At 40.1% G+C, this 72,089-nt stretch overlaps 1 protein-coding gene across 1 annotated transcript; it reads right to left on the bottom strand.

The window, feature by feature from the left end:
- Positions 1-36,157: 36,157 nt before the first annotated feature.
- Positions 36,158-37,123, bottom strand: LOC307102600 (NEDD8-conjugating enzyme UBE2F-like; the record flags this gene model as incomplete). The annotated part of the gene is made up of 1 exon (XM_079776239.1): positions 36,158-37,123. One exon carries the CDS (start codon positions 37,121-37,123, stop codon positions 36,158-36,160), a length of 966 nt encoding a protein of 321 aa, XP_079632365.1.
- Between the last annotated feature and the right edge of the window lie 34,966 nt (positions 37,124-72,089).

Below are 72,089 nucleotides of genomic sequence, written 5' to 3'. Positions count from 1 at the left end.
GAGGCCCCTCAGCAGGAATTACAGCATCCCTTATATTCGTGACCTGTTTCGGTGTCTTTCCCTTTTGGCTGCCTCCCTATCGCTCAGCTTCCCCAATCTCCCTAGGTGGTCGCTCTTGATACCCCCCTTTGTGGGCTGAGTGCAAAGTCTTGGTGTTCTTAAGCCTTGATTGCTGTTGGTACACTGGGAGGATGTGACCTCCAGTCCAATTGGCTGTGAGGATCAGCTGTGTCTATGCCGGGAGACAGCCCCATTCAACTAGACTTGCAAAATTGTAAAAGCCTCTGTGTTCAGCTTGGATGGGGCGGAGTTACAGGGCGGAGCCTACCGCCTTGGCTTCCCGTCAGCCCCGCCCTATGAGGTTCCTGTGTCTCAGTGTCCCTCCGTATTCCCAGCAAACACCTCTGAGAGAAAAGTGCCCTGGAGTTTCGCGCGCTGCCAAATAGTCTAGTCTCTCCCCCAATGAATCTGGATTCCCAGATTCTCACCCGGAACTGGGTTTCCCTGTAGTCAGAACTGGGGCTCACCGCAGTCTGGCGCTTTTGTCTCCTTCCCACCAGGGCGACTCAGCGGCACAGTCAACAGCCCATCCTCCGCGCACAATCCCGTGCGCGCCTCTGGTGCTCTGCTCTTCGCCGCCTCTCTGCACCTCTGCCCCACAGCCCAGCTTTCCCCAGCATGAGCCTGGCTTCCCCGGGTCTCTCCCAGAACTGGGGTTCAGTGCAGTTGGAACTGGGGTTCAGCATGGTCAGGAGCTTTTGTCTCCCTCCCGCTAGGGCAATCCAGCGGCACAGGCAACAGTCCCTCCTCTGCGCACATTCCCGTGAGCGGCTCTGGCGCAACTCCTCTGTGCTTCCGCCCCACAGCCCAGACTCCCCCAGCCTGAGCCCGGCTTCCCAGGGTTTCGCCCGGAACTGGGGTTCAGTGCAGTCGGAGCTGGGGTTCAGCACAATCTGGCGCTTTTATCTCCTTCCCGCCAGAGAACGCCAGCCAGGCCGTCAGCCGCCTCTTCCTCTCCGGCTCCGTCTTCCCCGCACGCGCGCGGGCTCGTGTCTCCGCCCGTGTCTCCATACCTCAAGCTTTTACGGCTTCTCTGATTTTCCTTGTGGTTTTCTCTTTCCTTCTAGTTGTGGGCATTTCAGTCAGCCAGCTTTCCTGTGGTTCTGGATGATGTCCGTTTTGACTTTTAGTTGTGTTTTTGAAATTGTTGTGCCAGGCTGTAGGTTAGGTGTTTAACCTATGCCGCCATCTTGGTTTCTCAATTGATGTGCTTTAAAAGCTCTCCTAGTAATTCAGATATCGATTAGTACTGCAAATCGAGGTTAAGCCTCTCCAGGCCTAAGTTTGTTCATCTGGCAAATTGGAATAATAACTCCCTTAGAGAGTTTTTGTTATAAGATATATGATAATACAATGTCTGCAACATGGTACATACTCAATAAGTTGGTTGTAAAAATTCAGTGTGATTGGGCCTTGGTAGATGTACTCTAATTAGATCTTCAGAGAAATGCAATCATAAAAGTAATAACAACATTTAATTCTAGGAAGATGTAAGAGTAATTTGTTTGGGTATCTTAGATAGCAAACCAGAGATCTTGGGAAGGCTATTATAAAAACTGAAGGATTTATATGATACTTACTGTGCATATATTTTTCTAGGAAAAGAATATAAACACCCACCAAATTTATTGTTGAATGTTGTTGGAAAAATGCTGGCTGAAGTCTAACTAATGCTAGCTAATATGATAGCATAATCTATTTGTTGTCCATTGGTTCAAATCATAATTAAGAGATCAAAATTAATAACTAGGGTAAAGTGGAGCCTTTGCGGAGGATTGGCATTTATTATTTATGTAGGATTTCTTAAATTGCTATTATTTTATAGGGAATGGAGACAAACTTTCTCACCTCAAGGAGGAAAAAAATTGGATTTTAATTGGGAAATGGGAGTTGGGTGAGGAGGCACACAACTATTATAATTTTTCATTTTCCTGTTCATGCATTTAAAAAAAATGGATTATGGTAATCTTGCCTTTTATATATAAAAAATTAATCAAAGGAAACTGTTTATTTACACACACACACACACAAAAACCCACCCTGCATCTTAAGTAGGATCACATGGGGCAGGATACTGTCAGGATTAATAGAATCCTCTTATCCACCTTGTCACCCAGTAATCTAGATTAGTTTAAGAGCTTTAAATTGCTTAATTCAGATGTTTTTCCCTAGGGCTTTTATAAATGATCACTGGACGTGGAAGAGAGAAGAGCTCAGAAATCAGAGCTAGAATGTTTGCACTAAGGTTTGTCACAAATTTACATAGAAAATCAGATAAACTAGCTAATTGTTCTATTACTTCCAAATTGTATTTACTAAATTGTATTTAGTTGCAAATCAGCACCCCAGATCTTTACAATTCATAGCTGCAAAATAAGATCACAGCTATTTCTTTCATAACTAAAAATCTAAACTATTTCAGGCATTTAGGCAAATAATATAGAGGCTAAATAAAGGCTCTTGCACATCACACTTTATTTTATAAATTCTTTTTTATTTTATCACATCTATCTCAGATTATTTTAAGCAATGAAACATTATGAGGTATTTTAAAGTCCTCTCTCTATCCCACTATAATTCCATTCTCCATCTTCCCCATCTGGAGAAAACTGCTATCCTGGATTCATATTTGTCATTATAGTAAGTATTTTTTACAATTGTAAGATATGTAGGTAACCACTGAAAATGTATAGTATTCTTTTTCATATAAATTATATAGTATTTCAACTTGTTTTGTTCTGGCTAAATGTAAAGTTTTTAAGATTTATCTAACTTTATATGTAAACTTCATTCATTCATTCACCTGCTAAACAGTGTTCCATGATATGATAGACAACAATATAAAAGGTGTGCCAAAGCCCTAGCCAGTTTGGCTCTGTGGATAGAGCATTGGCCTGTGGGTCTCAGGTTTGATTCCGGTCAAGGGCACATGCCTGGGTTGCAGGCTCGATCCCCAGCAGGGGGCGTGCGGGTGGCAGCTGATCAATGATTCTCATCATTGATGTTTCTATCTCTCTCTCCCTCTCCCTTCCTCTCTGAAAAATAATAATAATAAAAATTTAAAAAAATAAAGGGTGGGCCAAAAAAAGATACACACTTTGTTTATAAAGTCAGTGTTTATTAATATACAGTTCATTTTTAAAATTGAAAAGAATCTACAGAAGTGAATAATTTTTTTGTCAGTGCCGGTTTTCAAACTGATGGCCATTCGTTCTGGTCCAGGCACTGCTGATAACTCGAAGCAATGGAATTGCAAACATCAATAATAATTTCATTCAGTATTTGTGTGCCCTCAATTCATCGACTATTGCCAGTTTTGTATCATATATTTTATTTTTGATGTATTCCCATTAAAAAGTCTGGTGAATAAATTTTCTTTGTTCAGAGCTTAGTCTGGCTTCACTTATTATTTCAAATCAGTTAAACTTGAAAAGGAGTGAAAATTGTGAGTTTTATCAGGTGCTAAACTTGTATAACTTTAACAGCTGATAAACTCTGTGTCTCAAAAATAACATATGCACACTGAATAGTTATAAAGGCAGTGTTTGTTCTTCAACTGCGTTTTCAAACTTCCAGTAGCATAGGATGAATTTTCTTTGTTCAAAGCTTAGTCTGGCTGAAAAGAAAGAAACATCAATTGAGCTATCAGCTATTAAAGTGTATATTCATGTTTTGGGGATATCATGTATTTATCTATAATCCTGCCTTTGGTCATCTAGCGGCTAGATTCTAGCCTATTTCTAATTTTTCAATATTAAAAATATCCACTATGCCATGCATGAGGGTTTCTTGTTTATAATACAAATGGAATGGCTGGGTTCCAGGTCCCAAGCACCTTCAAGTTTACTGTCTTTCTAACTTGCTCTTAACAGTGGTTTAACAATGTTGACATTTTCTAGCACTGTGTAAGAATTTCTAATCCCCCATAATGTAATTCTCATTTGGTTCTGATTTTCAAAATTGGCCAATCTGATAATTATAAAATTCTCCTTCCTTCCCTTCTGAGAATCAGTGCTAAAGGTCCTTATTTTGTGCATGCTTTGTAGGATTTTGAACATTTCACATTCCTGGTGTATGTCATATAAACTGAAGTAAAACTCATGTTCCCTTTCTTTTCAATTTCATCATGAACTCCATAACATTTTTTTTCTTTTTTTCTATTTACTTGTTTATTTGGCCAACTCTAGCTTAATTTCTAACTAGTATCAGATTTACCATGTACAAGGAGTTCAAATCTTGGTTCCATCAATTATTAGCTGTGTTGCCTTGGGCAAGTCACTCAATTTCTCTTTTCCACATTTTCTTTGATTATAAAATGTGACTTTTATAATCTTTGGGGTCCCTCCTCTATAGCATTCTGCCTGTCATGCTTTTCCACAGTGGGTCTATATGTGATGATATTCTCTTAGACTTTTTGTTTCAAGTTTTATTGGCAGTGTAATTGACATATAACATTATATTTGTTTAACATGTACAACATGATGATTTATGCCTATATTCCAAAATGACCTCCAAGCTAAGTTAGTTAACATCATCACCTCACAATTACATATTTTTCTTGTGATGAGAACTTTCACGATCTCTACCCTTAGCAACTTCGTAATTAATGTAAATGGACCTGTGGCTTGAATAACAGGTTTACAAAAGTAGATGCTCAAGTCCCAGTGCCTCAGCCTGAAACGTTTCCTCTCCTCAGAGATGCAGGGGCTCCCAGAAAAGAAACAGGGGGCTGGGCCATCTGAGCTAAGTAATATCTGGGAAATGCTCAGAATTCCAAAATAAGACAAAACCAGCCCTAACCGGTTTCACTCAGTGGATAGAGCGTCGGCCTGCCAACTGAAAGGTCCCAGGTTCAATTCCGGTCAAGGGCATGCACCTTGGTTGTGGGCACATCCCCAGTAGGAGGTGTGCAGGAGGCAGCTGATCAATGTTTCTCTCTCATCGATGTTTCTAATTCTCTATCCCTCTCCCTTCCTCTCTGTAAAAAAACAATAAAATATATTAAAAAAAAAGAAGAGCACTTTCTGAGTGAGAAGCTGGAAAGCATTGGTGTTCTAGCGACTTACTTGATCATTCCAGTGACTGACTTAGGTTCACAATCTAGTTTTGCCATGTACTGCCTTTTACTGAAGCCTTTTGAGATTTAGTTTCCTTGTCTGGACAGTAACATATTTACTATGAAAATGTTTTATTTCAGTCTGATAATAAGATATACTTGATAGGCTTATTGAAAAGTTTAAATAAAATAATGTGCTTAAGTCCTTTGGTATAGATCCAAAAATTTCATGGTACCTATAATTGCCTCTGTTGATAGTATATTTTTGTAATTATTGTTGGTGCATTTCTCTTATCCAGAATGTTTGTTTTGCTCTTATTGTCTCTTCAGTGTCAAGTTTAAGGACATAAACAGGCACTCAGAAATTTTGATATTTTGATATAAATTTAGATATATTAATCTACTGGATTAATGAGGAATCAGACAAAGAAGGATGAGGCACAGAGATCAGCTAAGAATCATTACAATAGGAGGAAATTTGATGGAAACGTGTGACTAGAAATGCCAGTAAAGGATAGGTGGATGCTGAGCATCAACCTATGAACCAGGAGGTTATGGCTCGATGGTCAGGACACATGCCTGGGTTTTGGGCTCGATCCCCAGTAGGGGGCATGTAGGAGGCAGCTGATCAATGATTCTCTCTCATTGATGCTTCTATCCCTCTCCCTCTCTCTTCCTCTCTGAACTCAATAAAAAAAAAATTTTTTTTAAAAGGATAAATAGAGATCAATGACTTTTAACCTTGATCTTGGAGGAGTCTTTATAGAATGGAATCTTAAGTTTAATGAAGTTTAATTTTTGATTTTTTGTCCCCTTTATAGCCTTTGTTAAATTGTCATCACCTGAGGTCACCTGACATGTGTCTGACCTTTGAAGCCCAAGGACCCTAAGTAATGCAGGTGCTTTGGTGTGTGTGTGTGTGTGTGTGTGTGTGTGTGTGTGTGTACCTGAGGTCAAGTCATTAACTTGCAGATGACTTGGACAGAAACAACTCAGACCCAATTGCTTTTTCTGAAGATACTAGTAATGGTTTTAAGTCTTTTTCTTTGGGTATATTTACTTCAAGGATATTTTAAATTACTCATTAAGAACTTACTCTGCTCTTGCCAACAGAACAGTGTGGGGCAACACATCACTTAAGTCAGCAACTAAATGGCACTGTCTCTCTTTCTTTGTTTTGCTGATTATATTTCATTCCCTTACACACCCATTTGAAAAGCTGCTAATGAAATTGGTGTCATTCTGGAGTATTTTGTTTTTCAGGGTTGTCTCTTCTAAATTTTTTTTTCAATGACTTGAGTCTGAGATAAAACCTTAACCATCCCATAAAGTCACAGAGATTGTGGTACTGCAGTGTGACCTCCATCCTAGACAAGCACCTGGGAGCACAGGCTTCCAAGGACATGTGGGGAAATGGGACTTCGTGCATGAACATCTAATGGTTGTCACTTATGTTGCCTTTGCATTTTGCTCCCAACTCTCCTCAGAGATGACAGACTTGTGCAGTTGGTGGCCAGGAGATAAACGAACCCAAAGCCCAATGAAGCTGGGAAGCCTTTAATGCAGCCTGAGCTGTGTGCTCCTGAGTGCTACTCTGGGCCCCAGGAGAAGAAAGGCTGGGTTATCTTTGCCTTGAAGTGCAGTAATTACTGCCCAGACTCTGCCTCACATCTATTACTACTGTTAATCCCACTCTTTATTCTTGAAAATAGTTTCTATTCATACTACCTACTATTCACAGTTAAGCACAAATTCTATTTTCCACTCATACTCACTACTGATATTCAAGTCCTAAAATAAGATCACTACGATTTAAAAGAACCCTCGTTCCCAATGTATTCCTCGGTGCTACCAGGTGAAGGTTTGTATAGTGTGTCACTCAATGTCAGTCATATTTTATTAAACAAAGTTATACAGCACTATTCTCTTCAGTGTACTCAACCCTGTAGGTCACAAAAAGATGCATAAGATTTAGCGCCACCCTTAAGGACCTTGCAAAACATAGCTTCCATGAAATAGAGGATGATTAATAATCTGTGTGCAGTAACTGTAAGCTCAAAATGTGCTTTGAGAAAGAAAACTCTATGTTGGTATTAAAGAGTCCCAGAGGTTTCATCAATAATAAGCAGCTTAATATCTCTCTGTAGTACCTAAAAATGAAATTATTTTAAAGCAAAATGAAACCAAAAAAAAAAAAAACTGCTTATGGATGGGTCATCATTGAATAGCTTGAAAGAAAAAAGGAAGGACAAATGGATAGAAATGAAAATAAGAATTTATTCTAAAGAATAGTCAAAAAGGGTAATCTGGTTGGCATGTAGGTTGCATATTAGACCAATGAGGAAGCAGGGGAGCCTTCTACCTACTACTGAACCAGGAATACAATTATAAAACTCTTAATATAATAATGACACTGTTAATCCAACTATGAAGTTAGTAACCTTAAATTACCACCAGTGGTAAAGCCACCAAAAATAAAGGTGGGGCTCAAAACAAAGCTCATTAAATTATAAAGCCATCAAAATAAGCTAACTGCTATCAGAGAAATTCACAGAGGGCACTGAGTGCTATCACAGAGTTTCTTTTGCATTGCCCAAGGTACCAAACCAAGAAAAGAAAAAGTTATTAAGTTATGTTTCTAAAACATTGTTATCATCAAACCATGTTTCTCTCATTAGATTAGGAGTTTCTTAAGGTCAGAGACCATCTATATATATAAAAGGCTAAGTGACCATTTGACCATTCGACCATTCAACTGTTCGACAGTTCGACTGGTAGGTATGACACACACTGACAACTAGGGGACAGATGCTCAATGCACAGGCATGAAAACATGGAACAGACTAATGAATCTCAGAGGGAAGGGGGAGGAGGGAGGGTGGGAAGAGATTAACCAAATATCTTATATGCATACTAGAGGCCCGGTGCACGAATTTGTGCACTGGTGGAGTCCCTTGGCCTGGCCTGCGGGGATCGGGCTGAAACCGGCAGTCCGACATCCCCCAAGGGGTCCCGGCTTGTGAGAGGGTACAGGCCAGGCCGAGGGACCCCACTGGTACATGAAACCATGCACCGGGCCTCTAATATCTTATAAATTTTCCATTTTCTGGTCAGACACAAAAGGTGGCAAGAGGCAATTTGCTGATGATGGTGACTGAAGATGATAAATGGCCAAGACTGCTGACTCTGCTGTCGCCTCCCTTGCTGCCAGCTGTCATTTCTCAGCACATGAACAGTTAGCAGCCTCCTCCCCACCTTCTTTTTCATAGTGAAATCAAGAAGAGAAAAACAGGTGGATATTTCTCTTTTGTTTTTTTGTTTCAGGTATGACTTCTTATAACCTATTACTGTTTCTGTTTAACCTTGTAGGATGCTCTCTGACAGCAGGAAAACACTCTCTCCTTTTCTGACATCAACTTTCTTAGAATGGCTCCTGACAACACTTGACCAAATGAATCTCCCCAAAGGGTTCCTGAATCTATCTTCCTTCATTCATTCCTTCATTAGTGTTATCTATTGAACATCTACCCCAAGGCAGATACTGTTCTTAAAACTGGGGTACAACATGGAATAAAGCCCAACTCCTTATTATCATGGAGTTTCCACTGCAGATAATAAATAGATAAATAATAAATATGTATTATGGCAGGTAATAGTGTTACTGAGTAAAATAAAACAGGGAAAAAGAGTTTGTGAGCTCAGAATGAACGTGAGGTGTTTTATTGTGCATGGTGAGCAAAGGTCTTATTGCTATGGTGATATTTAAGCAGACACTTAAATAAACTGAGGGAGGGGCCATGTTAAAAACCTGGAAAAATGACATTCCAGGAAGATAGGAAAGAACATGCAAAGGCCCTGAGGAAGAAGTATGCTTGGCTTGTTTGAAGAACAGCAAAGAGGCCAGTGTGCCCAGATGGTAAAAGTGAATGAGAGTAGAAGCAAATGAAACCAAGGGAGGACATTCGAGTCTAATGATTAGACTATGATAAGAAGGGCAAAAGTAGACAGACCAGTTGTCAAACTATTGCATTAAGTCAGGCAAAAGATGTTGATGGCTCATTGCAGTGATAGTGCTGGAGTTGAGAACTGGTCATATTCCACATTTATTGTAAAGACAGGTCCAATACAATCAGCTCGTAGTTTGGCGATGGGATGAAGGAGGGGAAATAAGCCGTCAAAGATTCCTCCAAGATCATTGACTTGAGCAGCTGGAATAATGAAGCTACTCTTTGCAGAGATGGGAAAGATGAAGAAAACCAGGTTTAAAAGGTGAAGTAGGACAAGTTCAGAAGTTTGATTTTGTGCTTGTAAAGTGTTTAGATGTCTATTAGCTATCCAGCAGAGTCATCAAGTCAGCAATAGGTTAACTCAGTCAGCAGTTCAGGAAAGAGTTTTGGCCTGGAGATAAAAATGTGGGGATTATCAGCACATGGATGTCATTTAAAGACATTTTGTGGGACAAGATTCCTCAGAGAGAGATTACAAATAGAATAAGAAGAAGGGCAGACAGAGCTTGGGAAAGTGATGTTTAAAGATTGTGGAGAGGAGAAGAAACCAGGAAAAGAGAGCAACAGTCTCATCCAAAAGCAGCAGAACACAGTCGCATAGCCGGCACTGATCCTTTGCAAGTTTGCAAATGGCACCAGCACACACTGCCAGTTTCTTGATCAGGGTAATTCCTGCTAGCTGAGAATGATCTTGCAGAGCTCTTGGCTCTGCTCTCTAAGCAATTAGTTCTACCCTCTGCGTCCTGCTCCATCTTTTATTAGAAATAACCCATAGTGCAGCTGAGTATTTTTCTAAATCTGCTTTCTTCTATGGAAGGTTGGGGGTCCAGACACCTCTTTTTATTTTTGGTACTATTTTTCCCTTTCCTTTTTAGCTGATACAATTTCTTCTTTAAATCTATAGGTTTCACCTGGTCATGGTGGCTCAGTGGTTGAGTATCAATCTATGAACCAGGAGGTCACAGTTCAATTCCCTGTCAGGACACATGCGTGGGTTGCAGGCTCCATCCCCGACCTTGCAGGATACAGCCGATCAATGATTTTCTCTCATCATTGATGTTTCTATCTCTCTCTCCCTCTCCCTTCCTCTCTGCAATCAATAAAAATATATTTAAAATTGTAGGTTTCTGATTTATCAATTTATAATCAATTCCATTATACAATTCTTTCCAGGGTAGACCCTTCAGCGCCATGGGTAATTGGTGGGGTTATTGTGGAACATTACCCCAAAACCTAAAAGCTCTGTTATTTAACCTACAGTATCTATGTTTCTTAAGAACAGGCCTTTGATTCTCAGAAATGCTACTAGACACACCCTTCAAGCTTTCTGTGGTCTTAACAAAGGGTATTAAAGCCGCACCCTTGAGACCTTTGCCCTGAGACCATGTTTTCCTGGTGGAGCTCTGGATTTGGTCTTGGCCTTAAAGCCATTTCTTACTTTGAGAATTTTTTTCCTGGATAAAAATGGGAATGAGAGATGGTTTATTTTTTAAGCCAGAAAGTCCCGGCTCCTTTATGTTCTTCTAAACTCAGGTTGAAATTTAACAAGATATTTTAAAAGCTCAGTCTCTCTTCTTATGTTTTATCATATGTGGATTAAAAAAAAGTAGTTGGCCCTTCTGACATTCTATTTGGAAATCTCCTTATCCAGATCCCAAAGTTTATAATATACATGCTCTGCTTTCCACATTCTGCAGGTGAGGGTTTTGCTATACTTTCCACCGCTACATAAGACAGGTCATCTTTTCTCCAGCAGTTTCCTCACTGTCCTACAAGTCTTCACCAATTGCCTCCTTAAGGCACTCTGAGCTCCTGCGTGCTACCTGGTCCCGAAGCTGATGCTACATCTTTTGGTATTTGGTTATGGCAGCATCCTACATCCAGATAACAAATTCTGTTCCAGATACATTGCAAGAGTACAGGAAAGAGAATGTGGGAACTGCCAGAAACTTCACAACATCATTCTGATCAAGCTGGCCCAGATTCAAGGGTAGAGCACATAGACCTGCCCCTCGATGAAAGTAGCCGTTGCATTTAAAATTGTCAAGAAAAGTAAGCAATTGCGCCATGGGGTAAACAGATTTGCAAAATTAAACTGTGATTCATGGAAGGAAAATCATCCTCTCTCTTCTTAGAAGTTGTCCATCTTTGACTGTTAGAGTTATCCTCTCTAATAAAATGGTAATATGCAAATTAACCATCACTCTGCTACATAAGCCACGCCCACCACCCAGGCCACGTCCACCAGCCAATCAGGGCGAGTATGCAAATTAAGCCCAATCCAAGATGGTTACAGCCACAGAGAGCAAGGTTTCCCAGGTAACAGAGGAAGCCAAGCTTTCCATAGCTGTTGCAGGCCTAAGCCTCCACTCAAGCTACAAAGTTTCAATTATAGAAGGTAAACAAATTCAAACAAATGGCGGCAGAATGGAGCTTGAGAGAGCAGGCCAGGGTTGCCGGCGGCAACAGGGGAAGCAAAGCTTTCCGCACACCCTGGCCGGGCCCACCCGCTTAAGGCTACAAAGTTTCAATTGTAGAAGGTGAATTAACTGCCACAAAAATGGCTGCCACCCCGGAGGGAGCAGGCTTGGCTCCGCTCCAGGCTACAAAGTTTCAATTGTAGAAGGAAAATAAATTCCAGATACCAGGGCTTCCCCTTAGGTTGCCAGGGGGCATGGCCGGCCTGCAAACCACCACAGGCCCCTCGCTCAGGCCACCCCACACCCCAAGGGAACCCCCACCCTTATCTGTGACACCCTTCAGGGCAAACCAGCTGGCCCCACCCATGCACCAGGCCTCTATCCTATTTAATAAAAGAGTAATATACAGATTGATCATCACTGCAACACACAATATAGCTGTCCCCATGTGGTCAAAGATCCTACCCCCATGTGGACACAAGATGGCCACTACAAGATGGCCAGCAGGAGAGGGCAGTTGGGAGGCACCTGGTCTGCAAGGGAGGGCAGTTGTGAGGGACCAGGCCTGCAAGGGAGGGCAGTTGTGAGGGACCAGGCTTGCAAGGGAGGGCAGTTGGAGGTGATCAACCCTGCAGGAGAGGGCAGTTAGGGGTGACCAGGCTGGCAGAGGAGGGAAGTTGGGGGCAAACAGGCTGGCAGGGGAGCAGTTAAGCATCAACCAGGCTGGCAGTGGAGTGGTTAGGGGGTGATCAGGCTGGCAGGCAGAAGCGGTTAGGGGCAATCAGGAAGGCAGGCAGGCAAGCAGTTGGGAACCAGCAGTCATGGATTGTGAGAGGGATGTCCGACTGCCCGTTTAGGCCCGATCCTGGTGGGATCGGGCCTAAACGGGCAGTCGGACATCCCTCCAGGAGTCCCAGATTGGAGAGGGTGCAGGCTGGGCTGAGGGACAACCCCCCGCCGTGCACGAATTCCGTGCACCGGGCTTCTAGTGAAAAGATAAAGCAATATCAAGTGATCTGGAGGCATCTTGAATCTATTACAGATGGGGAAGCACAAAGGGGTAGCAGGTTTGAAGATGACAATTTAATTCTGCACATTGAATTGGAGATAGACAAGTTAATATTTCAAACAGGCATGTGGATAGGACTCTGGACCCCTGAAGAGAAATCTAAGCTCAGGGGATAAATCTGGGAGCTAGGAAAATGAATACCATTACCCCCAAAGAGTGTGGAGAAAGAAGAGAAGAAGCTTGAGACTAATGCTTAAGAAATCCCTATTCAAGTAATAGAGCAGCTAGCAGTGTAGACAGAAGAAGTGTGTTCAGAAAGGCAGGAAGAAGACCAGGCCAGTGCAGTGCTAGGGAAGTCAAAGATGAGAACCAGAAGGAAAAGAGTGGGCAGATGACAGGCATGCGCTTCCCCATCGGGCTTTCTGCCAGCTTGCCTGGATGGAGCACACTCAGAACAAATAAAAACAACAGACTTTTCTACCAGGTTAAAATTACCAGCAGGGTTTTGGCCAGACTGTAAAATTTGTTTTTGTAAAAATAAAGAAATATTTAAATAATGTGATGTTTTAGGGGGAAAAAATTATAGGTTGAGCAGAATATATTCCTAATAGGAACAATATGCAGGAATGAGGAACAGGAGCATAAAACCAATAGCATGCCTGCAAACTGCCCTTGTACACAAGCATCTGACATTTTGACTTTTTATCTGTTTGTTTTTAAAGATAAAGACAGTCTCCTGGGAAAATTACTAACCAAGATATGATATATCTTGACACTACATATAAATCAAATAAGAATGCTGTTAACAAGTAGAAATTTCCATTTCAAACTCTGTTCATGAAACTGCGTTTTGTGAGGGATGCCCTCCTGGGTGGTATTCCCGGACAAGTACAAGCTGGCTTGCATTGATTGGAAGTGAACACTGCAATTTGCTTATATTATTTTTCCATCCAAGCATGCCACATTCCCCGTCAGGCCAGCTCCTGCCCACTCCGATGTCAGGAGTTCAGTTCACCTCCTTCCTGGCCTTCTGTCTCCTTCAATGGACAACACACATGGGACCTAAAACAAGAACACCTAGAGTCTTTGTTCTTTGAGAGGCCCCGGATCCCTCTCTATAGATGATTGCCCAGCTGTGGAAACAAATTATAACGCATGGCATGCGCGGCTGCATCAGCATCGTTGAGGTGGTAGGTTTCATCTCTTGTGGGGGGATTACTATCAAAGCACTTTTGCATACATGTTTCCAAATTTCTGAAGCTCTAGAGGAAATGCCACCAAAGTCCTCCATGTTTAATCAGAAAAGCCACTTCAGTGCTTTGCTGGCATATCTTTCAGGGCAGGTTTCACCTCCTCCAGGTTGGTCCTCTTTGAAATATCCCAAGGAGAATCATAAAGTCCTGCCAGCGATTAAGTATAAAAATGCAGAGAAGTAGGCTGAAAGGAAAAATATTCAGAAAGAGGTAAAATGTAAAAGATTTCAGGAAGGCACTGGGAAATAGTACAAGTTTTTCCAGAAGATTGATTTGCATTTTGGAAAAGTCTTCTAACTGCCCAGAGTTCATGCAGATCCAAGTTCTGAATGTTTTTGAGGTCTGCCCTATCAATCGTAATATGTAATAGAAAGAACTAATTATCTTAGAACTGTGCAGCTGCATGCAAACTTCAGATTAATATCAGAGTTCAAAGACAGAAGCAGATGTGTAAAGCAGAAACAATGCCAGATACATACTTTGGAGCATTAAGAAATATTTGGTTTGATGAAAGGGTCTTGTTCAATAATAATTTTCCATCTCTCAACCATGGCGATGGAATTAATATACATGAGTCTGTCAACTAGGTTGCTGTTTTTCATTGTATTTGTTATTTTCCATTTGGGACTTAATAGACAGGAAATTGACTTTTTTTTTTCAGAGCCTGTGTAGAATTTGGAAATTTCAAGTGGAAGACATTTAGAAAAACAAATCCAAAAAAAAGGTGGTTCTGCTATTGTCAATTGCAATTTGTTATTTTCCTTTAAGCAGAACTAAGGATAATACCACACAATTCAATTTACTGAAATTTGTCCCTTAAGTTTTTTAGCTAAATGATTGAGGTTTGGACATAAACTTTTAAGACAGCAAGTGTTTGTTGACATGATGATTTAAACACTCTTTCTGGATGGCCAGCCCAGATACTGGGGACTTGGAAAAGCCCAAAGACAAAGATGCCAGATACCCAGTGTGGGCCTGGAAGAGACCTAGCTTTGTGACATCAGCATGTCTTTAGTGACACCCAGCCTTTTATCAGAAGAGTGTCAAAAATTTTCACTTGGAAATGGTCTAGTAAAAACTGTCCACAGCAAAAATGACTGAGAGAAAATACATCAAAATGTAAACAGTCATCACTGGGAGGTGGGAGGGCTATGTGTGACTTTTGACCCTTCTCCAAATTCTCTTTCTTTTTCTAAATTTTCTACAATGGGGATGGAATGGTGATGAACTGAGATGAAACTAAATATTGTTAGATGTTCTAATTAGATGTTACTGGCTCAGAGGTAGCTACAGGTAATTCATATCAGGGAAAACAAGTCACTGACCCTGGACCCTGTTTTCAATTTATAAGATAAAGAAAAAAAAATTCTATTGTTCGCCGAAACCGGTTTGGCTCAGTGGATAGAGCGTCGGCCTGCGGACTCAAGGGTCCCGGGTTCGATTCCGGTCAAGGGCATGTACCTTGGTTGCGGGCACATCCCCAGTAGGGGGTGTGCAAGAGGCAGCTGATCGATGTTTCTCTCTCATCGATGTTTCTAACTCTCTATCCCTCTCTCTTCCTCTCTGTAAAATATCAATAAAATATATTAAAAAAAAAAATTCTATTGTTGATTGGTACATGAAAATAAAGAAAGCTCAGACCCCACAAATGTTGGCGATCAGGGAACCTTAGGTTTCCCTAATATGAATTACCTATAGCTTCCTCCTGGCACGTTCTAGTTGCCACATGGAGACATACCAAATTGTACGGTAATGAATGATGTAGGTGTACATCCAGGACAGTCATCAGGGTGAGGCAAGGCTGATCCTCCTGGACTCGGCCTCATGCAGATGTTATCCTGTAGAGTGAGCACTGGAGATTCAAACTAGTCAAGGAAATAATGGAGAAGAGCAACTGGTAAAGACTCGAGTGTGGAAAATAGCATCCATCATGAATAGCAAGAGTGAGGGAAGAGGGCAGGTCTTCAGCAACTCTGCAACCAAAGGCCAGAAAGATTGGCAAAGTTTTAGACCATCTTCCCAGTGAAAGAGATGGTATGACAACAGAGGTTCAATGCCTGTGTGCACTGCCACTGCATGAACTAGGCTGAGAAAACAAGGCATGGTATCAAGCCATCTGCCATCCTTTGAGCCCTTACTCTACGCCAGGTGTTGTCCTAAAAGCTTCACATTCTTTATCTCATTTAGTACCCACACTCTACAGAGGGTGCTATTACCAATTTATTCAGGGGAACCTGAGGCTCAGGGTGGTAAGGTAACTTGCTCAAGATCACATGTGTAGTAAAGGACAGAGTTGGAATTCCAACCCAGGTCTGTATGACTTCAAAGCCATCAGTCTTCAGTGTGATGATACGTGGCCTCTTAACAGAGTAACATACATCTAGCTCTGCAGTTTCGCGGCATTCTCAGTGGATCCTCACACCAGCACTTTGATGTAGACATCACTTCTATGTATGAGCACAAAGAGCAGAGAGATCCAGTGCCGCCCCTAAGGTCACACACCTAGGAAACTGGAGATGGGAACCTAGGATTCCTGCCTTTCCTTTTTTTCCTTTTAATCCATAGCACATTACCTGCAATTTCTCATTTCATCAGCAAAACGTCTCTGTGTGACAGTGAAAGCTATATATTTTCTACCAGCTGAACAAAAGAATAATGGCCCATGCACAACACACTCAGCATGTTAATAATCCTGTCAGGACATGGGATTAACCTCTCCCTCCAAAGGGACAAAATATGCAAACTCTGAGCCCCTTTAGGAGTTAGAGTTGCACCATATCCTATGTATACATTTCATTAGTTACTTCATCTATGGATTATCTGTGAAAATCCTGAACCAATATTTTATGCAACAAAGGCCCATTAGATGCCTCTGATGAATTCCTTTTCAGCTTTCAGTACAACCATCAAGATGACAGAAGCACTCTTCAATGATGTCACTGCAACTTTTTCTACATATTCGAACAACGTACTTTTTGATTGAATGTTCTCTCCTTCAGACCTGCTTGGAGGGAAGAAATGGAGTAGGATGGGTTAAAGTTCTACGTTGATAAGTTATTGCCACAATAATTCTGGAAACCAACCTCTCCAAAACCAAGTGGCTTAGAGCAACACACTTTTATTTCCATGCTTATACATCTGCAAGTTGGCTATGCTTCTGATGATTCAGACTGGGCTCAGCTGGCAGCTCTGGTTCAGGGGATAAGGTATTATATACATGGTTACTCAGAGCTGAACCTGGGCCTATAAGAAATACCATAACAGTGAGCTGTGTATAGCAGGTAGAAAAAAAAAATGAATAAAATATTGTCAACTTGGAATCCTATTTATTTCCAAACTGATTAGAATGACAGAGACAAAAATGAATGTTAGTGATTTTTTTCCACATTGAAGCACTGTGCTATGAGGATATTTTATTTTGCATAATGAAAGGATAGTGACTACTCTAATGGTCTAAGTGTACACTTGCATGTTTCAAATATCAGCATTCATAATTTATGATCAACTGATTTACAGTACCAGTACTTGATTTAAGTAGACTGAAAATGCTCTTCATTAAAAATAAATTCCTAACACATGAAAGTTTTATCTCCTCTATGTCCATATTCAGTGCTTAATAGTCATTGGCTAAGTACTGGTATTGCTGCAATGTCAATTTTGAATCCTGAGACATTTTTATGTCTTTTTACTAAATTCTGAACACATATCCTATATCTGGGAATATTATGAAATGAATAAAACACTGAAATACAAATGAAACTATTTTAGATATCTAATAAGAAAATATGAAAATCCAAACACCCTGGAATATCTCAATAATTTATAATTCACATTTGCTCCAAGTTCAAAAACTTTGCTTGCTGGCTTGAGCTGAAGTTACACCCAGCCCCACCTTGGACTATCCACCACCTACGTACCAGTTCTGCTGAGTGTCTATTTTGATCTCTTTGAATCCAGAGTTGTGGTTGAAGCACTATTCCTATTTTACCCCTCTGAGACAATGTTTCCTTCTGTACTTTCTTATTTTATCCATCACAGACCATGGGCATACAACTCCAGGCCTTGCCATGGAGCCTGGCTTAAGGAAGACATTGGCTGACCTGGGTTTAGCCATCCCAGGAAGGTCTGTGTTTGCTGGGAGGGGGCCTCTAGGAGCAGTGACATCATCACAGAGACTGGCCAAGAAGGGAGTCCATTATTGGCTTTAATCACCAACTTCATTCAGAGAATCTTTATTTTTATCAGTGTGTGTATGAAAGTTGCATATACTATCTTATTTGAAAATGGAGTTCTTGCATTCTTGAAATCCTTTTGAAAAGTACTGCTTTATATCCAGCACAGAAAATAAGAGGCAATGACAATATTTCCTGACAGGCTTTTTATCGAGTCCTAGGAAAGCTCACTTTCCAGGTCTATATGTATATCCACTCACAGTCTCCCACTGTTAACGCTGGCTGCACGAATCAAAGGAGAGTGCTCGGTGGTGCATCTGCAGTCACTAAATTTATGTCTCCCACGAGTCAAACTAATTAATTGCAGAAATTTTGTATGAGGCAAACTGGTTATTGGGGAAATCTCAGCATTTCATCTTGTATCTGATCTGCCCATAGGCTCTCCCCTCATTCCTCTGTGCACTTTTCTTAAGCATCAAGGGACCAGCCTGGCCTCCAGGGGTCACAGGGGTCTCACATAGCTATAGGAAAAGATCCTACAGATGTATTTTCTTCCTATTATTTACACCCTTAGGAGTCTCCATATAATGCTGGTACAGTAGTGGCCCCCTTATCTGCAGTTTTGCAATCCATTGTTTAAGTTACCCACAGTGAATTGTGATCCAAAAAACTAAATGGAAAATCCAGGAAAAAAATAATTCATATGTTTTAAATGCTGAGCTGTTTTGAGTAGAGTGATGAAATCTCTTGCTGTCCCGTGCCGTCCCACCCCACCCAGTGTACCTTTGTCCAGTATACTCACATACATTGCCCACCTGTTAGATTCTCAGTAGCCGACTTTGTTATCAGATTGACTACCACTATATCACAGTGTTTATATTTAGTCACCCTTATTTTACTTAAAAATGGCCCCAAAACACAAGAGTAGTAATGCTGACAATTTGGATATGCCAAATAGAAGCCATAGAATGCTTCCTTTAAGTGAAAATGTGAAAGTTCTTGATTTAATAAGCAAATTTAAAGAATTATATGCCAAGATTGTTAAGATCTATCATAACAACTAATCTTCTATCCATGAAATTGCCTCATTTATAAATTCAAGTTTATATAGGTATGTGTGTATAGGAAAAGCATAATATATATAGAATTCAGGGTTTGGTACTATCCCTAGTTTCAGGGATCCATTGGGGGCCTTGGATAAGGAGGGGCTGCTATATTATTTATTTGTACACATTTATGTTATTTGAGAACATGCTTAATCATTGCTCTTTAGTATACTCTATAAAGAAAAAACAAAACACACCTCTATTGTAGCACACAAAGGAAGGCGATAAGTAAAAGTACTGGAGACCTGGCCAGTTTTGCTCAGTAGTTAGAGCATCGGCTCAAGGATTGAAGGATCTCAGATTCAAATTCCAGTCAAAGGCACCTACCTTAATTGCAGTTTCAATCCCCACCCTCCACCGGGGCTTGAGCAGGAGACAAACAATCGATGTATCTCTCCAACATCAATGTTTCTCTCTCTCTTCCTCCTACCTCTCTCCTTTCCACTCTGTCTAAAATTCAATGGAAAAAATATCCTTGGATGAGGATTTAAAAAAAAAGGGGGGCTGGAGACCTTCAACTCTCAAGGAGCTTTTATGTTGATTAATTCATGTAATATTCACAAACACTTAGGTATGAAAGTAAATGCTATTAAAGCAACTGAAATGATTAAATTGTTTTTAACACAGATGACTCTAAGAACCATGCAACCTGTATTTTAACCATCAATTGGTTAGTTATCTGCATCACAGGCCAGCCTGGATCCAGCTGCCCCGACTGTTAGCTTAGCCATGGAATTCTCCTACTTTTGTCCATTGACTCTGATTTCTCTTCCCTTGGTCTTATCTTGGCCTTCTGCTTTAGTCTCCTCAACCAGTTACTTCAATACTTGTTTCTTTGTCTACTTTACTCAGGAAAGTCTTTGTCCACTAAACTGAATTAAAACTGTTCATCTCAGTGTAGAGAAGAATTTATTTTTTAAAAGCTAAACTGATAAACAACATATAATTTTTCTTCTTGAGGAAGATTTTAGAGAAATTGGAAATGAAATAAAATGCCATTTTCTTTTACAAACTATCCTTCACCTATATTTAAGTTACCACAATAACCTTTGTCTACTCTTCAAAATTGGTTCTATTAGAGAATTATAATAGTTATTAAGCTCTGACTGCTCACTCTTTAGGTCTCAACTCAAATATCACTTTCCCTTAAGATTTCTCTGGACTCACCTAGTAATGTACACATGCATAGCAATGTAAGCATCCCTTAATCCATATACTGCAGCTTTAATGACCTATTTCTTTCTTCCTTAATAAACTAACTTTGAGGAGGGTAGACAGCTTGAAAGGCACCAGAGACATACAGGGAGAAACTAAATAGTCCATCATCAGGCAAGAGCTGGGAGATAGGTTTTTCTCAGACAGAAATGCTGGCAGAAGCCATTGTTCCTTTGATGAACTCTCCTCTGACAGAGCTGGCAGGTGGGTGGCATATCTGAGACTCAACCTGGCTCACACTGGTTGCCCCATCCTGGTGATTCCCTGAGGCCCTACCCCACCCAACTTTTGGACCCACCCCAACTGTTTTCAGTGTTTTTTTCCCACAAAAATGGTCTATCTTGGCTCAAGCTTCAGATTTTTCTAAAATCTCTCAAACAAGCAGCATCTTGTTTCAGTGAGTCCTGTACCTTTTGTTAAGTAGCCCCAGGTCCAGCACTGGCAGCAGCCAGCTGTGGTTTACAGCTTAGCCTGGCCTGGGCACCTTGAAGCTTAGCACAAATAATAGCCATCTGCAGAGTGCTTTGTAGCCCATGCTGAGTGGCTCTGGACATAACACAAGTGGTGGCTGACCTTGACCTGCACCTCACAGGTGACCCCAGAGCCAGTGCACCAAATGGATAGCTTCAGAGCATGTTGGAGCACTACCACCCAACCACCTCCACAAATTTCACACTCTAGTATGGGATGAGTGGGAAGTCCTGCTCTATGGGGTGGGTTCCTGCACAGCTAATCCTCCATGGTGGTTAGAGGTTGGTGGTCAGTGGTTGCAACTAGTTCTTACAGCTGATCAGCCTGGAGTAAATCTCTCCCATTGACATCCAGCAGCAATCAAGGCTTAACTATAAGAGTAGGATGTACACAGCTCACATGGGGGATCACACCTTGAATTCACAGCTTGGGTGATCTGGGAGTTTGTGCCACTGGACCTACAGGACACCTATTACATTACATATCTCCAAGTGTGGGAGATATAGCAGCTCTACCTAATACACAGAAACAAACACAGGGAGGCTGCCAAAAGGAGGAGTCAAAGAAGCATGTCCCAAATGAAAGAACAGAACAAGACTTCAGAAAAAGAACTAAACAAAATGGAGACAAGCAATCTATTAGATGCAGAGTTCAAAACCCTGGTTATAAGGATGCTCAATGAACTTAGAACTTCATCAGCATAAAAAAGGACATGAAACCATGAAAAAGAAATGAAGGATACACTAACTGAAAGTAAGAATAATTTACAGGGAATTAATAGTAAGTAGATGAAGCCAAGAATCAATCATTGACTTGGAATATAAGCAAGCAAAAATACACACAACCAGAACAGAAAAAAAAAAAAAGAATCCAAAAAAATTAAGACAGTGTAAGAAGCCTTTGGGACAACTTCAAACATACCAACATTCACATCATAGGGATGCAGGAAAGAGAAGAGAGAGAGAAAGAAATTGAAAACGAATTTGAAAAAATAATGACAGAAAACTTCCCTAATTTGGTGAAGGAAACATACATGCAAATACAGAAAGCACAGAAAGTCCCAAACAAGAGGAACCAAAAGAAACCCACACCAAAACACATCATAATTAAAATACAAAAGGTTAAAGACAAAGAGAGAATCTTAAAATTAATAAGAGAAAAGCAGTTAGTTACCTACAAAAGAGCTCCCGTAAGACTGTCAGCTTATTTCTCAACAGGAACTTTGCAGGTCAGAAGGGATTGGCAAGAAATACTCAAAGTGAGAAAAAGTAAGGACCTACAACCAAGATTACTCCACCAAGCAAAGCTATCATTTAGAATCAAAGGACAGATAAAGAGCTTCCCAGACAAGAAAAAGCTAAAGGAGTTCATCAACACCAAAACATTATGAAATGTTAAAGCTTCTTCTTTAAGAAGAAGGAAAAAGCCCTGACTGGTTTGGCTCAGTGGATTAAGGGCTGGCCTGTGGACTCAAGGGTCCTGGGTTCGATTCTGGTCAAGGGCATGTACTTTGGTTGTGGGCACATACCCAGTGGGGAGTGTGCAGGAGGCAGCTGATCGATGTTTCTCTCTCATCGATGTTTCTGACTCTCTGTCCCTCTTCCTTCCTCTCTGTAAAAATTCAATAAAATATATTAAAAAAATAAAAATAAAAAAGTAACAGTATTTTTTAAAAAAAGAAGGGAAAAAAATAAAAATTATGAACAATAACATGGCAATAAATGCATACTTACCAAAAATTGAATCTAAAAGACAAAATAAATGAACAAGCAGAACAGAAACAGACTCATAGATGCAGAGGATGTTTTGACAGTTGCCAGATAGGAGAGGGGCTGTGGGGAGCACAAATTGGTTGTTACAGAATAATCATGGGGATATAAAGTACAGCATAAGGAATATAGTCAATAATATTCTAATAACTATGTATGGTGTCAAATAGGTGTGAGATTTGTCAAGATAATCACTTACTAAGTTATGTAATTAATGTCTAATCACTGGGTTGTACACCTGAAACTAATATAATAATATATTCCCAACTGCAATTGAAAATTTAAAAAATATATATAATGAACTCATTTGCCATATTAAATGATGTCATATTTCTTATAAGAAAATAATTATATTCTTCCTGCTGGCAGGTGACAATTGAGTATTTGTGTGTGCTTTTTTTAAATTATAGTTTATATTCAATATTATTTTGTATTAGTTTCAAGTGTACAGTACTGTGGTTAGATAATCATAATCATATAGTTTACGAAGTGTTCCCCCTGATATTTCCAGTACTCACTTGGTACCATATGTAGTTATTATAATATTATTGACTATATTCCCTATGGTGTACTTCACACCCCATGATTATTTTCTGACTGCCAATTTGTACTTCTTAATCCCTTGACCTTTTTCACCTCTCATGGGAAAGTTTATGATCTGCTTTTAGGTAGAAAAGAACCTTTCCTGCATCTGCAGTTTCTCAAGTGCCTTCCATTCGAAATATTCTATGCCAAAGCAGCATGTTGTGGGTGGCATGTTCTGCCTTCCTTCAGGGGAAAGGCAGGGACAGGGGCATGACCAATAGGACCTGATGCCTGACTAGATAGAGACATGAAGGAGAGTTGAATCCCTTAGGGCAGTGGTCGGCAAACTGCAGCTCGCGAGCCACATGCGGCTCTTTGGGCCCTTGAGTTTTTAGCAAAGGCCAGCTTAGAAGTACCCTAATTAAGTTAATTACAATGTACCTACCTATATAGTTTAAGTTTAAAAAATTTGGCTCTCAAAAGAAATTTCAATTGTTGTACTGTTGATATTTGGCTCTGTTGACTAATGAGTTTGCCGACCACTTCCTTAGGGGGTTCCCAGTTTGAAGGATTGTGAAGAACAGTCGGAATATGTGTATGAGTGTGTGTGTGTGTGTGTGTGTGTGTGTGTGTGTGTGTGTGTGTATGAGAGAGAGAGAGAGAGAGAGAGAGAGAGAGAGAGAGAGAGAGAGAGAGAGAGAATGGAGAAAGTGCATGCCTGAGGAAAGCTGGATACATTGAGTTGAAATGACAACAGCACAACACAGCTAGGAGAAACAAACTTGCCTATGATGTGATCTTGAGGCTCAGTTTGTGCTGAAGAGTTTGGTTCAGAGGACAACTGCATATAGATGTTTCACTAGACTGGAGAATTTATAGAAGAGATTTTTCAGTTAGAGAAGAAAAATATTAATGTACAACCTTTACTAATAAATTAAAAATAGAATAATAAAAATAATTCTCTCACAGTCTCAAATGGTTACCGATCTTTCTGAATCAAAATTTGCACACCCACCAATGACTTCTAATCTTACTAAAAATCTGAAATATGAATATACAGATCAATATGTTGACCTTATCATTTATTACCATCTTCAGATATTAAAGGCAAAGTTTCAATGAATAAACATGATGAATGCTTAAGCCAGGCAGATCACCAAGGTCAGTGTAGCTACATAATAAGTGCACAGGTTTCATACTTTCATCTACTGTAAAAGAAGGGTTCTTATAAGATGTGAACTTTCATAGCAAAAGAAACATTGGTTTTGGCTTTTAGGACTGAATATCAAAGTGTGCAGAAATTGGGCCAAATAGCTGCAAAGTGTCAGCACCATGAAAAGAGTTCTGCAGCTTTTTTCCAACAGTGTTGCCTTTGAGTCATCTGGGATGCACAGTGTTACAGCAGTTGGGTAAGTTTTTACTTGGATTTGTTGTGGATTCTTCAAAAAATTAACAGATAGTCAGCAACTACAGAGCCAGCTATTAAATTGCTCCAATTTTTATTGCTGAAATGTTGACCCTTCTGTGAATGTGCCAGAAGCAATGATGAGACTGCAGGTTGAAATCAATCTGCCAAGTCCCACCTCATTAGGCTCCCATCTGATTTTAGCATATTGGCCCTGCACTCTGCAGCCCGCCTCCATCCAACACAGGAAGCCCTCCTGACACTTGGCGATAGGTGGTGGGAGCCATATTGAGAAAGCCAGGAGTCTGACCAGATGGTAGCTCTCTCTTGGACTTCTTCAGAGATTTATTTTCTCTATGAAGCAGACAAAATTGGGCAAGTCCTCTAAGCACATGGCCTTTTTTTGTACTTTAATTATACGAGGAAGCCTGGGCTAGTCTTTTGGCAGCTGATATTTGGCAGGCTGGCAATCTTGGCAAAGCCAGGCAGCTCACAGACTCAGGAGCCCTTCAGACTACAAAGTAATTCTCTTCAGTTTGCAAAGTTCCTAGATGGAGGGGGGAGCGTGGGGGAGAGCGGAGAGTGGGGGAACAAAATGATCCATCCCAGGCACCTAAAGACATTCTGGAAATATGACCAGCTCTGCCAAGAGAGAGAGTGAGACAGAAGGTATTTAATAAGACTTTCCAATAGAAACCTTATTTTGAAACTTTTAAAGTACATTAATGATGATTGCACATTATAGAATACCATTCGTGTATTGATTGCCACACATTTCCCAGAATCAGCCTAGACTCCTGGGTTTCTTTCATAGTGAGAGTAGAAACTTTTCTTGTCACTTTAGAGTTACTATTATGTCTACTAGAGGCCCAGTGCATGAAAATTTGTGCACTCGGGGTGGGGGGGGGGGTTCCCTCAGCCCGGTCTGCACCCTCTCACAATCTGGGACCCTCCGCTGCCAACAGTGGCCTCCCTCTGCAGGCAACAGGCGTGGGGTGCAATGGCTTGGTAGGCTGGGCCTCCCTCTGCTGGGTGATTGCTGGCTGGCCGCACACCTGCCACAGAGTCGCTGCTGGTGGCCTAGGCCTCCCTCTTTCTTTGCTGGGGGGCAGGGCCAGCCCTGCAAGGGCTATCTGCCTACCTGATCACCCCTAACCACTGGTCTGCCTACCTGATCACCCCTAACCACTCTGCTGGCCTGCCTGATCACCCCTAACCACTCTGCTGGCCTGCCTGATCACCCCTAACCACTCTGCCTGCCTGCCTGATCGCCCTTAACCGCTTGCTTGGGGGCAGGGCAAGACCAGCGAGGGGCTGTGGTGGTTCTGGTCTCTGGTCATTCCGGTTGTTATGTTTATGGTGGCTGGCCTTTTATTATATAGGATATTTTCTTCCAAGGAAAGGATACCAAGGGCACTAAAGGTGCTTCAACTCTCCATTCATTAATTGACTTTTTAAAGCAGCTTTATGAGATATTACTCATATACCATACAATTTTCCCAGTTAAAGTGTACAATCATTGTTTTTATTATATTAAATTATTAATTTCTTTAAAGTATGGTAAGATATATAAAACATAATTTGCCATTTTGACTATTTTAAAATTTACAGTCCAGTGGCATTAATTACATTCACGATGTTGTGCAACCATCACCACTATTTTAAAATTGTTTCATCACCCTTAACAGAAACTCTATAACCACTAAGCACCAACTCCCCATTCCCTCTTCTTATAAGCCCCTGATAGCTTCTAATCTATTTTCTATCTCTATGAATTCACCTAGTCTATATATTTCATATAAGTGGAAGCATGCAATATTTTCCTTTTTGTGTGTGGCATATTTCACTTAGTGTAATGTTTTCCAGTTCCATCCATTTTGTAGGATATGCTAAGATTTCACTTCTTTTTCATGGATGAATAATATATATATATATATATATATATATATATATATATATATGCCACATTTGTTTTTTCATTCATATGGTGATGGACACCTGGGTTTTTCCTACCTTTTGACTATTGTGTTCAGTTTACTTTTGTCAATAGAATGACAATTCAAAGGGGAGAATGTGTGCCCAGACGCACGTTGAATTCAGCAGCACATACATTATGAATACATTACATTTGTAAATGCTCTATGGAAAGGCATTCCAAGATAGGCCTCCCAGTTCTGGTTAGAATGAATTGCATATATATAAAATAAAGAGCAGGACCATGGAACACTTTCTCAAACATAATCTATTTGGGAAAAGTAATGTAGTTTTCGTAAGCATAAATCATGCCTGACTAATCTAATAGACTTCTGTGAGGTGATAAATATTAACGTAGAAAAACAGACACTGAGTATATGGCTTATTTAAGCTTTCAAAATGTCTTGGAGAAAGTTTTACACCAAGGCTATATGTTTTAATTAAATCACCATGGAACTGGAAATAAGAGCAAACTGTTTCACCATTATAAAAAAAACTAGACCCGGTGCACAAAATTCATGCATGGGTGGGGTCCCTAGGCCTGGCCAGCGATCAGGGACAATCAGGGCCAGGCCGATTGGGGCCAGGCTGATCAGGCCCAAAGGCCCCGGCAGGATCGTGAGAGGAGGCAATGGTCACTGGGCCAGGCGCAAAGGAACGGATGCCGGACGCTGACTCCATCATCATCAGCACCCCACCACCACACAGTTCCCTACCTCCCCGCCTCCTCCTTTACTCACTGCAGCGCCACCACCAGGGCAGGTGGATGGCAGGCTGATTGGGGCCTGCTGGCAGGGGGGAGGGATGGGGCATGGGAGGTTGGCCACTGGCCCCAAGGAGGGAGCCGGCCCTCTGCCCTCCCCCCCTCCCCCCCCGCCCAGGAAAGGGGTGCATCCACCACCACCCACTCTTGGTTCCCTGTCCCAGCCTTGGGCCCAGCCCCAATTGGGCAATCAGGGCCTGCTGGCCGGGGGTTGGGACCGGGAGAGGTTGGCCGGCTGGGGGAGGTTGGCTGTGGGAGTGCACTGACCACCAGGGGGCAGCTCGCTCCTGCATTGAGCGTCTGCCCCCTGGTGGTCAGTGCTCATCATAAAGACCAGTTGTTTACATATGTAGATGATATTGAATTCAATGAATATTTGTGCTTAGTTAAGAACTATGGGAAATACAAAGTAAGGCATACTCCCCCAAATTCTCAACCCAATGAAAAAAGAAGCACAAAAAGTAATATAAAATTTGTAGGGCATAAAGGGTCACTTTTTTGCAAGAAAAAAACATAAACAATGGAATTTAGAGAATTAGATCTAAAATCAGTCTTACTTTAATATATATTTTAAGTGTTGGAGAACGTATAAGAGGAAATCATCAAGTTTACATACACCAATAAATTTTTCCAGAAAGAAAAACCGCAGATGAGTTTATTCCTTATTATTAAACAATTCCAAAAATGACTAATACATTTTAAGAGAGCATTTAAAAAGCTAATGAAATAATAATTTAATGCAAATACATCCATAAGAATAGATTTTAATTTATCAATTATACTCCATTACATATACCTATGATAAGTGACTAAGTATGTTTTTTCCACACCAAAATTATTATATTAGACACACATGATTAAGGAAAAAAAGACAATGGTGTAAGAGAATAATAGAATGACTATTTGGGAATAAGCCAGAAAATATCTCCTAACTTAGTCATAATAATCTTGGAATAATCATAATTATTCCTGGAATTAGGTGTTTAAAATTATGAAATCAGAGGATTTATAGAATACTACAGTTTCACAAGGACCATTTTATTGAAAACATCAATTTTATAAGATAATAAATATCTCACTACTAAAAGCACCAGAAAAAAAAAACCTCTCTAGATTCACTTTTTATGAAAGATATGAAGAATTCTTTGGTATGACTGTTAAAACATTTTTATTAAATATGCTTTAAAACTCTCATGTGAAAAATCAGAAAGCCACATTAATGAATGATCAGAAATAATTGTTTAGCTTTTAGCAAATGTTATCTTCAGTGTCAACAATTTATCTGAGTAAACTCTGAGATACCAAATCATAGAAATAATAGTATAAAATAACGTGAAAATATCACTAAACTAAAAGAGAATTTAACATGTGTCAGAATACTAAAAAAAAAAGTCAAATGTTTAAAGGTACTACACATACCAAAACATTGATCTAAATTTACCATGGAGCTTATTACACACTATGCTCTCCCTCTTTTTCCTGCTCACTAATGAAAATTTAACAGATCTATTTGTGATGAATAAAATATCATTGACCTGGAAAGGTCTAGAGAAGACAAGTAGATGAAGACACTTGAAAAAATTTAGAACCATAGTTGGAAAGGTAAAGACTGAGTGAGGCTACTTTTTTTTGTTAAAAATTGTAAAAGGTAAAGACAAAGGAGAGAAACAGTTCATCAAATCCTGGGATACTAGAGCAAGGAGAAAAATTTTCAATTTTTAGTTAGGACAGTTGAAAATTAATATTAGGGATATAACTTTTTATAGGGCAATGTGAACTAGTGTTCTAGAGTCTAAACTTGAAGAGGAAAATAAACAATCTAAAAAAACTAAAAAATTAGCTAGTTCATAATATAAGAGGACAATTAGTAGATGGTGAGATTTTTCCTTACTTTTAGTGGATGCCCATGTAGTCAAACTGGTATCTTCCAGAAATGCATTTCCTGGCACCCATATTTTAAAGTGTCAAGCTGAATATGGACAACAAGCCAGATTCCCTCCTCTGATTCTATGCTCTTACCTTTAAGGCAAACTCCAGAGGTGACTTCAGTGCAGTCTAATGAGAAATTAGGCAGAATGTATAGTCTTAAAGGTCAAGGACTGCTTTTTCCCTGAGAGATCCTAGCACCATGACAGAAATCTATTAAACTATTTTCTCCTTAATCATGAACTCTAAGAGAAGAAATAAAGAAACCTAGGCATTTTAGAGAAACAATGAGGAGAAACTGATACCATTGTAATTAACCTAGTTATCAATAACAGGAAAGGAACAAAGGAAAGATAGACACATGCCCAATAAACTTGGGGTGATGTCGAGAGGGTTCTTGCCTGTCAGTCACAACTGGGATCAGATTATTGGACAGAATGGGTGTGGACACTGCAAGTGCACTGAGATTTGAGATATTTAATCCCCTAAACAAAGAAATTTGCTCTTGAATGAGCTTATGGGGCCCCCACACACACAATGGACTAATGGACTCTAAGTAGCCTGATGCTGAACTGGACCCAGCTGCAACATGGAATAGAAACTCTGGATACTGGTTTTGATTTTAGTGCCACTGAATCCCTAGTTACACTTCTTCCAGAACTGGATTAAAGGAAATAGGACTTTAGATATACAGAGATGTAATTCCATGCAAATAGAAATCACTTGTCCTCCCATGTGAGTCTCAGAAAGTTCTTTTTCTTGAGCTATTGTAAGGACTCCAGCCCTACCACTCGATGAGGAAAGGGAAACCTCAACTTCCCCAGTAACAAAACCATCCAGATTCTGAAGATATCCTATCTAATAAAAGAGTAATATGCAAATTGACCATACCTATGCTACACCCACAAACCACGCCCACCAGCCAATCAGGAGCAAGTATTCAAATTAGCCCAACCAAGATGGCTGCAGCCACCGAGAGAGCAGGAAGCTTGGCTTTCCCTGGCAATGGAGGAAGCCAAGCTTTCCGCCTGCCCTGGCCTGCCTTGGCCTCCACTTAAGACTACAAAGTTTCAATTATAGAAGATAAATAAATTCCAGATACCAGGGCCTCCGCTTGGGTCGCCGGGGGGCATGGTTAGCCTGCAAACCACCACAGGCCCATCGCCCAGGCCACCCCATGCCCCAAGTGAACCCCCACCCTGATCTGTGACACCCTTCAGGGCAAACCAGCTGACCCCCACCCGTGCACCAGGCCTTTATCCTATCTAATAAAAGAATAACATGCAAATTGACCATCACTCCAACACACAAGATGGCTGCCCCCATGTGGACACAAGATGGCCGCCACAAGATGGCCAGCAGGGGAGGGCAGTTGGAAGAGAACAGGTCTGAAAGGGAGGGCAGTGTGGGTGATCAGGCCAGCAGGGGAGGGCAGTTGGGAGGGGCCAGGTCTGCAAGGGAGGGCAGTTAAGGGTGACCAGGCCAGCAGAGGAGGGAAGTTGGGGGCGACCAGGCCTGCAGGGAAGGGCAGTTGGGGAGGACCCAGGCCTGCAGGGAAAAGCAGTTGGGGGGACCAGGCCTGCAGGGGAGGGCAGTTAAAGGTGACCAGGCCTGCAGGGGAGGGCAGTTAGGGGTGACCAGGCCTGCAGGGGAGGGCAGTTAGGAGCAAACAGGCTGGCAGGGAGCACTTAGGCATCAATCAGGCTGGCAGGGGAGTAGTTAGGGGGTGATCAGGCTGGCAGGCAGAAGCAGTTAGGGGCAATCAGGAAGGCAGACAGGCGAGCAGTTGGGAGCCAGCAGTCCTGGATTGTGAGAGAGATGTCCCCTCGAGGGGTCCCAGATTGGAGAGGGTGCAGACTGGACTGAGGGACACACCCTCCCATGCACGAATTTCATGCACCGGCTCTCTAGAGTATGTATAATGATCACACTCTTAAAGTTGCTAGACAAGGAAGTCAATTTTTCAAGAGTTTCTTTTTGTTTGTAAAATACATTAAATAAATCTTATAATTTATATGCATTATTAAAGTATCATTATCATGGTAATTATATAATTCTTTCATAATTTTATTTGCATGTGAAATGAATCAGATGGTAGATCTCACTATTTCTAAGTCTCTTTTTTCAAAATTTTCAACTGGATCCAAGTTGAAGAAATGTGGTCTCAGTAAAAATAAGCTAATTTGTAGTGATTGTTGTCTTTGGCAAAAACATATCAGTTCATACGTAGTTTGGATCAGGAGTTGTCTGATTTCATGAAATTTCCAATAACTGCATCTAAAACAGGAAAAACAAGCCAGGATTTTATCAGGACAATAAACAAATTAGATCAGTAAAATGAAGATAATTCCTTACTTTATTAGGAAGTCACCTTTAATCCTAAAATGTTCCGGCTGGAGTTACAAGAATAAATAGCCGACTCCAGTAATTTAGTGATAAAATAATGGCTGACTCAATTCAGAAACTACTGCCCTTTATCTGCCCAGGAACAGATGCACTAGGCCCTGCCAATTATGTAACTAGGATCAGGACTCATTCTTTCCTCCGGTGAAAACAAAAATTTTAAAGTAAAATAAATGTCTCTCTTCTCTAGGTGCCACTTTCAACTTCTTCTGGAAATAATGCCTAGCGAAAAATGCTACACAGGCTTTAGTTCAAATGCTTTATCAGAAAGCACCACCATAGCTTAACACCTGGATCACACAACAGCACTGTCTGCTCACAGGCCACATGCCCAAAGGTTAGGAGACCTGTGACACAGGAAAACAACCCCATTTCCCTCATACCTGCCACATACAGTAACTGACATGCAAACGCTATGCCCTCTGGAGAGTTCTGTAAGGAAGCTATGGACCTAGTTTAGGCTGCATCAGTAGCTGAACAAAACCTTGATGAAATGCATTACTTTAAAATCACCCCCCCGCCCAGATTTTTTTAAGTGGACAGATGTCTGGTATTGAGCACCTCTGCCTGACATCAGAAATTGGGCAGACCAACATATGTCTTAAATTGCACTAACTTCTGAGAATGCTTCTTACATAAATCAAACAAATGGGTTTTCTTCTACAAATGGGTTCAGATAAACCGGTTTGACTTCATAAAAAAATTGTGACTTTCATTATTTTTAAACTGCCTATTTTTAATGCTAAACAAAACAAAACCCACGAATTGATTTGCCTACATTTTCATCGTTTGTTGTTGTTGTTGTTAATCCTCACCCGAGGTTATTTTTTCCATTGATTTTTAGAGAGAGTGTAAGGGAGGGAGAGAAGGAGAGAGAGACAGGGAGAGAGAGAGGGAGAGAGAGAGAGAGAGAGAGAGAGAGAGAGAGAGAGAGAGAGATGTGAAGAGGGACACATCAATTGGTTGCCTCCCAAATGTGCCCTGAATGGGACTGGGGATCTAAAACTGCAATCCAGGTACATGCCCTTGACTAGGAATCAAATCCAAGACCCTTCAATGCATGGGCCAATGCTCTAATAACTTAGCAACACTGCCCAGGGCCTGAATTTTCATCATTTGAGTCAGGAAGTTGATTAAGCCAGTGCTTCTGAAAATGTATGTGCATGCAAACAACCTGAAGATGGTGGGGAAAAGTCAATTATCATTCAGTAGCTCTGGTGTGAGCTTCAAGATTCTATATTTCTGACAAACTCACAGGATATGCTGATGCTGGTGTAATGAGGACCACACTTTGCATAGCAGTTAAGCAACTATTATTTAACCCATCAATCATAAGGCTTGGGTCTGCTCTAAGATATTAAGAGAGAGCCATTGAAATTCTACATTTTTATGCTCTGAAAATTTCCATATTTTTACTATGAAACTGCTTCTAGCACTGTCTAGATCATTCAGTGTGCTGGACCCATCTTGAACTCAGAAAATCAGACCACACTTTTTTAGGACCACAAATAAACCAAATAAGATCAACCAAATATAGAGAAATATCTTTGAGTAAACAAAAATCATTTTTTTCAATAAGCTTTATATAGAGAGAGTAAAAGTTGTTTTCTGCTTTCTAGAACTTCTTATCAAAAGGAAGGACAGTGATTGCATTTTTAAAAGGTCAAGAGATTTGCCTTGGGTTTCTATAGCTGAAGTGTTTCATCACTGGTTTCTGTGGAGTGTTGAGCTGCTTGAACTTTGAAATGAAATATTCACTGTTGCAAAGGTTTACCTCAAGCATTGCAGTTTTCCGCAGGTAAGTTTCTAGCTAGAAAAGGCTGTGAAATGCTGGCTAGCTAGTTAGGGACATTGCCCGTCTACAGAGGGTTCAGACAAACCTGCAAAAAAAATAATGATAAATAATACGTAAGAGAAGGTATTAACAGAGGAAATTGAAAATATAAATAATTTAATGAATTAAGATGCTATGCTAAAGTTAATTATACATTTCTCAAAAATTACATATTAATTTAAATGATAATCAAATAACAGATTTTAAGTAGAAAACATACTGGAAATAGGGGTTGGTAAGAAAGGATTGAAGAAGTAAAAGTGAGCATCCCCAGGCATAACATGTGAAGATTCAGGCGGAGTAAATATGAAAACCTCATCTCTGTTCTCATAGTCAACTCACAAAATTCCATGGATATGATTTCTATTATATTAAAATTCCAAAGTTTATACTGAGTGAATACACTGTAGAAAGATAGAAATTAATAGATAAGTAAAGCTAAAGTAGTTGAAACAGTTAAATACATATTATACTGATTTCAAAGAATCTATTCAAAATTGGAAACGTATTATTTACAGATATTAAACTAGCTGATTTTATTTAGGATAAATTTTTTTCTATAGGTAAAAAAGCATTAATTTGTACATTAATTTATAATTTTATTTTACAATATAGTCATTTTTATTTTGTTGAATTGGTTTAATAATTTGGAAGGCAAATAACAAATTGTTTTGAACAATTTCAATAAATAGATTCCATGAGGGATAATTATAGAAATTTTAAAATAGTGAAAAAAATAGACTGACATTCTCTACAATACTTAAGAACTACATTTTAAAGTTAAAATAAACAATCTCTGTGGCCAGAGAAATTGCTATCTGAACATAATGATACTATTAATAGTAAAATAGGTAAAAGAATGAAAAGATAAAAATTATTATTTGGACAATAGAAAGAAAGAATTAAAGATGGTAATAGACACAACAGAAATAATTCCAAAGAAAGTACTAACTGGTTACAACTCTCACACAATGTCTTATGGCTCACATCCATGGGAAATTCTTATTTCTAATTAGATTGGGCAGTAAGTGTACAAAGAAAATATCCTTAACACAATGAATCTTTAAAAGGGTCTCATCCATTGTAAAAATTGAAATGACAATGATCCTATATAATAAAAGCCTAACATGCAAATTGTCCCCTGGGGCGGTTGTTCACCAGGAATTTGACTGGGAGACCAGGAGTTTGACCGCTTGCTAGGATGTGCGCTGACCACCAGGGGGCAGCACGGAAGATGGCAGGTGTTGGCAATGCGGCTCTGGCAGTGGGCAGCAGTGGAGGTGCTGCCAGCCCCAATAAGCCGCGGTGGGATGGTGGAGCAGGTGAGCGGGCGGCGCCAGGCCAAGGTGGGTGCGAGTGGGGGCCTGATCACCCCACCGATTGCCCCGCAGAAGATGACCAGTGGTGGCGGCCCCCCCACTGCCTGGCTCCCAGGCTCTGAGGGAGCCAGGTGGGGGGCCCAGCCCTGACTGATCACCCCACAGGCAGGATGGTGGAGCAGGTGAGGGGCAGCACCAGGCCAAGGTGGGGTGCCAGGTAGGGCTGCAGGACTGTGAGGCTGGGGGTGCAAGCTGGGGCCCAATCTCCGCAGGCCACCCTGAGGGACTCCACCCATGCATGATTTCATGCACCAGGCCTCTATTCTTCTATATCATAAAAGGCTGTGGTTGTGATGCCGTAACCGTGTCACAACCAAAAAACTGGTCACCAGGAGGTGCATGGAGCACCTCTCACGGGTTGGGACCCGTGGCTCACACGGGCCTGGTGGGGAGGCTGTGCGGCGAAGAGGATGCAGCAAGGCAGGCAGTGGGCGGTTGGGGACCCGTGGCAAAGAGGGCGCAGGGGATGGGCGCCAGGCGGGTGGGGGCGGGGAGCATGGCGCGGGTCCCAGGTGGTGAGCGGAGGTGCTTCCGCCATGGGGGTGGGGCGGGGGCGCACGCGGCCAGCGGCAGGGGGAGGTGGTATGCAGGGGAAGGGTGCCAGCTGGGAGTGTTGCAGGGCGCCGTCAGCATCCACAGAACGTGCGAGGTGTCGCTGGGTGGCAGACATGGCCCTGATGGCGGGCTAGGCCTAGGGGACCCTACACACACACAATTTAATTGTGCGCTGTGCCTCTAGCATTAGATAACAGGATACTGACATATTGTGCTTTATTCTTTAAGATATATTTTCCCAAGTGTTCACAGAACTTATTTTTGGTTGTTTTGTCCTTGGCCTACGGTTTAACTCAGCAGAGTCTTGCCTTTGTTGTGCCTAGATTCCATTTAGTGTAAATTTAGGATTATTCTTATTGCTATGGCTCTTGGGAGGAAGCAGGTTTGATTAGCTAATAATGATGTTACCAAAGTTAAAAAGAGTTTTCAAAGCTCTACTATGAAATTCAGTGGAACACTGGAAATACTAGTATATGCAGAGGTCTCTGGTTTAATTAATCACATTAGAAGAAGTTTTAAATCTTTTCAACCAGTTGGTATTAACAGCTATTGCTGCTCTCTTCTTCACAGCCACTGACCTTGGTAGGCATGTAACCTGATTTAGGTTGGTTTGGGTTAACTGGGTAATGACTGCTGACTCTTCTGTGGCCCCTTTTACAGACTCACAGCTCGCTCTCTCTCTCTCTCTCTCTCTCTCTCTCTCTTTTCATATTTTCTGTGTATTTCTCTTCAATGATTGCGTGACCCAACACCTTTCTATCTGCTCTATACAATGAAAATACAAACTAAAGGAGAATAGAAAAAAAAAAAATTAAAGCATTAAATTGTGCAAATTACAAATCTTCCAACATATACTTACATTAAGTAAAATATGCAAATAAAAGGTTTGCAGTGGGCTTGGGACCGCCCACCAGACAGCTCCTGGCAGGTCATTGGCATTGCTGTGCAGGGAAGTGATTTGGGGGAAGTTAGGAAGCAGGCTGTGATTCTGAGTTCATTACAACTTCTCAAGCATTTCCCCAGCCCACACAGTACAGGTTCACAAAGTAAACATGTGAAGGTAAGCAGACAATGCATTTTCTTGCTGTATTTGTGTGGAACTCTGTCTACAGTGGGCAGTCGTGAAGAGGTTCCTCCGCCGGACAGACAGTCACAGAACTCAGCAGAGCCAGTGGGTCTGCAGGACGTGAGGACTGGGATGGAGGCCCCCTCGAGAGCTAGAGAGGACCCTCTAGCAGAGTCCGCGCTGCAGGCGCCGCTCCCATCATCTGGCGTACCCTTAATGTAGTCTTCCACTTTGTTCCGGAAGTCCTCCTTGTCCCTCAGGTGATGCTCTGCAGCCTTGATATTCAGTGGGTCACCAAAGTTCAGAAGATCAGTAAACAAAGAGTTTAATCCCCAAACAACACCCTTTAATGTCCTCGTGGGAGCCCAGCCAGTGCCATGGATGGAATGTTCTCTCAGTAAACTCAGACATATCCCGCCCGTCTCTGTGATGTTGGGGTGCCAGATCCTGGTCAAACATCTCACTTTGGGCGGCACCATGTTGTATGCATCAGGAACTTCTGTTTCAAACTGAAATGTTCCACCCTGGTAGTAACCCTCATCTGGGGTTATAGTTAGCTGAAAGCAATGAAGCTTGTTTGGACCAGGAAAATGCACTTTACATGTACAAGGTATGTTAGCTTCAAGTTCTACAACCTCTTTAACAAGCAGTCTGTCTCTCACAGACACCCTCCGAGTGGAGTCAGAGGCTGTGGCTGACATCCGGGACCCTTTGAGACCATTATCCCACTTCAGTGTGCTCACCAGCGTCAGCATTACTGCTACCTTTTCCCTGGGCACCTTAAGACAGGTGAGGCGGGCCGGTGCCCAACACCATGCCCAGCTGGCAGCAGCAAGACGCGGGCCCTCACAGCCGCACCCACTTCTGGCAGCAGGACTGGAAGTGGTGGGTCCCTCACATCTCTTTTAAATAAAACATGGCTTTACTGTGGCACAATTTCAATATTCATATCTTCATTTAGTAAAGGCACCTTCTTGTTCATTCCATTCTCTTTTCTATCTTACATCCTTTACTTTATTCCTCCACTGGGCTCTTCTGTACCCCAAATATCTTTCTGTCTTTGCTTCTCTTACTTCAGTATCATCTATATAATAAAAACCCAGTGGTCGTAATGCCATAATGACCAAACAACCGGTCACCAGGAGGTGCATGGAGCACCTCTCAGTCCCTCCCCCCCTGGCCCCTGAGCCACTCGCCATGAGGGGGGTTGTGGTGGGGAGGGACTGGGGACTGTTGAGCGGTGGCAGCCAGGGGGAGTTTCACAGAGCAGTCGCAGGGTGGGGAGAGTTTTGCAGAGCAGTCCAGGGGCAGGGGGAGCCTTGTGGAGCAATTGCAGGGCGGGGGGAGCCTCACAGAGCAGTGGCAGGGTGGGGGGAATTTCGTGCAGCAGTGGCAGGGCGGGGGTGGGGGCTGGAGCCTCACGGAGCAGTCGAGGGGCAGTGGCCACAAGCATTGGGGAGCATCCCGGGGCGGGGAGCTTCACGAAGTGTTGCAGGGGGGCAGAGGCCATGCGACAGAGGCCAGGCTAGGCCTAAGGACCCTACTTGCGCACAATTTTGTGCGCTGGGCCTCTAGTAAAATATAAAATTTAACAGAAAGCATTTCCCAAATTTCATCCACATTGAGAGTAGGTGAAGCAAGACAGGCACATACACAGAGGGACATGCATGTGACTCTTTAGGACATCTCTGTTCCTGTTCTCCTTTAGGCTTTTAATTTTTAGCTGCTAATTAGTTTTAAGTAGTTAGAGACAAATAAAATTTCCCTTGAAGTCACCCTCCAGTTTATTAAATTTAAAAAAGAATTTATTGAGTGCTAAGTTCCAGGCACTGTGCTAGGAATTGGAAGTATAGAGATTGGACTAGCACAATTCCTCACCCTCAGAGACTCACAGGATAAAAGATAAAACCAAAATTTTACCAAGCACCTGACTTATTTAAAATAGGAAATTGTATAGAAGTCTTCATTTATGCAATTGTTCATTCATATATAAGCTGTTCATTCATTCACTCATTCATTCATCTATATGCAGTGTACAGGGAAAATAAAGTCTCTGCCTTCAGGAGTTGGGAGCTGAGCAAAGACTGCCCACCTAAGACCACATCACTGAGTGTGCACGCACATGCATAGAGGTTGTACAGCAAGCATGTCAAACTCGCAGCCCATGGGTCGCATGCAGCCCACAACGAATATTTTTGCAGCCCAGCCAATATAATGGTATGTAAAAAACATTTTAATAAAAATTTTGTAACTTAATTTTTACAATATCCTGTTATACATAATCATTAATAACTACAACGTTCGCTAATGACTGATTACTATAATCGTGTTGCATTTGTTTCCCTTACGCACCTTACGCGCAGGCGCACCATTTCTCTCCACTAATACTAGCAGCGACTATTTTAGCAGCCGATTGTCACGTCATTAGTCTTGGGCTGATTTGTTTGGTGTATGCAACAGGAAATATTTTACTTTCAGAGAACAAGAAAAATAGGTTTATTTGCATTACGCTTATTAATTTGTGCAGTTATTCAGTATCTGGTAAGTTAATGTTCAAGAAAAAATATTAATTTTTATTAAAATGTTATATTATTTTATGTTAATGATTACTCATTGATTTCAGCACTTTGCATTCAGCATGTCTCTATTGAAATAAACCTACGTTTCTATGAAAATTGAAGCTTTTTTTTTTTTTGCAGCCCACATAAACTTAAACCTTGTTTATTTAGCCTGTGTTAGCCTCTGAGTTTGACATGCTTGTTGTACAGGTACTGACTCAACAAGAGTTTTATTTTTTAAAAAACACCTTGGATTTTGCCATCACACACACCTGTGACAAGATTTGTGACTGCTGCCTCATGCTTTGTTGTGAATATGCCCCTGACATCAGGCTCAACATAAGCCCTGTATTTTCAATTTAAAATACTTTCCTGGTGAATATTTTACTGACTACCACTTTGCCTGCATCTGCTTATTCAAGCAAGCAGGAAACTCTCTGAGAAAAAGGTGTCCTGTGGTGCCTGGGAGTACCCCACACCCCACACTTAGCTATGCTTAAAGTGCCTGTTATCAAGTTCAATAGAGCAACACAGACACAATGCAGGCAGAGAGAAAGCTCTGTGTGTGAGGGTTTGCAACAAAAATGGCTTGATGAGATAACATTGTAAAGGAAAGTTGTCAATATTTTCTCACATTGATAAGCAGCTACTTTTGACTCCTGTCAAGTAGACAGATTCCTTAGCTGTTTGGATAAATAAATCATTGATAAAGAATGAAGAGTGAGCCTGAAAGAGTTCATGGTCTGATTGAACAAGGTAAAAAGAATCTCACAAAACGCATTTGTAGAACTATGAAAAGCTCAAGTCTCTTCCAAATAGTTGTAAATTTCTCAGGAAAAAAAAAAAGAGCATGTGCTAATTTCCTGTTTCAATGCAGGAACAAAAGTTAGAGAAAAGAGTTGGGAACTTATGACTATAGGAATGAAAGGAAGAAATTTGAATAACAAGGACTAGAAAATAAAAAGTACCCCGTCAAAATTCTGGCAAGTTATTTTTTGAACAGCAATAAACAAATTCTACAGTTTATATGGAAACCAAAAGACAGAATAGCCAACACAATACTTATGAAAAAGAACAAAATCAGAGGACAGACACTACCCAATCTCATGATTTACTTTAGAAGCTAGAGTAATCAAGGCAGTGTGGTATTGACAAAAGAATAGACAAATAGATCAATGAAACAGATAGAGAGGCCAGAAATTGACTCACACAAACATAGTCAAGTGAGCTTTGACAAAAGAGCAAAGATAAGTCAATGGAGAAAGGATAGTCTTTTCAACAGATGGGCTGGCTGGAACAACTGTATATCCAGACATTATGGCCTCATAAAAATTAACTCACAATGGTTCAGACACGTAAATATTTATGCAAAACTATAAAACGCCTGGAAGAAGGCAAATGAGAAAATCTAGGTAACTTAGGGTTTAGTGATAACTTTTTAGATAAAACACCAAAAGTAAGATCTGTGAAAGAAAAACTGGTAAGTAGGGTTTCATTAGCATTAAACACTTCTGCTCTGTGAAAGACACTGCTCAGAAAATGAGAAGACAGGTTACAGAGTTGGAGAAAATATTTGCAAAACACATCTGATAAAGGTCTTGTATCCAACCAAAATATACAAAGAACTCTCAAAGTCAACAATAACAAAACAAATAACTCAATTTAAAATGGACTAAAAATCTGAAGAGACACCTAACCACAGAAAGCAAATATGCATATGAAAAGATGCTCAACATCATATTTCTTTAGGGAATTGTGAATTAAAACAACATTGAGAGACCAACACACACCTATTAAAATTGTCATAAATTCAAAGCACTGACAACACCAAGTACTGAGAGAACAGTGAGCAACAAGAACTCTCCTTCATTGATGACAGGAGTGCAAAATAGTACAGCTATCTTGGAAGACAATTTGGCAAGAGGGAGATGGTATATTGGGAACACTCTGTAATTTCTACTCAAGTTTTCTGTAAATCTAACACTGCTCTAAAAAAATAAAGTGTATTAATTTTTTAAAAAAGAGCAAAATTTTTCCTGAAACAAAAAAATCACATAAAAGTACAGAAAAGTGAAATGCAAAATAGAAGCTTAAGTCTACTCTTGAGAAGAAATCATAGGACAAGAAACTAAAAGTGCAATGAAATTGTCAATAGAATTTAAATGTTTTTCAGTAGAACTATGATTCTTAAATGTAGAAACAGCAAACCCAAGATTAAAAGTTCAGGGGGATTCAATCCCATATTACTTTCATAGCCAAGCACTGAAGGGACCTAAAAAAAATGGTTATGCTCTATATTATAAAAATTGGTTTGTCTATTTTGGCATGTACAGTATTTGTATTCAACGCTGGTTGATATTATAGTAACTAATAGTCCAAGGCCTGGGCCAATCTATTTTAATTAAAATTTCCCAGGGAATCATTATTATGAATTAATATTTAATGTGTTACATGCTACAAAAGTAAAAAATAAAAATCATAGTTCCATGTTGAAATGATTCCCAATATTCGTAAAATTTTATGAAATGTCATTTTTCTGCTACATGGCATATTGGGAAATGAAAAGGGAAATCATCTAGGATTGCATTTGACGAACTGAAGACTCAATTAATAAACAGCTATTTGTAGATATTGGCAAATGGCACAGCATGTAAGCAGCCATTTGAATGGCACACCTCCTATAAATGAGTATAACATCACAGAGAAAAATTGGGTTGACCCTGAATTCCCAGAAATATTATAGTTCCTGTTTTGTTTTTATTGCTATGATTTACAGTGGAATTAGTTATTGGCAGTTAAAAACTCTCTTTTTAAAGTCCTAATTGTTACTTGATTATTATTTATTATGAGATCTTTTCTGTCTGTTAAGATAGATGTCTTTTCTAAGTTAAACTGTGGATGGTGCAAATTGACTCTCAAGTAATATGGTGGTATTAAATTTATACCTCAATCTTTGGAACCAGGAATACTCTGTGCTGCAAAAGATAGCAGTGGCAGCAAACTCAAGTATGTGATGATGTCAACCTCTTTTTCCTTCCTGGGTTTCACATATCTCCCTGAGAAGCTTTCTCTCTATCATGATGGAGACAAAAATAAAATGTCACTATGTTTCTGAGTCTATAGGACACAGGCATGCTGTCATAGCTTCACTGAGTAATCAAGGTCATTTGATGTGGCCCTCATCTGCTTATCACATGGCAGAAAGACAGCTAGCTCTCTGGCCTCTTTTAAAAGGGCACTAATCCCACTCATGAGTGCTCCACCCTCAAGACCTAATTACCCCCTCCCCCCCAACAAAGCCCGATTTCCTAGTACAATCACTTGGAGATTAGATTTTAACATATGAACTCAGACATTAAGCTCTTCCCATTATTTTTACCTGTTCTCTTTCTCTTTCAGTTTTTGAGGGGGGCGGGTAAGGTCCTCCTCAACTCAGTAAAAATCAGTAAAATACAAAAGAAAACACCAATGAGATGCTATACTTTACCTATAGGATTGGCAAAAAATTATATTCTGCCAGTATGTTGATGAGGATATTGATGGGATTAAAGTTCATATGAAACTCTGTAGATAGAGCTAGCTGTTGATCAAACTCCTTCGCTCCTTAACACAGGTTTTAGCTGGGAAGTGGTTGTCAAACTATTTCCAGCCTTTCTGGTAGCTGGGTGTTGCCTTGAAAGTAGTTCTCACCAGTTGAAATCAGAATACAGAACCGCTGAGACAAAGTCTTGAAGAAGCAGGTGTGCCTCCTGCACACTCAAGTCCCCCTTCCATTAGTTGGATACAGTGAGTAGCAGAACCACAAGAATCTAAGATTTCTGATTTACTACGTGGAGGAGAGTGGCTCACAGGCCAGGAATAATTGTAATGGACTGTAGTCTTTGAGGCTAATCATTTTAGCTTACCAAACTAATATATACTTCAGAGAATAATTTGACCAGATCTAGAAAAACTGAATGTAGACATACTGTACCATCTAGCAATTTCACTACTTGATATGTTTCCTTGAGAAACATTTGTACCATGTCAAGAGGTTACCCATTGCAGTGTTGTTGATAGCAGCAAAATAATAGAACCACCTAAGTGTTAACCAATACTGGGATGAATAAAGAAAAACACAATATTTTCATATGATGGAAGAGCAGACAACAGTTAAAAGAAGTGAACTCTACATGTTGCACTTTAAAAGAATTATGTGCTATCATGACTAGAGCTCCAAAACTTAAGCTTTTGTGGGGAAAATAGCAACTTGCAAAAAAGAATACTGCCCAGCTGCATGGTTTAGTGGTTGAGCATAGACCTATTAACCAGGAGGTCACGGTTTGATTCCCCGTCAGGGCACGTGTCCAGGTTGCGGGCTCCATTCCCAGCAGGAGGCAGCTGATCAATGATTCTCTCACATCATTGATGTTTCTATCTCTCTCTCCCTCTCCCTTCCTCTCTAAAATCAGTAAAATATATATATTTTTAAAAGAATACATAATCATGATTCCATTATTAAAAACACACAGAGGAAAATGTTTAGAACACACTAACTGTGAATGTAAAATTATAAAAGATACTATTATAAAAGATATATTAAAAGTATAACACTAGGCTCATTATCTCAAAAAAGGAAGGGAATAAAATGGGACCAGGTTTGTGGTCAAGATGGATTTTTATTTGGCTATAATACGTTGTATCTAAAGAAAAATAATGTTAGTATATATTATTTGTATAATGATTTTGAGAAATGGGGAACAAAGATAGAAAGCAAATGTGACCAAATACTGACAGGATTAAATAATGTGTGGTGGAAATAATGGTCTAGTATATGAAAACTACTGGTTCTCATGAAGTGAGATACCGTGTGTGCACAATAAACTCTCCTAAGACTCAGCTAAATATCTGTCTTGTTTTATATTATCCCAGGACCTAGGAGCCCTGGCTTTGAAAGAGAATAGGTACAGGTGTGGTAGCTCACGGCCCCCTTTCAGTTTATTTTAACAGCATTATAAGTTACAAGTCATAACATTTGCCCATTGCAAATATACAGTTCAGTGAGTTTTAGTAATTTATAAGAGCTGTGTAGCGATCCATGCCATCCAATATTACAACACTTCCATCACCCCCAAAACTACTTTTGTGCTATTTTGCAGTCAATCTCTACTTTCACCACTAGCTCCAAGAAAACCATCAATATGTTTCTGTCTCCATAGTTTTGGCTTTTGCAGAGATTTCCTGTAAATGGAATCACATAATATGCATATCTTTTTCTGTCATTTAACATAATGTTTTGAGATTCACCCATGGCTTTGTGTATATCAATAGTTTATTTCTTCTTAATGTGGGTATATTATATGGATGTGCCACCTTTTGTTTATCTATTCACCCGTAAATGGATATATGGGTTGTTTCCATTTGGAGATATTACGATTAATGCAGCAGACGAGTCTTTGTGGAGAAATATGTTTTCATTTCTGTTGGCTAGTGTAGTGTGTTGGAAGCCGCCCATTGTCCTCACTAGCAGAGAGGTGTGGACAAGGAACCCGGAAGGCTGGTCAACCTTGAAGCTCTGAAAGGTCAGAGCCAACTACCCACTGTTTAGTTGAGACAATGGTAGCTAAAGCAACTTCCACCTTTTAGTCTTATGTAAATCCTTGCTGATTGGCTATTACTGGCTATGGTTGGATCCCAAACCTTAATAAAAGGGATAGCAAGGCCAGAGCAAAGCGGAGTCCTTCCCCTTGAGTTGGGTTCCCGCCTGGCCCCCAATATTTCCAAATTAATATTTTCTAGTATCTTTCATTTGCGCACGGCCTCCTCCAGAGCCCGAACCCTGAACCTGAACCCTGAACCACACGGGATGTGGAAAGGGGTACACTACAGTAGTGTGTTGAATGGTGGCCCCCAAAAAGATATAACCACTTAGAACTTTGTGAGTGTGACCTTGTTGGATAAAAGGCTACTTGAAGATGTGATTAAATTAAAGATCTTAATATGAAAACATCTTATATTAGCAGGGGCCCCAATATCTGATGGTCATGTCCTTATAAGGGACAGAAGATAAGACATAGGCAAAAATAGGAAGGCCATGTGAAGATAGGCAGAAATTGGCGTTATACCAAGGAACATTTGAAGACACCAGAAGCTGGAAGAGGCAAGGAAGTATTATCTTCTAGACCATTCACTGCTGACATCTTGATTTTGGACTTCTGGATTCCACAATTGTAAAAGAATAAATTTCTGTTGTTTAAGCTACCACGTTTGTGGTATTTGTTATGGCAGCCCTAAAAAAGGAATTTAAGTGGATCTCTAAGAATATTACTGGGCCATATGATAAGTGATTATTTAACTTAAAAAACCAACAACAACAAAACACAGACAGTACAAGAGGCTGGTGGCTCAGTCTGGGGCTTTTTCTTGAAGGCTGCGTGCTTACGTGAGAGGCCTCTGTCAGCAATGGCTGCTAGACTCTGGTTATGGATTTGGGCCCAGTTAACCACAAGGAGCCCTTTGTGGCAGACTGGGCACTCTTCGAAGGCAAGGACACAGTCTGACTAAGTGCTGTGTACCTGGCACAAGGTATCTTTTGCAACATAACAAACCTGAAATCCCTCCTTAGTGGCTTAAAACAACAATTATTATTAACAAGAGGCCTGGTGCATGAAATTCATGCACGGGGGCGGGGGGCGGGGATGTCCCTCAGCCCAGCTTGCACCCTATTCAATCTGGGACCCCTCAAGGGATGTCCGACGGGCCTAAAATGGGCAGTCGGACATCCCTCTCACAATCCAGGACTGCTAGCTCCCAACTACTCACCTGCCTGCCTGCCTGATTGCCCCTAACCGCTTCTGCCTGCCAGCCTGATCACGCCCTAACCACTCTCCTGCCAGCCTGATTAATGCCTAACTGCTCCCCTGCAAGCCCGATTGCCCTTAACTGCCCTCCCCTGCCAGCCTGATCACCCCTAACTGCCCTTCCTTGCCAGCCTGGTTGCCCCTAACTGTCCTCCCCTGCTGGCCTGGTTCCCACCAACTGCCCTCCCCTGCAGGCCTGGTCCCCCTAACTGCCCTCCTCTGCAGGACTGGGTCCCCCCCAACTGCCCTCCCATGTAGGCCTGGTCCCTCCCCTGCAGGCCTGGTTCCCCCCAACTGTCCTCCCCTGCAGGACTGGTCCCCCCAACTGCCCTCCCTTGCAGGCCTGGTCCCTCCCAACTGCCCTCCCCTGATGAACTGATCGCCTACAACTGCCCTCCCCTGCTGGCCATCTTGTGGTGGCCATTTTGTGTCCACATGGGGGCAGCCATCTTTGACCACATGGGGGCAGCCATCTTGTGTGTTGGAGTGATGGTCAATTTGCATATCACTCTTTTATTAGATAGGATTCTTCTGCTTATGAGACAGCTAAAGGGTTTTAAAAAGCCTCACTAATATGACTGGCAATTTGTGCTGGCCACTAGCTGGGAGCTTAGTTAGGGCTGTTGGTTGTTTCTTCCACTGAGCCTTTCCACATCGCTGCTTGAACTTCCTCACAGCATGGCAGCTGGATTTCAAGAAGGAATGTTCTAATCGCTGTAGATATATCTTAAGCCCCACCCTTGAAAGTTACACAGCTTCACTTCTGCATTCTTTTGGACAAAACAGATCATCAGACCAGACCAGATTCAAAGGATGGAAAAATAGACTCCATCAAATAATGAGAGGAATGATCAAGAATTTGTGGCCATCTTTAATTTTTAATCAGCTTAAACTTTATTTTTTACCAATGTCCCGGTGCTTGAGGATAGAACTGGTAGACTAGAAACCATCAATACCAGAGACATGATATTGAGGGGGCCAGAGCCCTTTCCCTCTGCTTCTTTGCATTACGGGGAACAAGGCCACAGTCTGTCCCCCCGCCCCCCAGCCAAGAAGAAGAATATAAACTTGTTATTTTAGAGGCTACACTTGAATTTCATACTTGTTTAACTTTATAGATTTTTAACAAAGTCTACAGTCAATTAAAAATTATCTCAGAATGCATTGCTTTTCTTCTGAACTTCCTTGTCCCAACTCCTTTATTATTTAGTATTTTAGTTCCATCTTACTTATAAAACTTGTGCCCAGCCAGTGTGGCTCACTTATTGAGCATTGACCCATGATCCAAGAGGTCACTGGTTCAATTCCCAGTAAGAACACATGCCTGAGTTGTGAGCTCAGTCCTGAGTAGGGGGTGTACAAGAGGCAGCTGATCAATGATGTTTCTCTCTCATCGAAGTTTCTCTCTATCTCTCTCCCTCTCTCTCAAAAAATCAATAAAAACATATTTTTAAAAAACAAAAGCAAGCAAACAAACAAAAAAAAAAACAAACACAAGCCAAAAAAAACAAAAACTTTCCAAACTGTTTTCCAAAATGACTCTACCACTTTACATTTTCAAACAGCAGTGTATAAGAACTGCAATTTCTCCACATCATTGCCAACACTTAGTATTGCTAATCTTTTTTATTTTAAGACATTCTAATGGGAGTGTAATAGTGTCTAATTCCTCTTAGGACTAATGATGTTGAGTATCTTTTCATGTGTTTATTTCATATCTTTTCTCATTTTCTTATTGAAAAGTGGGTCTTCTTATTGAGTGTGAGTCTTTACACATTGTAAATACAACTCTTTTATCAGAAATATTTACAAATATTTTATTCCAGCCAATGGGTGTCTATTAAAAGGGAGATTTAAAAAAATATATAAAGTCCAATTTACCACTTTTTTCTTTGATGTATTATACTTTTGAAGTCATACTATGGAATTTCTGCCTAATTCAAAGTCACAAATATCTTCTTTTATGTTTCCTTTAGATATGTTATACATTAACATTTAGATTTATAATCCATTTTGAGTTGTTTTATTTCTGCTATAACATAAGGGAAAATGTTCATCTTTTTACATAAGGGTAATAAATTGTCCCAGCACAATTTTTTTGCAAACAATATTTCCCCATTGAATTACTTCAGTGCCTTCATAAAAAATCAATTTACTATACATGTATGGGTTTATTTCTGCATTTTCTAGTTGATGCCATTGATCTGTATTTCTTTTTTTATACCAATATCATACTGTCTTGATTCATTAGCTTTATGGTAAGTTTTGAAATCAGGTTGTGTAAGTCCTACACTTGGTTTTTGGTTTTACAAAGTAATTTTGACTGTTCCTTTTTATATCACTCCAATCTGGCTGTGTCCCACAGCTTGTGGGATCCTTAATATGTTGATGCAAATCAGTTCATATGTACCAACTTGATATTCAATGAAATGAAGTGAAAATTTTGAGAAAAGAAGGAACCATCTTGAAAGAAATGTGTTCTTCACAATCCAAGTACTGAAGTCCAGGAATGGCCACAGTTGTCCATCTTTTAACATCTTACTTATTTTATTTTATTTTAAAAATATGTTTTTATTGGTTTTTTAGAGAGAGAGGAAGAGAGAAAAACATCGATGAGAGAGAAACATAGATCAGCTGCCTCCCACATGCCCCCTCTACTGGGGATGAACTCCAAAACCTGGGTGTGTGTCCTGGCAGAGAATCTATACAGGCAGATGAACAAAATGAAAGTAAAATAATAGATTATTGTAGACAGTGTTAATTGTTATAAAGCAAATCAAACAGGATATGGAGGACACTGCCATAAAAAGTGATAAGGACTATGAAGAAAGTCCTCTTTGTGGAGGTGACAATTGAGCTGAGACCATCAGTGGGAAAATCATTTTAAGCAGAATAAATTGAAAACTCACAGATGGATTAACGAACTTATTAAACACAAGTTCTAGGAGTAGAAGGAACACTGAAGAGGCTGGAGGTTAAGATAAATTATTGTAAACACAGAGGTGGGGGAGGAGAGATCAAAGCCATTAAATAAATAAAGCATGAGTTATCTATTACTGCTTTAAACCAATCGCTCACAGTTTACTGCCTTAAAACAACCACAATTCTTTGTGAGTGAGTGTGTGAGTGTGTGTGTGTGTGTGTGTGTGATTCTGTGGGTTGATTGGGTGGATTTCCTGCTAGTCTTGTCTGAGCTTATGTGGCTGCATTGAACTGGCAGGTTGACCAGGACAATTCTCAACTGGGATGGCTAGGATAATGGACCCTATCTCTACTCTGCCTTTCATCCTAGGATTCTTAACGGCATGGCACCATCAGGACAGTATTCCAGCTGCATTAAGGCCATGTAAGTAAGGTCTAGGGTCCAGAACTCACACAATATTTCTTTTATGACCTAGGGAAAACAACTCCTCTTGATAGAAGGAGCTACACGATATTGCTGCTATGTTTTTCAGCCATTACTCTTTGTCCTCTGGTTATAATTACTTACATTTTCCCAACATGCAAAATATGCTCCCTGTCTCCCTCAAAAATGCCATCCATTATATTATCAGACTCAGCATCAGAGTCCAGAATCTCATTACTTAATAAATCAGATCTAGAAGGGAATAAGGTCCCTCAGGTACAGATTGGTCAACAAAACTTAGTTTTCTCATATCACTCCTCTCCTTCAAATTCTCCAATGTTTTCCATTGCCTTGAAAATGAAATCCAAACTTCCTACAATGTCTTATGTGACGCCCAACTCTCATCTTATCTCTCTGCCCTACACTCATGCTACAGACGTACTGCCAGAGTCTCCTCACTCAGGGCCTTTGCCACGCTCTGCTCTCTGTCTGGGCACTGTGCCCCAGTTCTTCCCGTGACTTCTCAGCATCCCTGTCTCAGCTCAAATGTCAGAGAGGCCAACCCCAGTCCTCCTTTCTCCACTCCCAGTCTTACTGTATTCAATTTCCTTTTCTTTATATTATGACTACCTGAAATTAGTATTTCTGAGTTTTTTATTGTCTGTTTTTCCTCCTGCTACCACAAGAATACAAATTTGAGAAACACATATGTCTTATCTCCTTTATTAAGCACTGTCTACCCCACACTAAAAGCACATCTGGATAAAGGATAAGTATTCCACAATGCACTATGGAAGCAACATTGCTATGTTATTAATGGAATTAAATTTGAGATTACCCTGACCTTTTCCATAATAATTACCTGAAAAGGTCTTCTCAACACAACCCTGCATGCATATACACTTGGTTTCTCAACTTTCCTGAGATGCAATTCACATATTATACAATTGACATATTTAAACTGTACAATTCAGTGTTTTTCAGTCTATTTACAGAATTAGGCAACCATCACCACATTTTCATCACACACACACAAATACCCTAAACCTATTAACAGTCACTAGTTATTCTTCCCCCTTTTTCCCTATACAACTACTAATCAACTGTCTGTTTCTATAGATTTGCCTTTTCTGGGCATTTCATACACATGGGTTTATACATAAGTTTTTTGTGACTGGCTTCTTTCACATAGCATAATGTCTTCAAGTTCATCCATGCCATGGCTTGAATCAGTACTTTATTTATTTTAATTGCTGCATAATATTCCATTGTGTGCTTATACCATATTTTGGTAATCCAATAATCAGTTGATGAACATTTGGGTTGTTTCCAATGTTGGCTATTATGAATAGTAGTACTATATGTATTTATAAGTTTCATGTGGATATGTTTTCATTTCCCTTGGGTATATACCTAAGAGCGGAATTATTAGTAACTCTATGTCTAACATTTTGAAGATATGCCATACAGATTTTCTAAAGTTCCTGATCATTTTACATACCCACAGCAATGTATGAGAGTTTCAATTTCTCCACATTCTCTCTCTGTGTGTGTTTTTAATAGAGCCATACAAGTCCATGTGAAGTGGTAGTTTATTGTGTCTTTGATTTGCATTTTCTTAATGACTAATGGTGTTGAATATCTTTCCATAATTTTATTAGCTATTTATATATCTTCTCAGAGCAATTTCTATTCAGATTTTCTGTCCATTTTAATTGGGTTATTTGTCTTTTTAAGTATTGTGATGCATAACTCCCTATAGATGAAAAATATAATTCCATATCAGATATATAATTTGCAAATACTTTCTCCCATTCTGTTGGTTGTCTTTTTTTTTTTAATTGATTTCAGAGTAATGAAGGGAGAGTGAGGGAGATAGAAACATTACTGATCAGAGAGAATCATTGATCAGCTGCCACCTGCACTCCCCCTACTGAGGATCAAGTCCACAACCAGGGCAGGTACCATCGCTGGGAATCAAACCTGCAACCTTGTGGTGGACACTTGATGCCCAACTAACTGAGCCACACTGGCCAGGGCCTTTTTATATTCTTGCTGGTATAATTTGAAGCTCAAAATTCTTTAATTTTAATGAAGTTCATGTATATTTTTATTATGAGATTTTATATTTATCACTAAAGATACACAAATAGCATTTGAATGGTCATTAGGTTTGTATCATATAATCAGCAATAAATAGTTGAGTTTACTTAGAATGAAAATTTTTATTAACAGTAAAAAATGTTTCAGAATAAATTTACTATCGAAAAAATACTTTTGAAACAGGTCCTATGTAACTATCTAGTATAGTCATTTTTCAGTTACCCTTCTGAGAATTCACTGAAACAATTAAATTTCTCAGGTACATTATAGCTACTGAAGCACTACTGAATTTTTCTATACAGAATTAACTTCACTTTTGGTTTTACATTTATTCCTCAATTGAATTTATTGGGGTGACATTGGTTAATAAAATTATATAGGTTACAGGTGCACAATTCTATAATACATCATCTGTATATTGTATTGTGTGTTTACCACCCCAAATCAAATCTCCTTCCACCACCATTTATTCCCCCTGTACCCTCTTCCACCTCCCCTCACCCCTTCCCTTTGACAATCACCATACTGTTGTCTTTGTCCATGAGTCTTCACAAAAGGGAACTTTCAGGTTGGTTAAAATTTTCTCTTCATTAAAGAGGTTATAGGATTGTGATGTCCAATGGTGTAGCGGCTCCTGTCATGTATTCTGTTCCTTCTAAAAATCTGCAGATAGAAAAGAAAGAAAGCTTAGATTTACTCAGCTCATAATATGTGTCAGGTACTTTATAAGGCATTTCCCTACATGGTAAAATCATTCACAATACAGTCATTTAAGAGAAGATTGGCAGCCACAAAATATGGCCTCCTTTATTCTCTAATTCCTATAACATAAAATTGAATAATTCATTCACTTTGTTAAAGAAAATTGTACTAAACTTTTCCTATGTGCCCAGTATTATACTAGATTTTACAATTGCAAATCTGATCGCTTTATCCTCTAGGGAGGGTCATAGTTTTGGGAGGAACAAAGAGCAAGATGTAAACGAATAGATATAATGAAGTGTTACTGGGAAACAGTATTTACAGAACACAGAGAGGGGAACAAAAGGCAATATCAGCAAATATTTAATTTCACTTTAATACAACAGCCTTGTAAATCATATATTTCCTCTCTCCTTTACAAATGAGAAATATAGGGCTCAGGAAAGTTAAGGAACTTTTATAATTTCTGTAATACAATAGAAATGCAAAAGGAGGTCCTCCTGATAATAAAACTGTGTTTCTTCTAGTCTGTCAAGTAGATTCCCACAGACTCCTTCTGCTTGCCCCGTCAATCAGGCTGATTACACAGTGGTAAGCAAAGGACAGACCTAGAAGCACATTATTCTGTTAGCACATTAGCACATGGCCCTACATATATTTGATATACGGTCAATATTATTCTTCGGCTTCTTCACATCTAGTTTTACCCTAATATACTGCCAGACTACAATAGGTATTAGGAAGATTTACTACCTCTAGAGAATCTTTTTTAAACAAAGCATTTTAGAGCCCTTATTTTTATTTTACAATGATAAGCCTTGTGGTAAATAGAATCATTGTCTACAAATCTTTATTTACTTCTCCTTGGTGCCTTATGCATCTACAACCTTTGCCATTGATCTCTTCAATGCCAATTACTAAAGTGGGCAGGGCTCAATGCCCGATCCCACTGGCCATGGGCTTGCTTTGAATGATGGAATATGGGCAAAAGCAGCTATGTGCCCATTCCAAATGAGACTGATGAGGCCATGCATGTTTTGACATGAGTGTGGTGTTATTTTATGAGCATTTATGACTACTGTATGCAGAGGTTCCTCTGTAGCTGCTGCACTTACAGCCTGAAGCCTGCAACAAGCACACCAAGAACAGACCAGAGCCCAACCTGCACTGAGAAGCCAAACTCAGCCTGGTCCAGCTGCACCGCACACATTCCACACATGCATGAGAAATAAAGACTTATGGTTAATGCCATGGAGGCTTGTCTGGTTGTTACTTACACCTCAATAGCTGAAGGAGACAAGCTTCATTCTCTTGTTCATGGGGAATTTACAATATGACACTCCAGATTTAGTTAACCAATTTGTAAGTCCACTGTGATGCATCAAACTTAACAGGTCAAAAATCACTTTGTTTTCCCCTCTAAACCTATTTTGCCCTCAGCCTCCCCATCACAGTAAATGGCACCATGACCCAACTAGAAATCCATCCTTGACAATTCCATGCCATTGCTCACCACTTCCTATCCATCAGATTTTTTCCAAAGATTTTCTGGGACTCATTTACTGCTCTCCTTGGTCCCCTACAGTCTGTACTCTGTAACCAGAACCATCTCTTTTCCTCATTAGAACAGAGTGAAAGGCAAACCACACACACACACACACACACACACACACACACACACAGATTTGCTACCAATCAAAGACCAGTATAAAGCTAGAATAGTGATTTCAAAGAGAAATATAATTCAAACCACATATGTAATTTTAAATTTTCTAATAGTCACATTTAAAAAGATAAAAAGAAGCAGAAAAAATAATTTAATAATATATTTTATTTACCACAACATATCAAAAATATTATCATTTCAACAGGTAATAAGAGAAACCAAGATGGCAGCATAGGTAAACACCTAAAATTGCTGCCTTGCACAACCACTTCAAAACTACAACTAAAAGACAAAACGGACATCATCCAGAACCACAGGAAGGCTGGCTGAGTGGAAATTCTACAACTAGAAGGAAAGAGAAAAGCACACTGAGACTCAAAGGAGGTGTAGAAGTAAAGTGCAGAGGTAGAGAGGCGCACACATGTAAAGGGCTGGCAACTGAGTATGTGGTTGTCTTTTTCAATCGGGAGGGAGACACAAGCTCCCAACTGCTCTGAACTCCAGTTCCGGGTGAGAATCTGGGAACCCACACTCATACGGGGAGAAACTGGACTGTCTGGCTTCGGGCAGAACTTGAGGGCGGATTTCTCTGAGAGTTGCTTGCAGCGATTATTGAGGGACACTAAGAACCAAGGGCCTCTTAGGGCAGGGCTGAGGATCAGCCATAGCTGTTTGCTCTGCCCTGTTGATTCCCTGAGACCCCGCCCCACCAAAGCTGTGCGCAGAGGCTTTTGCATATGAATGGCCAGCCCTTTGCAATCTAAAATTACCTAACAAACTGCAACTGGGTCAGAGAGCACCAGAACTTCCAAAAGAAGGCCCAAGGCCGCACAGCAGCTTGCATTGCTTCACAGTTCGGCCTCATCTGGACACCTCCAAACTCCAAACAAAGAAGAGGAATCTGCAGATCTCTCCATAGCTCCTGCTGGGTGGCCTCAGGCAGAGGCTAAATTTGCACCTCTTTGGAGATCCAAGAGCCAGTGTACCCAGTGGTCAGAGTGGGACCATCCAGATTACAACTCCTCAGATCCACAGGGACACACTCAGGGGGCAGACTCAGTGAGCACCAAAGCTCCACTGAAGCAAGTCTTGCCCCATAATGGTGTCTCCAGCACAGAAGTTCTCCCATCGTAGACACAACTGATCCTCACAGCCAATTGGCCTGGAGGTCAATTCCTCCCAGTGATACCAACAACAACCAAGGCTTAAATACGACAAGACTGTGCACACAGCCCACAAAAGAGTGCACCAAGAGTGTCCACCTCAGGTAATTGGGGAGGCTGAACCACTGGGCCCTATAGGACACCTAGCACACAAAGCCACTCTATCAACTCAGGGAAGCAGCCAAAATGCGGAGACAAAGAAACAGGTCACAAATGACAGAAATGGAGGAAAGCAAATGACTGGATATAGAGTTCAAAACCAAGGTTATAAGGTTTTTCAAGAATTTTCTAGAAAAGGCCGATACATTTAGCGAGACCCTCGAGGATATGAAAAAGGACCAACTAGAAATTAAGCATACACTGACTGAAATAAAGAATAATATACAGAGATCCAACAGCAGACTAGAGGATCGCAAGAATCAAGTCAGATATTTGAAATACAAAGAAGCAAAAAACACCCAACTGGAAAAGAAAAAAGAAAAAAGAACCCAAAAATATGAAGATAGTGTAAGGAGCCTCTGGGACAACTTCAAGCGTACCAACATCAGAATTATAGTGGTGCCAGAAGAAGAGAGAGAACAAGATACTGAAAACCTATTTGAAGAAATAATGACCGAAAATTTCCCCCACCTGGTGAAAGAAATAGACTTATAAGTCCAGGAAGCGCAGAGAACCCCAAACAAAAGGAATCCAAAGAGGACCACACCAAGACACATCATAATTAAAATGCCAAGAGCAAAAGACAAAGAGAGAATATTAAAAGCAGCAAGAGAAAAACAGTTAGTTACCTACAAGGGAGCACCAATACAATTGTCAGCTGATTTCTCAACAGAAACTATGCAGGCTAGACGGAAGTGGCAAGAAATATTCAAAATGATGAATAGCAAGAACCTACAACCAAGATTACTCTACCCAGCAAAGCTATCATTCAGAATTGAAGGTCAGATAAAGAGCTTCACAGATAAGAAAAAGCTAAAGGAGTTCATCACCACCAAACCAGTATTATATGAAATGCTGAAAGGTATTCTTTAAGAAGAGGAAGAAGAAGAAAAAGGTAAAGGTAAAAACTATGAATAACAAATACATATCTATCAACAAGTGAATCTAAAAATCAAGTGAATAAAAAATCTGGTGAATATAATAGAATTAGGGGCATAGAAAGGGAGTGGACTGACAATTCTTGGGGGGGCAAGGGGTGCGGGGGTTGTGGGAAGAGACTGGACAAAAATCGTACATATATGGATGAGTACAGTGTGGGGGGGTAAGGGCAGAGGGTGGGGTGGGAACCGGGTGGAGGGGAGCTATGGGGGGAAAAAAGAGGAACAACTGTAATAATCTGAACAATGGAGATTTATTTTTAAAAAATAAACAGGTAATAAATATAAAAATTAGTAATGGGATAGTATACATTTTTTCATACTATCTTCAAAACTCAGTTTTTCTGTCATACAAAACATCTCAGTTCAGACAAGCTACACTTCAAATGCTCAAATATCACATTACTAAAAGTGGGATAACACAGATCTAGAATATATGAACACTTATAAAGCAATAAGAAAAAGACAAACATATCAAAGGAAAAATGAGAAAAAGACATGAACATAAAAGTGAATCCATTCAGCTCTGACTGGTGTGGCTCAGTTAGTTGGAGCATCATCCCGTACACTGAAAGGTGTTGGGTTTGATTCCAGGTTAGGGCACATACCCAGGTTTTGGGCTCAATCCCCAGTTGGGGCACATTGGGGCACATACAAGAAGCACTAATCAATGTTTCTTTCCCCCAACCATTCCTCTCTCTCAAAAAAAAAAAAAAAAGTGAATGCATTCAGCCTTCTTTTTTTTTTGTTCAGTGTTCATGAGCATAGTACATTTAAATTATTTGTTTTGAGACCAGACTGAGACACTGTGTGGGGGAAGTTGTCCTCTAAAAATGTTTTTAAATGGCTGCAAATCTTAATTATCCATAGTAATGATTTTATTTGTTATTTAGAGATTAAATAGGCTGATCCCATTAGTATTAAAGCTCTATTTTTATTTCTATCATATTTTAATGGTTTGTAATGTTCTTAAAATTCTTATTATTCAAGGTAATTTTTATTCTGATATCCAATTTATTCCTCGTCTAATAACAGAATATTCACTATCAGCATGATACTTACCCAACTATTGATGGGTAAAAGGCAAGAAAACTCATGGAAATACACAAATTTACATATTTTCCTGAAGTCACAAAAGAAAAACTAAGCAACCAAGTTTAACTTTTAGTTCATTACAGATAGTATCTCTAACAAAAGAAATTTTCTTATGTCTTAAAAATATTCACCTTAAGTTCATTATGATTATACATACCTGAAAGTTCTGTCCTTTCAAAAGAACAATTAATGAAGCAATTCTACTAGACTGCCCATGAGAGTTCTAAAAAAGTTATCTGTTTTATAAATGCAACTATTAGACTGAGTTCTCTGGTCAGAGAATTTCTAACAAATCTCTTTAGAGAAATAAAGAGAACAGGGAAATATTATTGAGCCCCATGAGTAGAAGTTTTAAAAATCTGGAGTAAGAAAGTTACTCATTCTGAGGAAAGAGTAAGTTAAACATATGAGCCGTCCTAGGCTGCAGGTTTATTATTGCCAACAGAGAGGAAGTTCTTTGAGAGATCATGCTGAGCCCTGCCTCTCAAGTGTCCTATAACCCTGACTGTAAGATCTGGCATGGGTTTTATCAAGACATGGAGTAAAATAAATAAAAGTCATACCTGAGGATGTGGTAAAACAATAAAAACTATAGCAATATATTTAAAAACTAGCAGAGTAGGCCACCACGTAGGGAAATTCAATAAACGATTTATAGCACTAGGGGTGGAGGCCCAAATTCAACAACATAAACAGCCAAGGAAAGAGAAATGATACCAGAGATGAATAACGGTGACCACACAACAAGCCTGTGAGTGATGGTAAAAGAGAGTAAACCACTGGGTCCAAGCCACCCACAGTCCCCAGTAGGAGCATCGGAATGGATGCTGCAATGAAAACCAAGAGGGAGCTCCATCAGCCACTCCAAGGGTATAATGAAGTGTGACACCAGAAACAGGAGAGCTTTGGGTGAACCACTCAGATTTTCTTGCCAAGGTAAGGGAAGTGGTGTGATTTGGAAGATCAGAGCATGCGCTATGCGGGAGGACAGGGAGACAAAGTTTGTTTTCCTTTTCTGGAGTCCCCATCTCATCTTGTAGTAGCCTATAAGGCTACTATTTACTCTGCACTTACTTCTTCTGAGTGTGGCAAAAGTTTTCAAAGTTTCAAAAGGTTACTTTTCCATCAGCATGTTTTAAAACCTACTGAACAATTTTATGGACTACTTATTTCAAGTGGTATGTGATTTATAATGTAAAAAATCCCAACAAGTCTAGTTTATGACCAGGAAGATGGTCCTACTGAGCTTTGGAATTGCCGTGTGTATTCTTTGAGCTATGGGCTATGATATATAGCTTAGGTGGTTCTAAGATATTGTATCAGAATTCAAAATTTGAACTGAAAGAAAAAACAAGCATATTACTTTAAATGGGGTCTTTTAAAACAATATATCATCATTTTCATTTTTTAATCTTCCTCTAGGCAGTTAAAAAGTAAAATACTATTTCGGAAGATATACATTTAAACTACACTGTAGGGGCATGTAATTTGAATATAAAGCACCCTAAATTACCTGTCCATTAGCGAAAACCTGATCTTTCACTCCCAAACCTATTTTGTTTAATTGAAAAATACTCAAAGAGCAATTCTTCATTAATATTCAAATCCAGTGACTTGAACAAATATAGCTTTATTTGACTCTTCTATCCTGGGATGAAATTGAAAGTAATAGAGCTAATAAGTAAAGATAATGAACTACCTCTCTTAGAGTAAGCAGTTAGACAGACATGAGCAGGGTAGGGAAGCTAGGCCAGGTATCGAAGGTCACCAGGGCAGAAAGCCCTGGGTGCCTGGAAATGGGAAAAAAGGTATTGTAGGTGGGACCTCACCCCCAGGATGACTTTTCCTCCCCTAGCATATCACTGGTCATGTGGTTCAGACCCTCCACTGACCTTTTCTCCCCTGGCATGTTGCTAGTCATGTGGTATACCTGCTTAGAGGAGGAACAAGGGGCCAGAGAATAGCCTCTTATGATGCCCATATAAGCCTTCACATGCACAACCACTCCCTTAAGCATTAAGCCCTGAGGACAACAAAGTTCTGATCCACATCAAATAATCTTAGGAAAGTTGATCAAAAAGACAGAGTTTTGGTCAAACTAGAGATAACATTTAGACCTCAGTTGTGTTTCAGCTCCAGGCCCAGAAAAGCAACAAACCCAAACAAAGCAATGCCATGGCTGACATCCCCTGATGTCGTGTCTGCTGCAATGACTAAAGAACCCCTGCCCTAGGTCCATGAGCCTAAATGATCACACAAGGGAAGCTGATGAATACTCTATTGAGATCCTCCACTGAGACCTCCCCTAAAATCCTGCCTTTGGAGCTGAAACACAATTTAGGTCTAGATGTTGTCTCTAGGGAAGAGAGGTCATGGGATTGGGGTCTAAACCAACAATATGCTAGAAGAGGAAAGGTCACCCTGGGAACCAGATCCCACCTTACAATTGTCCTTTGCTAGACACCTGGGGCTTTCCACCCTGGTGACTTCTGTACCTGGCCCATTGTCCTTGCTTTGCTCATGTGTGTCTAACTGCCTACCACACATCTATAAATATGAAAGGCTAATATGCAAAGTGTCCCCTTGGGAGTTCGACTGGGAGACCGGGAGTTCGATCACTGGCTCTGATATGCACTGACCACCAAGGGGCGGTGTGGAACATGGTAGGCAACCAGTGGCAGTGGGGTGCTGAGGGAGCAAGGGAAGGAGGAGGCGGGGAGGTAGGGAATCTGATCAGCCCTGGTCGCTGGCCAGGCCTAGGGACCCTACCCATGCAGGAATTTCATGCACTGGGCCTCTAGTTTACATATCATAAGCCTGAACTCCGTAGTTTGTTAAGATGGATTTGAGAACTAGGGCTCCCCTCTTCTCCATTGGTGCCTTCTCTGTCGATGAGTCTTTCCTTATTCCAAATGCTAGTGTTTTGAGTTTTGACCTTTAGAGGCATCAGGCATGTGAACTTTGGACTGGTAATAATTTTCACATCATTATATGGGAGGAATATCATAATAGAGAAATGTAAGCAATATAGTTTATCTTCCACTTAACAGTACCTCTAAAGCCAGAATCCAAACACAGCGAGGGCAATGACATCAAAAGTTAAGGTTGAAAACCACAGAAACCAAAGTCAAAGATCTGCTGGACGCCAAAGCGTTATGTAGAACTGTGGCAGCAAACTGATACAGGAAATCTTTGCATTGCATTATTCCTTAGAGTTCCAAGGCAATTTGTAACCAATAAAATTGCAGCTTCAGCCAGGCTAATCTGAATTCCAGAATTTTCTACTGTGACATCTAATTGAAAAACTTGAAATGGATGAGAGAGCATAGGATGGGTTGAGAATAGAATTCTCTTTATTGCATTATTGCTGATTACCCCAAGGCCTCTTTAAGAACTGCCTGGAGGGCATCCCCAAGGTAAAAGTCTAGTTTTTAAATGAATTTGAGGACAACAAAGGGCATCAAAAATGACAAACTTTGAGTTGATGAAGTTTTGTAATGAATTCAAAGCCTTCAGCATTTCACTAGGTCCCCCTCCCCCTTATCATGAATGTGCTTTACATTTCCTAAAGGGATAGTGTCCTTAGAACCATTCAGAGCACATTTCAAAGAAAATGGGGATAAAATGCATATTGGCCTGAAGAGGCACTGCAGAGACTGAGAGACTGGTGGTACCACCTGATTAAATAAAGCACCCAAGGGTTTCTGAGGTGTGTGTGGGTGTATGTACTTGTGTGTTTGTGTATTTGTTTCAGCCAAAATTCTATGGGAAGTCAGACACAGACAACTAAGATTAGAATACTGCTTCAAGCATATACATTTATTACCAACTTGTAATAGTTGTATATACATGGTTGATGAAAGTATGACACCTTAAATGGCTGAACTTTTCTGTAAGAAAAGAGCAAGCTAAAAAAAAATGTAAGAGTCCTTATGGTCTCTTAAAAACCATGAAGACATAAATGTAAAATGAATTCAATGTGTTAACTTAGAGCAGCGATTTTCCACTGGTGCCACAAGAATTTTTAAAACATGCAGTACCTGATTAGTTTGTCAGGGACACTCACCATTTTTGCCTTAGATTTTCAAATGAAAAAATCACACCAGCCAACAGAACAATAGCCGTCTGGTGTGAATGAATCAAAATTATACCTTTTTTTTTTTTTTTAATCAGATCAGCAAAGAATATGCTTTTTTGAGATCCTCCACTGAGGATCCTGCCTTTGGAGCTGAAAACAGAATTTAGGTCTAGATGTTGTCTCTAGGGAAGAGAGGTCATGGGATTGGGGTCTAAACCAGCAATATGCTAGGGGAGGAAAGGTCACCCTGGGAACCAGATCCCACCTTACAATTGTCCTTTGCTAGATCAGCCCTTGTCGCTGGCAGAATTGTAGTAATCGCTTTATGTGCCATGAGATGAAAAAGGTTGAAATCGCTGACTTAGAGTCATCATTCTAAACTGCGTTGATGAAACTGCGTTGTATTTTGAAATTTTCTAGAATAATTTTAAATTCCACGACTACTTAAAGAAATGAATCATCATCTTATGCCTATAGAATAGAAAGGATTAATTAAAATGATAAATTTAAATACTAGTAAGAGCTGTTTGGTTTTTGGAAAAGTTGTGTTTCTCTTTGTAGATATTACAGCTCAAAGCAAAGTTTATGCTTTTATGATACCATTAAAGGTTATTAAAAGTCTTTATTTTTTTCTTCATGTTTTATTTTTTAAAGTAAGTAGCCATTTATTAATATTAACAAGTTTATATAGTTCTAATAGCCCATATAAAAATTAGATACCATGCATTTCATATTGTTCTACTCAGAAAAATCCATTTGTAGCATAATAGTTTAATTATATAATTTTAAATGTAAATGTAGCTATTATTTGTTATTATAAGCTAGCATAAAAGCCAGAGAACATTTCAGGAAGTAAAGTAACTTTATTTTATTTTTTAAATATATGTTTATTGATATCAGAGAGGAAGGGAGAGGGAGATAGAGAAAGAAACATCAATGATGAGAATCATTGATTGGGTGCCTCCTGCATGCCCCCTACTGGGGATCAAGCCTGCAGTCCGGGCATGTGCCCTGACTGGGAATTGAATTGTGACCTCCTGGTTCATAGATTGACACTCAACACTGAGACACATTGGCCGGGCTGTAAAGTAACTTTAAAACTCTAAGACCATAAAAATCTTCCATATGAAGATAATAAAATCAGAAATTAAATTTTTATAAAGATAAGTTATCTGTGTGTGTGTGTATATGTATATGTATATGTATATGTATGTGTATGTGTATATGTATGTGTATGTGTATGTGTATGTGTATGTGTATATGTATATGTATGTGTATGTGTATGTGTATATGTAGTATATATATACTATATATATATATATAGTATATATATATATATATATATATATATAAACATATGAAGTGCAAATTCTGTAAGTCTTATCTGATTGTCAACTTGTCAATGTCAGGAAACAATAAAGTAAGAAATAAATTCTTAACATGAATCATTATCTCAACCTACATGAGTGTGTGCATGTACATATGCACACACATACACTGCTACTAGGAAACTACCAATCAGCTGTGTGAGTAAAGATAGAACATGAGTGCCTATGTGCCTTTCTAAGGCTATTTTTAAATTACTTCCAATAAAACAATAAAATGTTCACAGAGAGATGATCATTCTCTCTGCTGTGTGATGGATGACACAGAGAGAAGTTTGTTATCTACAAACCAGGAAGAGGGTTCTCACCAGGAACCTGACCCTGTTGGCATTCTAATCTCAGACTTCCAGCCCAGAGGGGAAAAATAAATGTGACAAATAAACGTGTATTTCAGCCACCAAGTCTATGCAATCTTTTTAAGGCAGCCCAAACTGCCTCAATTCTCAAATCTTGTTATTTTGATGATAAATTTGATTCTTAAATGTGGCAAATGGTCTATTTGTATGCTCTTGCATCTATTTTCCTTCACTTTTAACACTTTTCCTCCCTTCCTGCCTTACTCCCTACCCTACTTGATTCTTAATTCTCCATATACCCACACCCTCAAAAATTATTGCAGGTCCTTTGGTAAATGCTTGGCTTGTTTCAGGAAAGCCCAACCTAAGACCCCACATTCTAATACTGGTTGGAAATTTTGAAAACTTGTGTTTTAACGTTTCCCCCCTTCATTACTGGTGTGGATGAAAAGGGGCCACATGCTAACCTGACAAGCTCAGGGGAGGCCTGCATGGTAGCCTTGCAAGCTCAGAGACCTAAAGTAACCACATAGGATGGTCTGAAATTAAAACTTTAACTAAAAGCTGTTTGTGGTGAGTAGTTATGTCCTAGGCCAGTATCTTCCCTGACAAAGGTCAATCTTTACCTTAATCTGACCATGTCTATTGTCTTTTTGCATCTAGGATAACATATCGTTGGAATGTCAAAACACTTTTTGTTTTTGTGGCCCCTTAAAAGCACAGGCGCCACTCTGTGGAGACCACAAATCTCCTTACTGTTATTGAGTTATTATTGACTGCTAACTATCCTGCACCCACCTAAGTAAAAGAATTATGTGTCTTTTATTTTACTTTGTACCCAATCCCACAGGCTTCCCTGCTTTGCTTTCTTCTACCACCTCCCTAACCTATCAGCAATAGATTTCATGTAACCCACTCATGTGTCCTCTTTTGATTGTCGTGTATAAAACAAGGTGAAAACTGCCATTCTTCAGAGCATTATCTCGTTCCGTTCAGATTCTGCTTCCTGGCATTTGTGAACAGTTTGGCTCAAACAAACTCACAAAAAATTCTTCACAGGTTTGAATGCTTCTTATGTTGACACTGGGATTCAGCTCTCATTTTTTTCTCATTTCATCTTTACCAGCATGTTAAAAACAAACACTTCTACTCAGTTAGCATTCTGCACCATCAGCATTAATTCTTTCAGACACGAGGAACTTTTCCTTCTGGCTTTAACTTCTTTTGGGGCAACCAACATGCTTGATACTCAGAAGGGAGAATTATATACTTGTAAGTATGAAGAATTCATATTCCCTTCAAAGAGTTCCTTAAGAGGTCTGACCAAATCTTTATTTCATTATTCAGGCTTACTGAAAACTGGAGCCTGCTGTGAAAATTTTAGATATCCTATATAATAAAAGGGTAACATGCAAATTCACCGAACAGTGGAACAACTGGTGGTTATGACTCATACTGACCACCAGAGGGCAGATGCTCAATGCAGGAGCAGCGTGCTCCCACAGGAGTGGCGGTGGCTGGGAGCGTGCCTAAGCTGTCAGTTGGACATCCCCAGAGGGCTCCCAGACTGTGAAAAAAGGCGCAGGTCAGACTGAGGGACCCCCGCCAAGTGCACGAATGTTGTGCACCAGGCCTCTAGTAATTGAATAATTTCTCTTCTTTTAATAAGAACTAATTCAGTTACTCATTTTGCAGTGAAATTCCAAATGAATTCAACCAGAATCCATAAATTAATTGAGATTTTCCTTCTACAGTGGGGAAAACAAATCTGAGGGGGGAAAATATATAATTCAGCCTCAAGTATTTCCCACCCTTCACCCCACAAGAATACTGTAAGTATTCTCTTACATAAAGGAACATTACAAGTGGCCTATAATAACGCCACTATTTCAACTGGTATTTACATGCTGGTTGGTTGATTTGTTCTTTTGCTAAGCAAACATATTTTGATCTCTATTTGCCAGGCACTATGCTAATCACTTTCATATACATTATCTTTTTTAATATTTGCAATGATTTGTTGTGGCAAACATTATTCCTTCCATTTTTACAGGTGCAGCCTACTGAGAGTAAAATCATTACAGAAAGTTCCAAAACTATTACATTGCATAACTGGTCTTGAGCCCAGGTTATCTGACTTCTGAGTCTGTCAACATTCTGTCATCATCTCCACACCCTATCCCTTCATTTCTTCAAATACCACTGTTTGTATAGTGACTCCCTCATATCTCAGCCATTCATCCCTGTTTTTTGCCTGGACCACCAGGAGGGGCTGAGAGTGACTGCAGATGATGTGAGGGAGAAAGAAGTTTGGCAGATTTGGGTGGGGGAGGACGTGGTATGAAAGGTGAAAATTTTGGATTTTATTCTGAGTGAGGATAAGAAGCCATTGGAGGGTGTGACATAATCTCATTTCCAAAGGATCCCTCTGGTTGCCATGGAGAACTGTGAAGAGCAGGAGTGATGGCAGTTTGGATTGAAGCAGGGAACTTTGGGAAGTGTCCAAAGGGATAGCAGCTTTGACAATGAGTAAGATCTGGTGGTGGAGGTGGCAAGAAGAGTTCTGGTGTTTGGACCTGGGTACTATTTCTATTTGAGCCAGGAAAAGGATTGAATAGGTCATTTTGGCTACTTAATAGTTCAGAAAGCAGAAATTGTTTTTAGGGGATAAAGAAAGGGTTGTTCTTCTTGGGGGTGGTCTATGGACACAATAAGTCAAAAGAAGGAATTTGCTGGTACCTACAGCATCAGCACAGCCTAGGTAGAGCTCTGTGTCAAATACATATAAGATTGGGCTTAAGAGGGTTGGTGAGCCAAGCTTAATGAAAACCTACTTGATCTATGGTAGAATTTAATTAAGAATTGGACTCCTACTTAAAAGTTGGTGGCTTTTCCACAATATCATCTTGGTGGGGGGAGTGTGAAGGGTTCACCAAATCCTTCGACTTTAAAATGCCCTAGACAAAAAAAAATAAAAATAAAAAATTGAGAAGCTCCATCACTGTGAGACTGCCAACCAGCGCAAATAACTTTATCTTTAATGCAGAGCATTGCTGCCTCCCTTCCGAGCAATTATCTATGTAGATATAAATGTGCTTTAAATTGTCTCATTTTCCAGGCACCATTACTGTGAGTTTGCTTCTGCCATCCTGAAGACCAGAGGGCAATCATTTTTGATAGTGGGAACAGATTTTTAGGTAGATTTCCTTTGAAAAAGACAAGGAGTTTCCCCTACATTTCCATTTCAAGAAAATTAAATTGAATTGGATTTTCAGGTACCATTAGTTGATGTAACAGAGAGGACACAAACCTGCTGATTTGGCTCAGGGCCCTTTATTAAAAAAGAGGAAGACGTCCATGTGTAAAGCCTCCAAGTCTAAAAATGTCAGACTTTTTGCAGCTCCCATAGCAATACCTGCAGTAAAAGCAGAAGCAATGTGGCTCATCATTTCCCTGGAGACACCAGGAGCTGCAGGCACATTTTTAGCTGTCATTTCTACAGTCCATCTTTCAGAAGTTCCAGAGACAGTTCATTCATAGCAAAAGTGATCTTAAGAGACAGAAACACTGAACAATCTAGAACCGTGGTCGGCAAACTGCAGCTCACGAGCCACATGCGGCTCTTTGGCCCCTTGAGTGTGGCTCTTCCACAAAATACCATGGCCTGGGCGAGTCAATTTTGAAGAAGTGGCGTTAGAAGAGTTTAAATTTAAAAAATTTGGCTCTCAAAAGAAATTTCAATCGTTGTACTGTTGATATTTGGCTCTGTTGATTAATGAGTTTGCCGACCACTGATCTAGAAAAACCTTTTCAGTATAATTTCTTCCCACTCTAAATTTTGGTTTCTAGTATTTCTAATGAGGACTTAGAAAAATCTTTATTTGACACTATTATGTGCCTCTTAAGCTATGTGGTTAAATAAAAAAACTCATAATATGGATAATGATAGGTTAGGTCAATGGCAAGTTTTTCTATATTAAAAAAATAAATGATTGCTGGGGCTGACCGGCAGACCCTGAGCGACAGATGAATGATTACTCTGACACATGTTTCTGTGAAAGAGGGGGCTAAGGGACTGCTTGGCTATAGGAACCAAACAGCCCTGTTCACCTGCCTCCGTAGGTTTTTATTGTAACAACAGCTTGAACTAAAATTAACTACAGGCAGTCCTCGGGTTACGTCAGACTCGACATATGTCTTTTCATGGGTACGTCACCATCTCCCATTTATTTATTAAAAAAAAAAGTTTCATCATTTTGACATATGTACATATGTGCTTTATGTTTTTTATTATTTATTTACCACAAGTAAAGGTCAGGAATTTTTATCTTTCTTTTAATTCTTTTTTACTGTTTCACTTCATTACTTCTGTGTATGTGCTCCATGTGAGTGACATAGGTGCTTAGGTAGGTGGGTTCCGACTTATGTTGAAAATCGCGTTACATCGTGCCATAGGAACGGATCTCCAATATAACCTGAGTACCCACTGTATTAGACACTATCAGCAGAATAAGCATCCTTGAGAAGACACATGCATCTCTAGTGTCCTTTAAGCAAGGACGTTTTGAAGTCTAAACATAAAGATTCCAGTAAAACACCTGGGGGCTCAAACTTGTTTGGAAAAGTCAAGGCAGGGTCTGCCACCTTCGGCAAGATCCCTCTAGAAGCCCCCAATCTTTCAGAGATTCCTCCTTGCAGACTTTCCAACCAAGTCCCATGCTTCCCCACAAATTTTAAATTTTATTTTTAAAAATGTTTGTGCATTAAGATGCATATGTGTATCTAGAAAAGTGTTTATAATCTACTAAGACTTTCTTATCTGGAGGTTTATTGACCACTGGCCAAAAGCCCAAAGATGAAGAGAAACGTGGTAAGGGAAGCACTGATGTCCTAGAATTTGTGCTCAATGGGTGGATTACTGCCCCAAGGGGTGAAAATTGGTCTTTAGGGGCAAGACATTCTTAGATGTTACAGTTTTTTGTGACCTTCTCTGGTAGGTACCCCCAGCCCTGCCCATTAAAGAAGTCCATTTCCTAATCCCCAGAACCTGTAAACACAGTATGTTACGTGGCAAAACCAAATTAAAGTTGTAGATGGTATTAAGGTTGCTGATTAGTGACCTCAAAATGGAGAGGTTGTCCTGGATTATCTAAGGGGGCCCAATGCAGTCACAAGGGTCTTTAAAAGCAGGAGAGAGAAGATTAAAAATGGCAGCAGAGTAAGTGGATGCTGCACTGACATGCTCCCAGAACCAAATTAGAATTACAACTAAAATACAGAAAAACTTCCTAAATAATCAACAGAAGACATGCCGGAGAGAACCCTGATACCCGAGGACCAAAAGTGGAGACCACATAGAGACTGGTAGGAGGGGTCGAGGCATGAAAGGGCTGGTCAGGCTGACACAAACATCCGAAGTTCTGGAGAGATAGCTCAGATGTGGGGGGTTGCCACTAAGAACTCTGGTATCTAATCCCAAAGCTGGGCCCCCCAGCAGAAAGCACCAAAACTGAGGAGGGTAACCCCATAACATCTGGCTGTGAAAAGCAGAGGGGTTGCTGCCTGCCAGGGAGAGAGGGCTGAAAATTCAGGCACTCTCTGAAAGGGCCAATGCACAAAATTCCCTGTGGAGCCACCCACCTTGTGCTCCGGCAGAGGGAGAGCAGAGTGGACTGGAGCTGTGTAAGCAGAAGCCACGATCAGGGCTCAGGAGTTAGAACTAAGAAGGCAGACACCCCAGGTTCCTGTGTTGTGCCAGTCCTCACGCTGCAGAGGACTTCTTTCTCACATAGGCATTAGGTATACAAGCAGCCCTGCCTGGGGGTGTGTGTGTGTGAGGGTGAGACAGCTGATCCATTCTATTGGAAAACACCAGGCCCCATGAGAGACTGAGAATAACAATTAGCATCCAGGCATAAGCAACAGCCCACCCTATTGAAAAAAACCTCTTGCCACACCTGAGGTCAATAGCCTGAGGGCAATTTAAGACAGAATCTTATCCATCTGTAAGCAGAGGCAGTCTATGGAGGCTTTGAGTCTTTGCCTGATCTAATTAGTCAAAAACAGCATTTGATACTGTCCTAAACTAGAGATTGAGAGGCACACCAAATCTACCTAATACATCGTCACAAACCCAAACAGGCAACCAAAATGAGAAGACAAAGAAACAACTCCCAAATGAAAGAACAAGAGAATTCTCCAGAAGGAGAGAGAAAGAAAATAGAGATAAGAAATTTATCTGATAAAGAGTTCAGAACAATGCTGATAAAGATACTCAACAGCATGAGGAAAGATATAGTAACTATGAAAACATAAATAAACAATGGAATAGCACAGATAAAGAACACATTGGAAGGAATACTCAGCAGATCAGGGGAAGCTGAGGATAGAATCAATGAATTAGAAGATAAGGTTGAAAAAATCACTCAATCAGAAAACCAAAAAGAAAAACAATTAAAAAACATGAGGACAGCTTAAGGGAGTTGTGAGACAACATAAACAATATATAAATAGCAGGTGTGCCAGAAAGGTAGAAAGGGAGAAAGGGGTAGAGAACGTGTTTGAAGAAATAATGGCAGAAAACTTCCCTAACCTAGTAAAGGAAAAAGTCACACAAGTTCAGGAGGCACAGAGAACCCAAGCAAGAAGAACCCAACAGGCCCATGCCCAGACACATCATAATTAAAACGCCAAAAATTAAAGACAAAGAGAGAATCTTAAAGGCAGCAAGAGAAAAGCAAACTGTTACCTACAAAGGAGCTCCCATAAGGCTGACACCTGATTTCTCTCAGAAACTCTATAGGCCAGAAGGGAATGGCATGAAGTATTCAAGGTAATGGAAAGGAAGGATCTGAAACCAAGATAATACAGCAAGGCTATCATTCAAAATAGATAGTCAAATAAAGAGCTTCCCAGACAAAAAAAAGGGGGGGTGGAGGGGCCTAAAGTAATACATCACTACCAGCCAGCATTACAAGAAATGCTAAAGGGACTGCTGTAATGAGAAGAAACAGAGAAAGAAAACTAGGCATACAGAATTAAAATGGCAATAAATAAGTATCTATCACTTATAACCTTAAATGTAAATGGATTAAATGCTCTAATCAAAAGGCAAAGGGTAGCTGACCCAACTATATACTGTCTATAAGAGACCCACCTCAGACCAAAAGACACACACAGGATGAGAGTGAAGGGATGGGAAAAAAATTTTCCATGCAAATGGAAAAGAAAAAAACTGAAGTAGCAATACACATATCCAACAAAATAGCCTTCAAAATGAAGGCCATCACAAGAGACAACAAAGGTCAATACATAATACTAAAGGGATCGATCCAACAAGAGAACATAACCCTAGTAAACATATATGCACCCACTATAGGAGCACCTAAATATATTTAAAAAATCTTCTAGAGGACTTTAAGGGAGAGATTGACAAAAATATAGTCATGGGAGAGGATTTTAATACCCTGCTGACTTCACTAAATAGATCTTCCAGACAAAAACTTAACAAGGAAAGAGTGACTCTAAAGAACACACTGGCTCAGATGGATTTAATTGACATTTATAGAACATTTCACCCCAAAGCTGCAGAATATACAGTCGTCTCGAGTGCACATGGATCACTCACAAATATAAACAACATGTTAGGATACAAAACAAGTCTCTATAAGTACAAGAAGGTTGACATCATATCAAGCATCTCTCCAGATTACAATGGCATGAAATTAGAAATCAACTACAGTAAAAACACCCCAAAACACTCAAACACATTGAGGCTAAATAGCATGTTATTAAACAATGAATGGGTTACCAACAAGATCAAGAAAGAAATAAAAAACTTCATGAAAATGTACATATAGCAACCCAAAATCTCTGGGACACAGGAAAAGCAGTCCTGAGAGAGGAGTTTATAGCACTCAGGCCTACCTCAAAAAATAAGAAAAATCAACAATAAACTATTTAACCCTACAACTGAAAGAACTAGAAGAGAACAACAAGAGAAGCCCATAGTAAGTAGAAGGAAAGAAATAATAAAGATTAGAGCAGAAATAAATGACATAGAGACTAAAATATAATAATAATAAAAAATACAAAAAAATACAAAAAAAAATCAATGAAACCAAGAGCTGATTTTTTGAAAGGATAAACAAAATTAATGAACCGTTAGCCAGACTCATCAAGAAACAAAGAAAGAGGACCTAAATAAATGAAATCAGAAAAGAAAGCAGAGAAGTAACCAGGGACACCATAGAAATACAAAGGATTGTTAGAAAATACTATGAAGAGCTATTAGCTAATAAGCTGAACAATGTGGATGAAATGGACAAATTCCTAGAAAAATACAATCTCCCAAAACTGAATCAGAATGAATCAGAAAACCTGAATAGGCTAATAACAACTCATGAAATAGAAGCAATAATTTAAAAAAACTCCCAGCAAACAAAAGCCCAGGTCTGGATGGCTTCACAGGGGAGTTTTACCAAACATTCAAAAAAGAACTAAAATCTATCCTGCTTAGACTATTCTAAAATTCAAGAGGAAGGAATACTTCCAAACTCTTTTTTTGAGGCCAGCATTTTGCTAATTCCAAAACCAGATAAAGACACTACAAAGAAAGAGAATTATAGGCCAACATCCCTGACGAACATAGATGTAGAGAGCACCTGATAAGGCACATGGGCATTTCTTTAATTATTGTCAGCTGAATCCAGTGGTGTTGGCAAAGCCACATCCTGGAAACATGCTTTGCCAGAGTCAGGAGTATTGTCAGCTTGACCTTCAGCCCAGGGGCCAGGGGGTGGGTTTTGTTATTTAAATCCAGCCAAGCACCAGGAATGAATACGACCAGCCCAAGAATGTGCATAATCTCCTTTGTCTTGACTTGTAGTAAAACTTCCTGGTTTTTGCTGTATAAAATAAATAGGCTGTATTGTCTCTGGGTCCCTGCCTCTCCATCAGAGGACAGTGGTCCTACCCGGCCCCAGCTTTTTCCTTCCATCTCTGTGTCTGTCTCTTTCTTTCATTTTCTCAATCCCTAGCAGCCCCTACTCAGGAACCGGACCACTCTCTAACCGCACTGGACATGGAAAAGAGAGAAATATTTATCGCATCCAGCAATACATTAAAAAGATCATACACCAGGACCAAGTAAGATTTATTCTAGTGATGCAAGGCTAGATATTTTCAAATCAATAAACATGACACATCACATAAACAAATGAAAGATAAAAATTACATGATCATATCAGTAGACGCAGAAAAAGCATTTGACAAAATTCAGCACCCACTTTTGATAAAAACTTTCAGCAAAGTGAAAATAGAGAGAGCATATCTCAACATGTTAAAGGCCACATATGACAAACCTACAGTGAACATCATACTCAATGGGCAAAA

This window comes from Cnephaeus nilssonii (genome assembly GCF_951640355.1).
Source record: "Cnephaeus nilssonii genome assembly, chromosome: 1".
Lineage (NCBI taxonomy): Eukaryota > Metazoa > Chordata > Mammalia > Chiroptera > Vespertilionidae > Cnephaeus > Cnephaeus nilssonii.
This window is presented reverse-complemented; position numbering and strand designations above follow the sequence as displayed.